Raw genomic sequence first — 71,765 nt, 5'->3', positions numbered from 1 at the left:
TGAAGGGCCTCACACATGCATGTGTGACCATCTCAACATATTAGCTGTGGCATTATCTGTTAGGAGTCTGCAGCAACTTTAATTCTTGCCTTCTCAGGAGGAGGAAAGAATTCGATTGAGGGGCATAAGGCCGAAGGAAAGACCAAGGCAAGTCTTAGAGCAGGGGTGAAAGTTTATTAAAAAGATTTAGAGGCTGGGTGCGGTGGCTCACGCCTGTAATCCCAGCACTTTGGGAGGCCGAGGCAGGCGGATCACGAGATCAGGAGATCGAGACCATCCTGGCTAACACGGTGAAATCCCGTCTCTACTAAAAATACACACAAAAAAATTAGCCTGGCGTGGCGGCGGGTGCCTGTAGTCCCAGCTACTTGGGAGGCTGAAGCAGGAGAATGGCGTGAACCCGGGAGGAGGAGCTTGCAGTGAGCAGAGATCGCGCCACTGCACTCCAGCAGCCTGGGCGACAGAGCGAGACTCCGTCTCAAAAAAAAAAAAAGATCATGCCATTCCAGCTGGGCGCCTTGGCTGTAATCGGCCCTCCTGCGCAGGAAACACTTTATAGATTTCTATAGCAGTGCTATATAGTAACTTTTTTACGGCGAGTTTTGTAGCATAGATCATATTATCTTAGGACTGATGGTAAAATTTTAGTCTAAGGAAAGCTCTGAAAATTTGAAAATGTGTAACCACCCAATGGGTTCAGCTTGCCCACTGCCTAGACAGAACCATTTACCAAGACAGGGGCATGCAGAGCTGGCTGCGCGGGAGACTCGTTTTATTATTATTCAAATCAGTCTCCCCAAATGGATCGGAGTTTTTAAAGATAATTTGGTGGGTAGGGGACCAGTGATTGGGAAAGTTGATTGGTCGGGTTGGAGATGAATCAGAGGGAGTCGAAGTTGTCCTCTTGTGTTGACTCAATTCCTGGATGGGGGCCACAAGACCAGATGAGGCAGTTTATCATTATGGGTGGTGCCTGCTGATCCATAGAGTACAGGGTCTGCAAAATATCTCAAGCACTGATCTTAGATTTTACAATAGTGTCGTTATCCCAGGAGCAATTTGGGGAGGTTTAGAATCTTGCCGCCTCCAGCTGCATAACTCCTAAACCATACTTTCTAATCTTGTGGCTAATTTGTTAGTCCTGCAAAAGCCGTCTAGTCCCCAGGCAGGAAGCGGGTGTGTTTTGGAAACGGCTGCTATTGTCTTTGTTTCAAAGCTGAACTAAGTTAAACTAAGTTCCTCGCAGTTAGGCCAGTCTATGACTAGGAATGAACAAGGACAGCTTGGAGGTTAGAAAAGAGATGGAATTGGTTAGGTCAGATCTCTTTCACTGTCTCAGTTGTAATTTTACAACGGTGTTTTCAAATGTTGATTTAAAGAAGCCCATAAATTTGTGCTGCTTTCTCAGATTTTGAGAATAAGAACAAAAAATGTGTGTTTTAATGGGAGAATCTTAAGAATTTCCCTACTGAAGTGGATTTCTCTGTCCATTAACAGTGCTAAATGTTTTGTATTTCCCAGGTGGAATAACAAAATCTGCAAGCTTTGAATGATACTTGTTACTATGTTTTGGTAACAGAGCTATTGTACTATTCCTATTTCAACGCTCAGTAGTCACACGTGGCATGTCATACCTACCAATTGGACAGCACAGATATAGAACTTTTTCATCATTGTAGAAAGCCCTATTTGACAACAATAATTTAAAGTATTAATCTTTTAGAAGAGAAAGCTTCAGTCCAACCCACAATTACACAATTTTACTTTTGAAAATATTGTTGAAACACATTCAGTTTTTAAAAATTTTGGATAACTGAATAAAATCCATTTGTAAATGCCCAAACGGTACTGGAGATGAAAAACTGAAGCCTTGCTTCAGTTTTTTGGAGGGTTACGATCAACACAGAGAAGAAAAGATTCAGCCACCCATAGAGCTTCTTGAGGAAAATTTTCTAACAATAATCTTGAAAATTTGGAGTGAATTTGTTCCTGCCATTATTTATGGGTGCTTTCATGTGCTAGGCACATCAAGGTTCTGGAGAATGACTTAGGCGCCACCAGATGGCTATCTTGGGAAGACCAAAGTCCTTTGCCGTATATGAGAGTTTTGAGATGGCCAATACTTTTCCGTATGGTAGATTCTTGCTTTTGAATATGCTCTTCTGGGTTTTCAAAACACAGAGAAACTGTTTTTACAATACCTATAGTAGTTATCTAGGGCATTTTCTTTACCTTCAATAGTTCTATCTTTAGAATGGGCTTCAATATTCATAACAGTTATTTTACTCTAATAAATCATTAACATTTTCCCATGTTTTATTGCAGTGCTCATGGAAGTTTAAAATACATTATAATAGCGTATAATAATATGTATGAACAACCTGAAGCCACATGTACTCTCACCATACAGGTTAACTCTTTTTTTTTTTTTTTTTTTTTTTTTTTTTGAGACAATCTTGCTCTGTCTCCCAGGCTGGAGTGCAGTGGCGCGATCTTGGCTCACTGCAAGCTCCGCCTCCCGGGTTCAAGCCATTCTCCTGCCTCAGCCTTCGGAGTAACTGGGACTACAGGCGTCTGCCACCACGCCCGGCTAATTTTTTTTTTTTTTTTTTTTTTTTTTTTTTTTTGGATAGACGGGGTTTCACTGTGTTAACCAGGATGGTCTCAATCTCCTGACCTTGTGACCCGCCTGCCTTGGCCTCCCAAAGCAGTGGGATTACAGGCCTGAGCCACCGCGCCCGGCAGGTTAACTCTTAAAACTTCAACAAGGCGTCACGCTCAAACTGCAACTACAGTTGTGCTTCACACAAAGACCTTTCCGTCAACGACTGACCACATATACGACCGTGGTTTTGTTAAGACTATTATACCGTATTTTTACTGTACCTTTTCTGTGTTTAAGTACACAAATACTTATCTGTGTGTTCCACTGCCCTACAGTATTCAATACAGTAACGTGTTGTAGTGGTTTGTAGCCTAGAAGCAGTGGGCTACACCATATAACCTAGGTGTGGGGTAGGCTATACCATCTAGGTTTGTATTAAATACGCTCTAAAATGTTCGCACAGTGATGAAATGGCCTATGACTAATTTCTCAGATCATATCCCTGGGGTTGATCTAGGCATGACTGTATTAGTCCAGTCATCTGAGTAGATGTTGGCAAAAGGATAGTTTCCATTACAGAAAATTAAGAAGTTATGGCATATCCAGTAGAAAAGTATAGCTTGAATTTGTTTTATTTTATTTTTAATTGAGAAACAGCACTGATATCTTGATGACTTTTTAAAGATATGAACCATCAACAAATCAGAGTTGCCTGGGGGAAAGTACCAGTCAGTACATGGCATTATTTTGCATTCTTATCTGATAAAGGGATCAAGATGGGCTCATTGGTGCACCAATATCAATAGATAATTCTGATCATCTCAGCCTTCTTCACCAACTCCTAGATATACTCAAGTCTGACTTCATCAGGTCTTTCCCTCCTTTTTCTGTTTATGCTTTTGTTTTGTTGTTTGTTTGTTTGTTTGAAGAGAAGGAGTCTCTCTTTATTGCCCAGGCTGGAGTGCAGTGGTGCCATCTTAGCTCACTGCAGCCTCCAACTCCCGGGCTCAAGGGATCCTTCCGCCGCAGCCTGCTGAGTAGCTGGGACTACAGTTGGAGCCACCCCAGCGGACCTCACCTCATCTTTCCCTCTGAAAAAAAGCAGTCAGCACACACCCGTCTATCCTACAAACTAATAAGATTGTTTTATAGTTTCCACTTTTACGTATTCTTGCTCAAATGATCTGTGCCTCTTTATAGCTTGCAAACAGTAATGAATCTGAAAACACTTTTTTCTCCATCTCAGTATTTCCCTAATCCTTTCCTCTGGACTGTGTTTAGTAGATTTTCTTTAGGGAGATAAGTGCACCGTCCGTGCCGTGAAAGAGAATGAGGTACTATATACAGTGCACAGAGGTAACTTCTGAGACGAACAAATGCATCAATGTGAGGTGAACAACTACTTTCAAGTGAATATGGCTGCGTTGGTTTCTGAGACAGTCAAATGTGAAGGACCTACTGTATTAAAGCAGTTCCCTGCCTACTTGAAATCATGCTTCAGGGCAAAAGCTGAAAAAGAACAGCTGGGATTTAAACCACAATCTCCTTTTATATATCTCTCCTTTAACCAGAAAGACAAAAAATGCCATACTTTGGGGGTATCGTTTTCTGAGTTCTAACATTATACGTTTTAAAGGACTAGCCCTTTATTCTTCACTCACGGTTTTTCTGCTTTTTGATGTTAAAAGTTTAGGGTAAGGGCAGTGAAACTATTCTTTGTATACATGTGTATAAAGGTGTATACATGTCACTATATGTTTGTCCAAACACATAAAATGTACAATACCACAGTGAAACCTAATGTAAACTATGGACTTTGGGTGATAACGTGTCAATGTAGGTTCATCAATTGTAACCAATGTATCACTTTGGTGAAATGTTGCTAACGGGGAAGGTTGTGATTGTGGAGTGAGGGGGTGTATGCACTCAATTTTGCTGTAAACCTAAAACTGCTCTTAAAAAAATGAAGTTTATACGATCACATTATAAGTTCATTTACCGTATTCTACCACCATAACTTGATGGAAGCCTGAATGAACATTTTATAAGTTCAGCCTTACCATATACTAAATTCAGGCTTACATCAAGTTATGGTGATAGTATATGTTTGTAAGATGTTTTGCCCTGAAAGTCCTTATTTTAAAATATGTATAGTTAAACTGATACATAACAAAGCATGTGAGACAAAAGGAAAGAGGAGACAACCAGATGGATTCTAGTGAGTTTGAGCTGCCATCCTCTGACTTGCACGCAAGGCCTAAGATTTACTAATCCAACAAGTGCTTACTAAAGATTTAGGGGAAATGACATTGCTTTTTTATTTCATTTTCCCCCTAACAGTTCATTCCATAAGTAGTGCTAGGACGTTTTGACATAAGAATAGGAACACTTTTCTCGGGTTTTGAAGTCATATAAAGAAGAGCATTGTACAGTCATACAAAGCCTACAGTATGAGGGTGTAGCACAGATATAAGGTACTGGATTATATCTCTGTTTTCTTTTTTTTTTTGAGATGGAGTTTCACTCTTGTTGCCCAGGCTGGGGTACAAGGGTGCGATCTCGGCTCACGGCAACCTCGGCCTCTTGGGTTCAAGCAATACTCCGGCCCAGCCTCCTGAGTAGCTGGGATTACAGGTATGTGCCACCATGCCTGGCTAATTTTGTATTTTTCGTAGAAACAGGGTTTCTCCATGTTGGTCAGGCTGGTCTTGAACTCCTGACCTCAGATGACCCTCCTGCCTCAGCCTCCCAGGTGCTGGGATTATAGGCATGAGCCACCGCCCCTGGCCATCTCTCTTTTTTAAACATAGATTTGGGTGTAAATGTCTCAGTTATTTTAAAAACCTTGGGGTGCTATTTAATACTGTGGTTAACACTTTAGAAGAAAATGGCTAGGTTTGAGCCTGACCTTATTGGTACAGGCTCACTCACACCTTCAGAATATGGGCATTGGTAAAGGAAAAACTTCAGCTGAATTAACTTTAAAAGAATTTAATTGAGCAATGAACGGTTTGCGAATCGGGCAACCCCCAGAATCACAACAGATTCACAGAGACTCAGCGCAGCCACGTGGTGGAAGATTTATAGACCAAAAAAAAAAAAAAAAAAAGGGCGGTGCCGGGGCTGAGGCTGGGTGCAGTGGCTCATGCCTGTAATCCTAGCACTTTGGGAGACCGAGGCGTGTGGATCACGAGGTCAAGAGTTCAAGACAAGCCTGACCAATATGGTGAAACCCCGTCGCTACTAAAAATACAAAAAAATTACCCAGCTGTGGTGGCATGCTCCTGTAATCCCAGCTACTCAGGAGGCTGAGCCAGGAGAATTGCTTGAACCTGGGAGGCAGAGGTTTCAGTGAGCCAAGATCAAGCCACTGCACTGCAGCCTGGGCAAGAGAGCAAAACTCCGTCTCAAAAAAAAAAAAAAAAAAAAAAAAAGGAATGACGGATGGAAATTGGATGTGAGGTACAGAATGGCTGGATTGGTTACAGCTCGGTTTTTGCCTTATTTGAACACAGTTTGAACACTCAGCAGTGTATGAATGGTTGAATTACAGCCACTGGGATTGGTCAAGACTCAGCTATTGTTATAGGCACATATTCCTAAGTTAGGTTTTCAATCTTGTCTACCCATTAAGCTAGGTTGCAATTCCTCTACAAGGACCCAAATAGAGAAGTATGAAATCTTTCTCAGGCCATATTTAGTTTGCTTTAACAGCATAATCCACAGACTATGGTGCAATGGATTCAGCTGGTATTCAGGGGTACTGACTCTAGTTTTCAATTAAGACAAGTGAAGAGAGACAGAACTTTACTCCCAGAAAGCAGCCTAAGGGGACATGATCACCAGTGTCCCCACTTTGGGCAGCCCTGGGTTTCTGTTTTTGTTCCTCTAGCCCTATGAAGCTATCAGAAACATAGATAAGTCTCTTGGCCTCTACATCCAGATTACAAATGTTGCCAGGACAAAAGTGGTCCCAACTGCTGGATTCACTTCTCTGGGTTTGTTTCTTTTACTGAAACTCAGCAGGTAATTGATTACTAGTTTACTATATTTTTAATGCTTTAAGAATTATTTTTATATATCATCCAGCTTTATTGTTGTCTTCACCAGGGGGATTATCTGAATTACCTAGACATCCATTATCTGGAATAAAGTTCTGATAACTTTATTCCACCACACCACGGTGTGGTGGCTCATGTCTGTAATCCCAGCACTTTGGGAGGCCGAGGCTGGTGGATCATGAGGTCAGGAGATCGAGACCATCCTGACTAACTCGGTGAAACCCCATCTCTACTAAAAATACAAAAATTTAGCCGGGCGTGGTGGCGGGCGCCTATAGTCTCAGCTACTCGGGAGGCTGAGGCAGGAGAACGGCGTGAACCCAGGAGGCGGAGCTTGCAGTGAGCTGAGGTCGCCCCACTGTACTCCAGCCTGGGCAACAGAGCAAGACTCTGTCTAAAAAAAAAAAAGAAATTATTCAGAACAAAGTATGGAGATACAAAATAATGGTATTAATAGAAGAGAGGATAGGGAGATCTAATATGTATTTAATTAGAATCTTTAATGGATGAGAGACAATAGAGCAGAGGCAATATATGAATAATATAAGACATGGAGAAATGCCACCTACATTCCCTCTCAAAGAAGGACTCAATTGCCTTAGTTGTTTGGAGCGCTGCCAATGTTCTAAGGTTTATCTCAGCTGCAGAAAGTTGATTCTCCCAAAAGCACACCCTTCCTGGGATGATACACCTTCAACAATTGATTGCAGTGGAGTAAAATGGTTTGTCATTTTGGCACCACAAGAGTATAGGCTATATGTAATCCAGTGCTCCCCATGGTGTTGGTTGAGACTTTGGCAGGTCTGCATCTCAGCTTAACTCACTTTTCCAGTTGGACAGCCTCATTCACAGTGCTCAGACCATGGAAGTATTTTGTGTTAGAAAAAGGACAATTGGCTGGGCATGGTGGTTCATGCCTGTAATCCCAGCACTTTGGGAGGCCAAGGTGGGTGGATCACTTGAGGTCAGGAGTTTGAGACCAGCCTGGCCAACATGGCAAAACCCCGTCTCTACTAAAAATATAAAAAATTAGCCAGGCGTAGTGACGGGCACCTGTAATCCCAGCTACTTGGGAAACTGAGGCAGGAGAATCACCAGGACCTGGGAGGTGAAGGTTGCAGTGAGCTGAGATTGCGCTATTGCAATCCAGCCAGGGTGACACAGTGAGCCTCTATCTCAAAAAAAAAAAAAAAAAAAAAAAGGGATAATTGTCAAAAAGTAAGAAGCTGTAGTAGGGGGTCAGAACTTCAGAACTATAAATAAATACTATCAGGGCTCAGGTCTAAGGGGGAAAATATTTTATTCTCTTCTTTTTTTTTTTATACTTTAAGTTCTAGGGTACATGTGCACAATGTGCAGGTTCGTTACATATGTATACATGTGCCATGTTGGTGTCCTGCATAATTAACTCATCATTTACATTAGGTGTTACTTCTAATGCTATCCCTCCCTGCTAACCCACCTGACGACAGGCCCTGGTGTGTGATGTTCCCTGCCCTGTGTCCAAGTGTTCTCATTGTTCAATTCCCCCCTATGAGTGAGAACATACAGTGTTTGATTTTCTGTCCTTGTTGTAGTTTGTTCAGAATGATGGTTTCCAGCTTCATCCATGTCCCCAAAAAGGGCATGAACTCATCCTTTTTTAAGACTGCATAGTATTCCATGGTGTGTATGTGCTACATTTTCCTAATCCAGTCTATTATTGATGGACATTTGGGTTGGTTCCAAGTCTTTACTATTGTGAATAGTGCCACAATAAACACACGTGTGAATGTGTCTTTATAGCAACATGATTTATAATCCTTTGGGTATATATCCAGTAATGGGACTGCTGAGTCAAATGGTATTTCTAGTTCTAGATCCTTGAGGAATCATCACACTGTCTTCCACAATGGCTGAACTAGTTTATAGTCCCAACAATGGTGTAAAAGCATTCCTATTTGTCCACATCCTCTCCAGCACCTGTTGTTTCCTGACTTTTTAATGATTGCCATTCTAACTGGTGTGAGATGGTATCTCATTGTGGTTTCGATTTGCATTTCTCTGATGACTAGTGATGATGAGCATTTTTTCGTGTGTCTGTTGGCTGCATAAATGTCTTCTTTTGAGATATGTCTGTTCATATCCTTTGCCCACTTTTTGATGGGGTTGTTTGATTTTTTTCTTGTAAATTTATTTAAGTTCTTTGTAGAATCTGGATATTAACCGTTTGTTGGATGGGTAGATTGCAAAAATTTTCTTCCATTTGGTAGGTTGCCTGTTTGCTCTGATGGTGGTTTCTTTTGCTGTGCAGAAGCTCTTTAGTTTAATTGGATCCCATTTGTCTATTTTGCCTTTTGTTGCCATTGCTTTTGGTGTTTTAGTCATGAAGTCCTGTCCATGCCTATGTCCTGAATACTATTGCCTAGATTTTCTTCTAGGGTTTTTATGGTTTTAGGCCTAACATTTAAGTCTTTAATCCATCTTGAATTAATTTTTGTATAAGGTGTAAGGAAGGGATCCAGTTTCAGCTTTCTACATATGGCCAGCCAGTTTTCCCAGCACTATTTATTAAATAGGGAATCCTTTCCCCATTTCTTGTTTTTGTCAAGTTTGTCAAAGATCAGATGGTTGTAGATGTGTGGTGTTATTTCTGAGGGCTCTGTTCTGTTCCATTGGTCTATGTATCTATTTTGGTACCAGTACCATGCTGTTTTGGTTACTGTAGCCATGTAGTATAGTTTGAAGTCAGGTAGCATGATGCCTCCAACTTTGTTCTTTTTTCTTAGGATTGTCTTGGCAATGCAGGCTCTTTTTTGGTTCTATATGAACTTTAAAGTAGTATTTTCCAATTCTGTGAAGAAAGTTATTGGTAGCTTGATGGGGATGGCACTGAATCTATAAATTACCTTGGGCAGTATGGCCATTTTCATGATATTGATTCTTCCTATCCATGAGCATGGAATGTTCTTCCATTTGTTTATGTCCTCTTTTATTTTATTGAGCAGTGGTTTGTAGTCCTCCTTGAAGAGGTCCTTCACATCCCTTGAAAGTTGGATTCCTAGGTATTTTATTCTCTTTGTAGCAATTGTGAATGGGAGTTCACTCATGATTTGGCTCTGTTTATCTTTTATTGGTGTATAGGAATGCTTGTGATTTTTGCACATTGATTTTGTATCCTGAGACTTTGCTGAAGTTGCTTATCAGCTTAAGGAGATTGTGGACTAAGACGATGGGGTTTTCTAAATATACAATCATGTCAACTGCAAACAGGGACAATTTGACTTCCTCTTTTCCTAATTGAATACTCTTTATTTCTTTCTCTTGCCTGATTGCCCTGGCCAGAACTTCCAACACTATGTTGAACAGGAGTAATGAGAGAGGGCATCCTTGTCTTGTGCCACTTTTCAAAGGGAATGCTTCCAGGTTTTGCCCATTCATTATGATATTGGCTGTGGGTTTGTCATAAATAGCTCTTATTATTTTGAGATACGTCCCATCAATACCTAGTTTATTGAGAGTTTTTAGCATGAAGTGATGTTGAATTTTGTTGAAGGCCTTTTCTGCATCTATTGAGATAATCACGTGGTTTTTGTCTTTGGTTCCGTTTATGTGATGGATTACATTTATTGATTTATGTATGTTGAACAAGCCTTGCATCCCAGGGATGAAGCCAACTTGATCTTGGTGGATAAGCTTTTTGATATGCTGCTGGATTCAGTTTGCTAGTATTTTATTAAGGATTTTTGCATTGATGTTCATTAGGTATATTGGTCTAAAATTCTCTTTTTTTGTCATGTCTCTGCCAGGCTTTGGTATCAGGTTGATGCTGGCCTCATAAAATGAGTTAGGAATGAGTCCCTCTTTTTCTATTGTTTGGAATAGTTTCAGAAGGAATCGGACCAGCTCCTCTTTGTACCTCCGGTAGAATTCGGCTGTGAATTCATCTGGTCCTGGACTTTTTTTGGTTGGTAGGCTATTAATTATTGCCCCAATTTCAGAGCCTGTTACTGTTCTATTCAGGGATTTAACTTCTTCCTGATTTAATCTTAGGAGGGTGTCTGTGTCCAGGAATTTATCCATTTCCTCTAGATTTTCTAGTTTATTTGCATAGAGGTGTTTATAGTATTCTCTGATGGTAGTTTGTATGTCTATGGGGTCGGTGGTGATATCCCCTTTATCATTTTTCATTGCGTCTATTTGATTCTTCTCTCTTTTCTTCTTTATTCGTCTTGCTAGTGGTCTATCAATTTTGTTTTCTTTTCGAAAAATCAGCTCCTGGATTCATTGATTTTTTTGAAAGGTTTTTGTGTTTCTATCTCCTTCAGTTCTGCTCTGATCTTAGTTATTTCTTGCCTTCTGCTAGCTTTTGAATTGGTTTGCTCTTGCTTCTCTAGTTCTTTTAATTGTGATGTTAGGGTATCAATTTTAGATCTTTCCTCCTTTCTCTTATGGGCATTTAGTGCTATAAATTTCCCTCTACACACTGCTTTAAATGTGTCCCAGAGATTCTGGTATGTTGTGTCTTTGTTCTCATTGGTTTCAAAGAACATCTTTATTTCTGTCATCATTTTGTTATTTACCCAGTAGTCATTCAGGAGCAAGTTGTTCTGTTTCCATGTAGTTGTACAGTTTCAAATGAGTTTCTTAATCCTGAGTTCTAATTTGATTGCTCTGTGGTCTGAGAGACAAATTTGTTTTGATTTCTGTTCTTTTACATTTGCTGAGGAGTGCTTTACTTCCAACTTTGTGGTCAATTTTGGAATAAGTGCAATGTGGTGCTGAGAAGAATGTATATTCTGTTGATTTGAGGTGGAGAGTTCTGTAGATGTCTATTAGGCCTGCTTGGTCCAGTGCTGAGTTCAAGTCCTGGATATCGTTGTTAATATTCTGTCTCATTGATCTGTCTAATGTTGACAGTGGGGTGTTAAAGTCTCCCATTATTATTGTGTGGGAGTCTAATTCTCTTTGTAGGTCTCTAAGGACTTGCTTTATGAATCTGGGTGTTCCTGTATTGGGTGCATATATATTTAGGATAGTTAGCTCTTCTTGTTGAATTGATCCCTTTACCATTATGTAATGTCCTTCTTTGTCTCTTTTGATCTTTGTTCGTTTAAAGTCTGTTTTATCAGAGACTAGGATTGCAACCCCTGCCTCTTTTTGCTTTACATTTGCTTGGTAGATCTTCCTCTATCCCTTTATTTTGAGCCTATGTGTGTCTCTGCATGTGAGATGGGTCTCCTAAATGCAGCACACTGGTGGGTCTTGTCTCTATCCAATTTGCCAGTCTGTCTTTTAATTGGGGCATTTAGCCTATTTACATTTAAGGTTAATATTGTTATGTGTGAATTTGATCCTGTCATGACGTTAGCTGGTTATTTTGCCCGTTAGTTGATGCAGTTTCTTCTTAGCATCGATGGTCTTTACAATTTGGCATGTTTTTGCAATGGCTGGTACCAGTTGTTCCTTTCCATGTTTAGTGCTTCCTTTAGGAGCTCTTGTAAGGCAGGCATGGTGGTGACAAAAGCTCTCAGCATTTGCTTGTCTGTAAAGGATTTGATTTCTCCTTCACTTATGAAGCTTAGTTTGGCTGGATATGAAATTCTGGATTGAAAATTCTTTTCTTTAAGAATGTTGAGGCCGGGCGCGGTGGCTCAAGCCTGTAATCCCAGCACTTTGGGAGGCCGAGATGGGTGGATCACGAGGTCAGGAGATCGAGACCATCCTGGCTAACACGGTGAAACCCCATCTCTACTAAAAATACAAAAAAATTAGCCGGGCGTGGTGGCAGGCGCCTGTAGTCCCAGCTACTTGGGAGGCTGAGGCAGGAGAATGGCGTGAACCCAGGAGGCGGAGCTTGCAGTGAGCCGAGATAGTGCCACTGCACTCCAGCCTGGGTGACAGAGCAAGACTCCGCCTCAAAAAAAAAAAAAAAAAAAAAAAAAAGAATGTTGAATATTGGCCTGCACTCTCTTCTGGTTTCCAGAGTTTCTGCTGAGAGATTCGCTGTTAGTCGGATGGACTTCCCTTTGTGGGTAACCCGACCTTTCTCTCTGGCTGCCCTTAACATTTTTTCCTTCATTTCAACCTTGGTGAATCTGACAATTATGTGTCTTGGGACTGCTCTTCTCGAGGAGTATCTTTGTGGTGTTCTCTGTATTTCCTGAATTTGAATGTTGGCCTGCCTTACTAGGTTGGGGAAGTTCTCCTGGATAATATCCTGCAGAGTGTTTTCCAACTTGCTTCCATTCTCCCCGTCACTTTCAGGTATGCCAATCAAATGAAGATTTGGTCTTTTCACATAGTCCTATATTTCTTGGAGGCTTTGTTCATTTCTTTCTACTCTAAAATCTCTTCTCACTTTATTTCATTCATTTGATCTTCAATCACTGATACCCTTTCTTCCACTTGTCGAATCAGCTCCTGAAGCTTGTACATGCATCACATAGTTCTCATGCCATGATTTTCAGCTCCTTCAGGTCCTTTGAGGTCTTCTCTACACTGTTTATTCTAGTTAGCCATTTGTCTAATCTTTTTTCAAGGTTTTTAGCTTCCTTATGATGGGTTCAAACGTCCTCCTTTAGCTCAGATGAGTTTGTTATTACTGACCTTCTGAAGCCTACTTCTGTCAATTCGTCAAATTCATTCTCCATCCAGCTTTGTTTCATTGTTGGTGAGGAGCTGCGATCCTTTGGAGGAGAAGAGGCACTCAGGTATTTAGAATTTTCAGCTTTTCTGCTCTGGTTTCTTCCATCTTTGTGGTTTTATCTACCTTTGGTCTTCAATGATGGTGACCTACAGATGGGGTTTTGGTGTGGATGTCCTTTTTGTTGATGTTGATGCTATTCCTTTCTGTTTGTTAGTTTTCCTTCTAACAGTCAGGTCCCTCAGCTGCAGGTCTGTTGGAGTTTGCTGGTGGTCTACTCCAGATCCTGTTTGCCTAGGTATCACCAGTGGAGGCTACAGAACAGCAAATATGCAGAACAGCAAATATTGCTGCCTGATCCTTCCTCTGGAAGCTTCGACTTAGATGGGCACCTGACTTTATGAGGTGTCAGTCGGCCCCTACTGGGAGGTGTCTCCCAGGTAGGTTACACGGAGTCAGAGACCCACTTGAGGAGGCAGTCTGTCCATTCTCAGAGCTCCAACTCTGTGCTGAGAGAACCACTGCTCTCTTCAGAGCTGTCAGACCGGGATGTTTAAGTCTGCAGAAGTTTCTGCTGCCTTTTGTTCAGCTATGCCCTGCCCCCAGAGGTGGAGTCTACAAAGGCAGGCAGGCCTCATTGAGCTGTGGTGGGCTCCACCCAGTTTGAGCTTCCCAGCCACTTTGTTTACCTACTCAAGCCTCAGCAATGGTGCCCCCTCCCCCAGTCAGACTGCCACCTGCTGTTTGATCTTGGACTGCTGCACTAGCAGTGAGCAAGACTCCACGGGCATGGGACCCTCCAAGCCAGGCTCAGGGTATAATCTCCTGGTGTGCCGTTTGCTAAGACCATTGGAAAAGTGCGATATTAGAGCAGGAGTGTTCCGATTTTCCAGGTACAGTCTGTCACAGCTTCCCTCGGCTAGGAAAGGGAAATCTCCTGACCCCTTGCACTTCCTGGGTGAGGCAATGCCCTGCCCTGCTTCAGCTCACCCTCCATGGGCTGTATGCACTATCTAACCAGTCCCAATGAGAGGAACCAGTTACCTCGGTTGGAAATGCAGAAATCATCTGTCTTCTGCATCAATTACATTGGGAGCTGCAGACTAGAGCTGTTCCTATTTGGTCGTCTTGTTTCCACTCTATTTTATGTCTTCTAAGAGGGGATTTCTTTTTTATTTTTTTTGAGATGGAGTCTCACTCTGTCCCCGAGGCTGGAGTGCAGTGGCACAATCTGAGCTCACTGCAACCTCCGACTCCCGGGTTCAAATGATTCTTCTGCCTCAGCTTCCCCAGTAGTTGGGACTACAGGCGTGCACCCCCATGCCCAGCTAATTTTTGTGTTTTTAGTAGAGACAGAATTTCACCATGTTGGCCAGTCTGGTCTCAAACTCCTGACCTCGTGATCCACACACCTCGGTCTCCCAAAATGCTGGGATTACATGTGTGAGCCACCGCGCCCCATAATTAAGTATATTCACATTGTTATGCAACAGATCTCTGAAACACTTTCATCTTTCTACACTGAAACTCTATGCCCAACAAACACGAATTCTCCTCTCCCTTCCAGCCAGTCCTTGGCAACAACCTTTCTACCTTCTGTTTCTGTAATTTTGCCTACTTTAGATACTTCATATTAGTGGAATCATACAGTGTCTGTTCTTTTGTGACTGGCTTACTTCACTTACCATAATGTCCTCAAGATTTATCTATTATTGTAGTATGTGATAGGATTTCCTTCTTTTTTAAGGCTACATAATATCCCATTGTATGTATATACCACATTTTGTATATCCATTCATCTGTCAACTGACATTTGTTTTGCTTTTACCTCTTGGCTAGTGTGAATAATGCTGCAATTATCTCTTTAGGATCCTACTTTGAATGCTTTTGAATTCTTTTGAAACCCCCTCCAGAAGTAGGATTGCTGGATTGTATGAGAATCATAATTTTAATTTTGTGTTGGGAAAACTCTCACCAACCATTTTCCTCTAGTCTCACACCACAATAATCATCAATATAGAAGACTACTGTGGCTAAATGTGTGAAGGTTTTCCCCCATACATCAAGCAGCAGACACCAGCTAGGTGTCCTCCAATTCACTTCTGACACTATCTACCTGAAGGTAATTTCAGTTCCTGCAGATTGGGAGCTCAGTCCCCAAGACTTCCCCTTATAACCTCAGATACCAGTTGCAAGTCCGGGTCTCTGGGACTTCTTGACTGACTGGTTTCAAGTTGGGGTTCCTACAACCTCCTCTTTGGGTTCAATTAATTTGCTGGAGTGGCTCATAGAACTCAGGGAAACATTTACATTTACCAGTTTATTATAAAGGATATTATAAAGGACACAGATGAATAGACATGAAGGGCAAGGTATGGTGGAAGGGGTATGGGGCTTCCATGCCCTCTCTGGGCATGCCACCCTCCAGGAACCTCCATGGGTTCAGCTATCTGGAGGCCTTCGAACCCAGTCCTCTTGGGTTTTTATGGAAGCATTCCTTCCTCCAGGATATGAGGCTGGAGCCTCCCAGAGGAGGGTCTTAAGACCCATAATGAAAAAGATGGGGTAATATTAGAGTTCTGCCTTGGGGCAGGTGAAAGGAAGGCAGGAGAAAGATTCTGTTCCTTGAGGCCTGCCCCTGAGGCCTAACACATACAACATTATAACAAAAGACTGTAACAAGGGAGATGGAAGTTATGAACCAGTAACTGTGGATGAAAACATAAAACTTGTATATATACATGTATATATATGTATATAGACCACGAACTCCACACTGTTTTTCATAATGGCTGTACCACTTTACATTCCCACCAACAGTGCACACAGTTCCAATTTCTGCATATCCTTTCTAACACTTGTTATTTTCTGTTCTTTTCACGGGACCATCCTAACAGATGTGAGGTTATATGTCATTGTGATTTTGATTTCTATTTCTTTAATGATTAGTCATGTTGAGCATTTTTTCACATGCTTATTGGTTATTTGTGTATCTTTTTCAAGAAATGTTTATTAAAGTCTGTTGCCCATTTTTAAATCAGGATATTAGTTTTTTGTTATTGAGTTATAGAAGTTCCTTATATACGGTGGATATTAGCCCTTTATCAGTTGCAAACTTTTTCCTCCTGTTCTATAAGTTGTGTTTTCACTTTTTTGATTGTTTCCTTTGATGTGCAGAAGTTTTTAAGTTTGGCGTGGGCCCATTTGTCTATTTTTGCTTTTGTTGTCTGTGTTCTTGGTGGCCTCTCCAAGAAATCACTGTCAAATCCAATATCCTGAAGCTTTTCCTCTATGTTTTCTTCTAGGAGTTGTATAGTTTTTGGTCTTATGTTAGGTCTTTAACCCATTCTGAATTAATTTTTTTGCATATGTATGGAGATAAGGTCCACTTCTTTCTTTTGCATGTAGATATCCACTTTTTCCAATACTGTTTGTTAAAGGATCTGTCCTTTCTCCATTGTGTAGTTCTTGGCATCATTGTCAAAATTATTCATCCATATATGCAAGGATTTATTTCTGGGCTCTCTGTTCCATGAGTCCATATACCTGTCTTTATGTCAGTACTACAACCATCTTTTTTTTTTTTTTTTTTTGAGATGGAGTCTCGCTCTGTCGCTGGAGTGCAGTGGCACAATCTCGGCTCACTGCAACCTCTATCTTCCGGGTTCAAGCAATTCTCCTGCCTCACCCTCCCGCTGTAGCTGGGACTATAGGTGCGCACCACCATGCCCAACTAATCCTTTGTATTTTTAGTAGAGAGAGGGTTTTACTATGCTGGCCAGGCTGGCCTCGAACTCCTGACCTAGTGATCCACCCGCCTCAGCCTCCCAAAGTGCTGGGATTACAGGCATGAGCCACCTCACCTGGCCCCTACAACCATCTTAACATTGCTTTGTAGTATGGTTCAAAATCAGGAAGAGTGAATTCTACAGCTTTGTTCTTCTTTTTCAAGATTGTTTTGGCTATTCGGGTTCCCTGGAGATTCTATATGAGTCTTAGGATGGTTTTTTCCTGTTTCTGCAAAAAATACCATTGAGTTTTTGACAAGAGTTCCATTGAATCTGTGGGTTACGTTGGATAATAGGTACGTATTCACAGTATTAAAGTCTTCCACTCCACAAGCACAGGATGACTTTCCATTTATTTGTATCTTCCCTGATTTCTTTTAGCAATGTTTTATAGTTTTTCCTGTACGAGTCTTTTACCTCCTTGGTTCAGTTTATGCCTAAATATTTTATTCTTTTTGGTGCTATAGTAAATGAGATTGTTTACTTAATTTTCTTTTCAGGTTGGTCATTGTAGTTTGTAGAAATGCAACTGATTTTTGTGTGTTCATTTTATACCTTGCTACTTTCCTAAAGTTGTTTATTAGTTGTAATAGCTTTTTTGTGTGATGTGATCATGCCATCTGTAAACAGATAATTTTAGTATTCTTTTCCAATTTGGATGACTTTTGTTTCCTTTTTTCTTCTTCCTTTTCTTTTCTTTCAAGACAGGGTCTGGCTCTGTCACCCATGCTGAAGTGCAATGGTGTGATCTCAGCTCACTGCAACCTCCGCCTCCCGGGTTCTTGCCTCAGCCTCCCAAGTAGTTGGGATTACAGGCGTATGCCATCGTGTCTGGCTAGTTTTTGTGGTGATGGGGTTTCACCATGTTGCCTAGGCTGATCTTGAACACTTGGGCTTAAGCAGTGCACCCTCTCAGCTTCCCGAAGTGCTGGAATTACAGGCGGTAGCCACCGCAATGGGGCTCTTTTTCTTGTCTGATTGCTCTGAGTAGGACTTCTAGTGCTATGCTGAACAGTAGTGGTGAGAGTAAGCTTCCTTGCCTTGTTCTAGATCTTAGAGGAAAAACTTAAGGCCACTGAATATATTACCTGTGGGCTTTTCATGTATGGCTTTTATTAAGTTGAGGTAGTTTCATTCTATTCCTAGTTTGCTGAATGCTTTTTTCATAAAAGTGTGTTGAATTTTGTTGAATGCTTTCTCTATGTCAGTTGAGATGATCATGTGATTATTGCCCTTCATTTTGTTAACATGCAGTATTGTGTATCCCTGGATATTTCACTCCCAGGAGTGCTAATCCTCTGACATTACCCTTCATGGTGATGCAGTTTTCGGTATGCCCCCAGTTACCCTGGGATGACAGTGGTGCTGGCAACATTCTTTTTCACTCTTTTTCTGACCACACCCTACTGTTATGTTTCAGTTATTGCTGACCAGTTTTTGCATTGTTTTCAACAATGCCCTGAGTTATAAATTCCTCTATGAACAAATCCAACCAAAATGTAGCTCCTTAAATGGAATAGTTTCTGATGTAAGTATTTGATATTTGTCCCGACCCCAAAAGAGTTCCTCCTAACTGTCTTATCTCCTGATGCTCTCCTGCATAATAGCCAGACTGCAGTTTAAGATCCATCTTTCTTAGATTCACAAATTTCCTCCCAATTACCTTTCATCAGAATCTCCACCATTCTTGAGAATGCCCTTAGCTTTCAACTTCTCTATTCTCTGTTACAAATTAAATTAATTATTTTGGGAAGGATTGGAAGCTATCTAATTTTCGGCTCACTTCTTCTTTTTTGTTTTTTTTGAGATGGAGTCTTGCTCTGTCGCTCAGGCTGGGGTGTAGTGGCGCAATCTCAGCTCACTGCAACCTCCACCTCCTGGGTTCAAGCGATTCTCCTGCCTCAGCCTCCATAGTAGCTGGGATTACAGGCACACACCACCATGCCCAGCTTTTTTTTTTTTTTTTGTATTTTTAGTAGAGATGGGTTTTCGCCATGTTGGCCAGGCTGGTCTCAAACTCGTGACCTCAGGTGATCCGCCCATCTTGGTCTCCCAAAGTGCTGGTATTATAGACATGAGCCACCATGCCTGGCTGGCTCACTTATTTCTATAGGAACAATCTCTGAGCTAGGACTCTGGAGCTAGAGGTGGGAACAATTGCATGCTTCTGTTTGTGAAAGAAATGTTCTAGATGCTGAACACTCAGTGGACAGAGTGCAGTAGTCTGAAATCCTCTTGGCTTGTATTTCCTGTTTTGAAGCCACTGCCTCACATGCTGCAGTAAGAGCTATTGGCACCTCAGTATTCTCTGTGTGCCATGCTCAAGGTAGAGTATTAACTATCTAAGGATGGAGGAAAAGTTTCTTCTCTGCCCACTGAAATTTGCTGAAAATGAAGTGACAAAGGCAGATTAATAAAAGAAAAAGACACACAGCATTTATTTAACATACATAAGCATGGGGTAATTGCAGGAGAGTGATTGCCCAGTGTCCCAGTGAAGTTCAGATGCATATACACCCTTCTTCATAGGGGAAGGGGAGATTGAAGCTGATCATTTTGTATTCCTTTTACAGTGACATTATATTGATGTACCATAGTTTTCTCAAATTGACCCTTTTGTCAGACATTTGGCATTTGGATTGTTTCCTTCTTTTTTTTTTTTTTTTTTTTTTTTTTGAGAGGGAGTCTCACTCTGTCTCCCAGGCTAGAGTGCAGCGGAGTGATCTTGGCTCACTGCAACCTTCCCCTCCCAGGTTCAAGTGATTCTCCTGCCTCAGCCTCCCGAATAGCTGGGACTACAGGCACCCACCACCACGCCCGGCTAATTTTTTGTACTTTTAGTAGAGACAGGGTTTTTCATCGTGTTAGCCAGGGTGGTCTCGATCTCCTGACCTTGTGATCCACCTGCCTCAGCCTCCCAAAGTGCTGGGACTACAGGCGTGAGCCACCGCACCTGGCCTGGATTGTTTCCTTCTTTTGCTTTACAAACAGAGTTGTGATGAATAGTCATGCATCTATTTTCCTTCTTATTTATTTATTTAGTTATTATTTGAGATGGAGTCTTGCTCTGTCGCCCAGGCTGGAGTGCTATGGTGTGATACTGGCTTACTGCACCCTCTGCCTCCTGGATTCAAGCAATTCTCCTGCCTCAGCCTCTTGAGGAGCTGAAATTACAAGCGCCCGCCATCACACCTGACTACTTTTTGTATTTTTAGTAGAGACAGGGTTTCACCATGTTGGCCAGGCTGGTCTCAAACTTTTGGCCTCAAGTGATTTGCCAGCCTCAGCCTTCCAAAGGGTTGAGATTACAGGAGTAAGCCACTGTGCCTGGCCCTTTTAATTTTGATAGTATATATTAGGGATAGCTTTGTAGAAGTGAATTTGTGGGTTAAAGGGTAAATAATTATACCCTTTTTCTAGATACTGCAAATTTTCTGCCCTTGGAATTATACCATTTTCCATTCCCACCAGTACTCTATGAAAAGACTAATTTCTTGGCAACCTTGACAACAAAGTATGCTATTCAATCTAATTTAGTATGTATTTCACTTACTATGAGTAAGGTCAGTGTATTTGGGGTATCCATCACTTTGAGTATTTATCATTTCTGTGTGTTGGTTTCAGGTTCTCTCTTCTAGCTACTTTGAAATACACAATACATTGTTGCTAACTACAGTCACCCTACTCTACTATCAACATTAGAGGCTGGCTGTGGTGGCAGGCACCTCGAATCCCAGCTACTCGGGAGGCTGAGGCAGAAGAATCACTTGAACCTGGGAGGTAGAGGTTGCAGTGAGCTGGGATGGTGCCACTGCACTCCAGCCTGGGCAAGAGAGCCAGACTCCAACTCAAAAAAAAAAAAGAACCTATGCCTTCTATCTAATTATATGTTTGTACCCATTGACCAACCTCTCTTTGTACGCAGCTCCAACGCACACACCCTTCCCTGACCCTGGTGTCTATGATTCTACTCTCTACCTCCATGAGATCAACATTTTTAACTCCCACATATGACTGAAAAGATGTGAAATTTGTCTTTCTGTTTCTCACTTACTTTACTTAACATAATGACCTCCAGTTCCAATTACAATGGATTATATTAATATCTTTCCTAATAATTAGTGATCTTTACATGCCTGGAATAAACCCCACTTGGACATCTGTATTATTGTTTTAAATGTGCTGTTGGATTGTTTACTATTAATTTTATTTCAGATTTAGGCATTACATTTCATATATTTCATATGTGAAATTGACCTGTAGTTTGCATTTTTAGTGCAAACTGAAATGTTTGTGATCAATGTTATACTAACTTTATAAAATGCTGGTTTCTATGCTTCGAATAATTTAAGTAGCATCATGATTTTTTGATATTTGACAGTTTGGAAGAATTTCTTTATGGAAGTATTTGAGCTTGGTGCCCTTTTTATTGAGTATGCCTGTTAAACTATTTTTCTTAACTGGTCTGTTTAGACTTTCTGTCTCTACAAGGGTTAATTTGAGTATGCTACATTTATCTACAAAATCCACCAAGTTTGCCAGTTATTTGCTGGTTGTGTTATATTATCTCTGATGATTTCAAAAAAAGTCTTCTGTGTTGATGATTATTTCCTTCAGTTAGTTCTAATTTTGTGTATTTGCACTTATTTTCTCTTTGTTGGCTAGAGGTTTGTCTATTTTGTTGACTTTCAAATATCCAGCTTTTTTGTATCTTTATTAGTTCTACTTTGTTTCTAACTCATTCTGAGTTTGTCCTTATAACCCTTCCTTCCTCATGCTTTTATTTTATTTTGTTGTTCATTTAATAGCATCTTGAGCTGTGTTTGATTCATTTGTTGTTTTTCGTTGTTATCGATATAGGTATGTGAGGGACTAAATTTCCTTCTGGTAAATGCTTTAGCTCTATCTCACAGATTCTATGTCACATTTGCACTTTTGTCCTTTTCAAAAAATTGTGTAATTAAAATTTGTATTTCCTTCTTGACTCAAGTTGTATTATAGCATGCTTTAACATTTTCAGGTAGAAGAGACTTTTATTTTTTATTTTATCAATTTCTAGTTTTATTGCATGATGGTCAGAGAATGATGTTTGTGTAACTAATATGCTTTGGAACTTACGGAGGTTTTCTTCTGTGGTCCATTTTCATGTATGTTTCACAGGTACTACAAAAGAATGTGGTGCGGAGACAGAGGTATACTGGACCCAAACTCTCTCACCACACTCCTCCCCGTTCCTTGATTATTTCCGGTAGTGCCCCTGAATCCACATTTTTATGAAAAAACCCACTTTATTCTTCTTGTATGCGACCCTTTGCAAACTTTTTTATTTTTTTATAAAGTATTCAAGTGTGATTGACGTCCCTTTAATCTCAGTTGGGCTGATAATAGGATTGGATATTTCTATTATTCATCACATCCCCTTATCTTGTCTTTCTGCCCATTTAAGCTACTCTCCAAATATTGGCTGAGACCCTGTGGTTTCGTTGGGCTGGGAGGCAGAAATCCAGAGCTCAGAGGATGAGGTTAGTGAGCCAGACCCGGCACACGGAGGGCTTGATGAATCGTTCATGTTCGTGTTGAATGTATACCGCCCTCCTATCTTTTTCTGCCGAATCGGGACCGGACCAGGAGCAGATTCTGCCCGAAAGGGGGCGCGATCTGGCGCGTGCTCCTCTTCCTAGCGCCCAAGTCCGCGCCTTGCTGGGCTTAGCACTCCGGCCGCCGGCGGGACTGACGCTCCGGTCCAAAGCAGTGGCTGCACCGACACGAACCTGTCTGCTTTTGTCCACCTGTCTTCCCTCGCCATCTGCATCTAATATGGTTTCTAAATGCCTCGCTTTGTACTTTGTGACTTTCTCGCAGCCCTTTAAAGCAGCGGAGAAAGAAAGGAGACAGTCAAGACTCGGGAGAAAATGTTTCATCCCTGGTTCTTCTAATGGTGGCCGGGAAGTGACTCCGGACTGACGAGCAGAAAAATCCCAGGACCATCAATAGAGGCCTTCGGTGTAGAATGCGATTTGCTCAGCTATCAGCAAACAGGGACACAAAACCTAAATTTAAGATATAAGAAATAGCTAAATAAAGTAGACTTTGGCTTATTATAACTAATTGTTCTGAAACGTAGCAAAATGGTCAGATTCTGTCTTGAATATATTCTCGAGAGAGTGGTTTCAATAAGGGGGTGTAGCTCAGTGGTAGAGCGCGTGCTTAGCATGCACGAGGCCCCGGGTTCAATCCCCGGCACCTCCAGTTTTTTTTGTGTTTAAATTATTTTCCGTTGCTTTACTTTCTTTTCCTTGTTAAACAGAAAGCAAACCTATTTCACAAAGGTTTCGCCATTAATATTAGTGCTGTTCCATTTCTACTCCTCAGCCTTGACACGACTCACGGGGGCTGCCCAAGCAAAAGGTGGAAAAGATGGAGCTGGAAGACAAAGACGGCTCCCGATTCCAAAACTTCAATGGCGTCGCCAAATTGACGAGCTCATTAACCTTTGGGGTATTATTACTTTGCAGTATTATTATTTAAAAAGTAGGAAATAAAAGATAAATGTAGAAATATTTAATAAAAGTAAAACGTAAGCTCTCAGACAATTTCCTTTCTTTTCTGGTCCTTGTAGCCATGATCCATTGCAGGCTGAGTACTGAGAAACGCAGAGCCTTCCAAACTGGGAAATTGAGAGTTATTTTCATCAGGGAATGTAGAGGCGTCACACTTCTGCCGAAATAGCTCCATTGGGAAGCATGCTCTGCTGAAGATCTCAAAGTTTACGCATTGATTTCCAGTTTTATTCTGTCTTTACTCCTGCCGGATAATTTGACTTCCCTTAGATGACGTTACAGAAGTAATTTTACCTAAGACAGGGGCGCCCTCTATCGTAAAGATATTTTTCAGACTCTTGGTCCACACAAGAGCTTGTTAGAAGAGCGAAATCTCAGCTTCACCTCAGACGTATTGAACCAGAAGCAGCAGTTTAACAGGATCCACAAGAGATTCTTTTGCATATTTAAGCAGCATTATGACGTGCTTTGACGTGGAGTAAGGGTGTATGGTATAAATACACAGCTGTATTTTTTTCCCCAATTTTCTACTCTAACATAGGAAACAATTGCAAAAAAAAATCTATTTCTTTTTTTGCCGCCACCGCGCCCGGCTAGTTTTTTGTATTTTTTTAGTAGAGACGGGGTTTCACCGTGTTAGCCAGGATGGTCTCGATCTCCTGACCTCGTGATCCGCCCGTCTCGGCCTCCCAAAGTGCTGGGATTACAGGCTTGAGCCACCGCGCCCGGCCCAAAAAAATCTATTTCTATTGCTGTATCATTTTTGTGTTCTTATCATTGACTCTGTTCCCTCTCTCTCTGGTAATATTGTATTTATTAATATTTTTTGAATCACTATTCATGATTGAATATGATGTAAAGTTTTCATTTTCTTTTTTCTTTTTCTTTTTTTTTTTTTGAGACAGAATCTCACTCTGTCGTCCAGGTTGGAGTGCCGTGGCGCGCTCTCGGCTCACTGCAACCTCCGCCTCCCCGATTCAAGTGATTCTCCTGCCTCAGCATTCCCGAGTAACTGGGACAACAGGCGCCCGGCTAATTTTTTATATTTTTAGTAGGGACGGGGTTTCACCATATTGGCCAGGTTGGTCTCGAACTCCTGACCTCATGATCTGCTTGTCTCACAAAGTGCTGGGATTACAGGCATGAGCCACCACACCTGGCCTTCATTATCTTTTTAATAAAAATTTATCGGCCGGGCGCGGTGGCTCAAGCCTGTAATCCCAGCACTTTAGGAGGCCGAGACGGGTGGATCACGAGGTCAGGAGATCGAGACCATCCTGGCTAACACGGTGAAACCCCGTCTCTACTAAAAAATACAAAAAACTCGCCGGGCAAGGTGGCGGGCGCCTGTAGTCTCAGCTACTCGGGAGGCTGAGGCAGGAGAATGGCGTGAACCCGGGAGGTGGAGCTTGCAATGAGCTGAGATCCTGCCACTGCACTCCAGCCTGGGTGACAAAGTGAGATTCCGTCTCAAAAAAAATAAAATAAAATAAAAATTTCTCAAGTTTTGCAATAAGGCTGTGCTAACTTTTAATATAAACTGGGAAGTTTGTATCTTTACTCTGAAACATTTTAAATAGGATAAGATCTTGTAATCATTCCAGAATACACAGCCCTCTCCTGATCAACTACTACCAAATCTTCAGGAGTTTTTGTATTAACTCCATTTTGTATTCTAAGCCCTGTGATAGATTTTAAAGATCCAAAACCCTTGCTAATCCTAATGAACGTGTGAGCTGAAGGATATCGCAAGAATTGGGAAATCCTGGGTTTCCGATATAATGTCAGGCCACCTCTCTCCCTGTTAAGTGATTAGGAAATTTTCAGTGGAGAAAATAAGTTCCAAAAGTCATTCTTTCTCAGATTAAGATGTCTTGGGTTTCAGTTTACTTCTTTAAAGAAAGATTCAGAGCTAGTACTGAGGAACCACACTTTCTTGATGTGGGAAATAGATAATTTTCTGTTCTGTTGACATTTTTTCTCTCTTCTCTTGTTTTCAACGTACAGTTCCACAATGTCTCTTTGCCACTTATACCCACTGTGGAAGGAGAAAATTATTCACAGGCTTCAATCATGGGAATCAATTTGCAAAGGAATATAGTAAAAGTGTGAGGAAGAATATCATCAATTATTACCATTGCTTTATGCTAGGGCTCAGGCCCAAATGGAAATATTTTTTTCTGCTCCCCACAATAGAGTTTAAGGAAATCCACCTCTAATTTAAGGTAGAAATGGATAGGATGCAAAAACCAAGAGTTTAATATAATCCTATAGCTTTATAGGAAGTATAGGATGGAGATTTCAAAAACATCTTGGGACAACGAAAACAAATGACATATGAAAGACAGAAATACTTCTTTGAGGGCAAACAGTGCCTATCTTTGGCCTGGGACAATAGTGAATCATTTTAAGGTACATTATAGATGAATTTTGGAAATTCAACTATATTTTATTTTGGGGTTATATATTTCAATGAGATCATATTTAAAAAATTTTTTCTACAGGCAGAAATTAAGAACCTCTTTCAAAAATCAGCTGGGCATGGTGGTGGCCACCTGTAATTGCTGCTACTTAGGAGGCTGAGGCAGGAGAATTGCTTGAACCCGGGAGGCGGAGGTTGCAGTGAGCCAAGATCGTGCCACTGCACTCCAGCCTGGGTGACACAATGAGACTCCATCTCAAAAAAAAAAAAAAAAATATTAAGTACTTCTGAGAGGAATGAGGACGTGGCCATGTGTGAGACCTTGGGTGAATGTGTGGGAAGTGGCAGGTGGGCAGGACCATTGGTTGCACAGTGACATGGAAGCAGACACTATTCATTAGACCATGTAGTCAATCTGACTCAAAAGGTAGAGCTTTATTCTTTTCAAATACATATTTAATTGAAGAAAAAATATTATTTAACCTTTACTGTCTAGTTCAGGAATTCTTTTTTAATATTCAATCAAGGTGGGAGACTTACAACAGTGTAATCAAACCTCCCTCTCCCTGTCAACAAATCAAGATGTAAATACCAAAGAATATAGAGTGTGAATTCAATTTCTAGATTATCATATAAAAGTTCCTTACGTGAAAACTATTACTCCACCCTTTTGATCTGTCAACTTTAGGAAAACAATACTCAACCAGTTACTATCTTCTCTCTGGTTCTAGATGCACTAGAGATGTCTTTCGCATGTCTACAGGCTCCCTGAACAGAGTAATTAGGTATGAATGAGTTCTATCTCCTGAGATAAGTGGTTGGTTCATCAGAAAAATCTCATATATTTGGAACTCATCCTATGTCTCCCCATGCACAGATATTTCTGAATGCTTACAGAAACTTAATAAACAATTCTCACAGTGTTCTCTGTACCTTGGGGCAAACAGAGAAAAAAAAAAAAAGAAAGAAAGAAAGAAAAAGAAACACCTCCTTGTGAAGAACTTCGGGTAATCTAACTGGTATCTTGGTTTCTTCAGGTGCAAGTCAGAGAATAATCACATGATGACCCTGGAAACTTTCACATCATCAAACAGCCTACATAACTTTCCTCACATCCTCCCAGCACTTTCACGTACCCCCCACCACACACACACACACCCCAGAACTTGTAGAGTTTTTTGGGTGACACATCTCTAATACCCAATTTCAGTGAAACCTGCCATTTATGTTTCCTCTTACCTATTCCACTATCCCCATGAGCCAACTGAGAGAAATTCTGCCAAACCATAAGGTGGTCTCAACTTCGAAAGGGGCTCAGTGATATACTTACCAATATAGGTAAAGTCATACACATGGAGGATGAGAATGAAGATGAATGAGAAAAGATAATACCTACTGGGAAACTGGCAGGAAATGAGACTTTCTGGGTCTTTTGTGAAAGTTTCAAGTCCATGGCGATAACCAGTGTGAATTCCAGGGTTGAAGATTATCTAGGAAGAAGTTCATTTTTTTGCTTTTCACAACTATCAGTAAATAAGTTCCTGATCTTCATATCTCAAAGGACACTTTGAGTTCTCATTGTACTCACACTTTATTGGTGCCTTCTACTCACTCCCACCTCCACGTATTCAGGTCAGAGCACTGGGCTGAGTTCACTGTGTTTCATCAATGGGCAGGATCCTAAGGAAGAATATAGTAAGTTCAACACGTTCCCAAACAAACTCGCCTCCTACTCCTAATATCTTATTCATTCCTTCAAAGAACAATAAGCCTCTCTATTCTGCTTTTTTTCCTCCTGTTTGTTGAGGCTTTCTTTTACGGATTCCCCACTTTCTGGCTTGCTCTATAGATCCAATAAGTCTTCGAATCCTGTGTCTAGCTACCTATGAACGTGCTTTCAAAATTTCAAAGTTTTTCTCCATCCTTGAATCTACTATTTACTTCATGTCGTGAACATTATTCTGGACTACTCCATGAACCTCCTCAGTTGCCTTCATGCTGTAATACAGTCAAGAACCCCTTGGCAATGAATAACAAGTTGCATGTGCTTTTATTCTCACCTCGGGTTTTCTCATCAAAGTTTTGCTCTTACCATTCCTGAGGAGCAAACGGCAGTAGCAGAAGTGTTTTATTCAGGAAAAAGCTGGTCAGTTATCTAATGCAAGTTTCCAGTATTTTGTGTTCCATTTCAAACTTTATTTGCCAAAATTTCAATATCCCCCACAGCTGGGGGTCTTCTAACTTAAAATGGTCACAAATCCTGCTTCTACACCCAACACTTAGTGCTAAAACAATGAACCCAGGAATGGTGACCCACAGAACAGAGTGAGATATTCCTTTATTTTTCATTTTATTTAATTTTTTACATCTTTAGATTGGAGAAATACCTTTTTAGGGTTTTTTTGGTTTTTGTTTGTTTGTTTGTTTTTTGAGACAGAGTCTCACTCTGTCCCCCAGGCTGGAGTGCAGTGGTGCCATCTCAGCTCACTGCAGCCTCCACCTCCCAGGTTCAAGAGATTCTCCTGCCTCAACCTCTGAGCAGCTGGGATTACAGGTGTGTGCCATCATGCCCGGCTAATTTTTGTGTTTTAAGTAGAGACAGGGTTTCACCATGTTGGCTCGGCTGGCCTCGAACTTCTGTTCTTAAATGATCTGCCCGCCTCCGCCTTCCAAACTGCTGCGATTACAAGCACGAGCTACCGTGCCCGGCCACCTTTTAAATTTTAAAATTATTTTTTTATTTCCATATTTTTATTGTTTTCAGATACTGCAATAGTACTTGGAGGACCACACAAATATCTCTTGGCATGAGGAGATGTAGTTCAGTGATAGTACGTGTGTCTTACATATAGGAGGCCTCAGGTTCAGCTCCCGAGCATCTCCAATGGTCATTTTCCAAGTTATTAATACCACTCCTCAGTACAATGCACACTCAGGTGTCTTACTCTCTTTTCGTTGCCTGCCACATGAGAAGTAAACACGTGACTCAAGATGTTAATTTATTTTTTTTCTTGAGTTTTTTTTTTTTTTGTACTTTAAGTTCTAGGGTACATGTGCACAATGTGCAGGTTTGTTACATACGTATACATGTGCCATGTTGGTGTGCTGCACCCATTAACTCCTCATTTACATTAGGTATTTCTCCTAAAACTATCCCATCCCCCTCCTCCTACGCTGCAACAGGCCCCGGTGTGTAATGTTCCCCATCCTATGTCCAAATGTTGTCATTGTTCAATTTCCCACCTATGAGTGAGAACATGGGGTGTTTGGTTTTCTGTCCTTGTTATAGTTCGTTCAGAATGATGGTTTCCAGCTTCATCCATGTCCCTACAAAGGACATGAACTCATTCTTTTTTATGGCTGCATAGTATTCCATGGTGTATATGTGCCACATTTTCTTAATTCAGTCTATCATTGATGAATATTTGGGTTGGTTCCAAGTCTTTGCTATTGTGAATAGTGCCACAATAAACATACATGTGTGTGTGTCTTTATAGTAGTATGATTTATAATCCTTTGGGTATATACCCAGTAATGGGATGGCTGGGTCAAATGGTATTTCTAGTTCTAGATCATTGAGGAATTGCCACACTGTCTTCCACAAAGGGTGAACTAGTTTAGAGTCCCACCAACAGTGTAAAAGTGTTCCTATTTCTCCACATCCTCTCCAGCACTGTTGTTTCCTGACTTTTTAATGATTGCCATTCTAACTGGTGTGAGATGGTATCTCATTGTGGTTTTCATTTGTGTTTCTCTGATGGCCAGTGATGACGAGCATTTTTTCATGTGTCTGTTGGCTGCATAAATGTCTTCTTTTGAGAAGCGTTTGTTCATATCCTTTGCCCACTTTTTGATGGGGTTGATTTTTTTATTGTAAATTTGTTTAAGTTCTTTGTAGATTCTAGATATTAGCCCTTTGTCAGATGAGTAGATTGAAAAAGTTTTCTCCCATTCTGTAGGTTGGCTGTTCACTCTGATGATGGTTTCTTTTGCTATGCAAAAGCTCTTTAGTTTAATTGGATCCCATTTGTCTATTTTGCCTTTTGTTGCCATTGCTTTTGGTGTTTTAGATGTGAAGTCCTTGCCCATGCCTGTGCCCTGAATGGTATTGCCTAGGTTTTCTTCTAGGGTTTTCACGGTTTTAGGTCTAATATTTAAGTCTTTAATCCATCTTGAATTAATTTTTATATAAGGTGTAAGGAAGGGATCCAGTTTCAGCTTTCTACTTATGGCTAGCCAGTTTTCCCAGCACCATTTATTAAATAGGGAATCTGCTCCCCATTTCTTGTTTTTGTCAGGTTTGTCAAAGATCAGATGGTTGTAGATGTGTGGTGTTATTTCTGAGGGCTCTGTTCTGTTCCATTGGTCTATGTATCTATTTTGGTACCAGTACCATGCTGTTTTGGTTACTGTAGCCTTGTAGTGTAGTTTGAAGTCAGGTAGCATGATGCCTCCAGCTTTGTTCTTTTTTCTTAGGATTGTCTTCACAATGCAGGCTCTTTTTTGGTTCCATATGAACTTTAAAGTAGTTTTTCTCCAATTCTGTGAAGAAAGTCATTGGTAGCTTGATGGGGATGGCATTGAATCTGTAAATTACCTTGGGCAATATGGCCATTTTCACAATATTGATTCTTCCTATCCATGAGCATGGAATGTTCTTCCATTTGTTTGTGTCCTCTTTTATTTTGTTGAGCAGTGGTTTGTAGTTCTCCTTGAAGAGGTCCTTCACATGCCATGTAAGTTGGATTCCTAGGTATTTTGTTCTCTTTGCAGCGATTGTGAATGGGAGTTCATTCATGATTTGGCTCTCTGTTGTCTGTTTTTGATGTATAGGAATGCTTGTGATTTTTGCACATTGATTTTGTATCTTGAGACTTTGCTGAAGTTGCTTATCAGCTTAAGGAGATTGTGGACTGAGACGATGGGGTTTTCTAAATATACAATCATGTCATCTGCAAACAGGGACAATTTGACTTCCTCTTTTCCTAATTGAATACTCTTTATTTCTTTCTCCTGCCTGATTGCCCTGGCCAGAACTTCCAACACTATGTTGAATAGGAGTGGTGAGAGAGGGCATCCCTGCCTTGTGCCAGTTTTCAAAGAGAATGCTTCCAGTTTTTGCCCATTCAATATGATATTGGCTATGGGTTTGTCATAAATAGCTCTTATTATTTTGAGATACGTCCCATCAATACCTAGTTTATTGAGAGTTTTTAGCACGAAGGGCTGTTGAATTTTGCCAAGATGGTAATTTCAATGTTACGTTATTTAGACTTTATGAGCCTCAAAACCACTCAAGGCAGTTGGCAGAATAGAATAAGCTTGTCGTTGATTAGTTTCCTATGGCTGCTGTAACCAATTATCCCAAATTAGGTGGCTTATAACAACAGAAATTCATTATTTCACACTTCTAGAGGCCAAAAATCTGATATGAGTACAGTAATGTGCTACATGTTGACATTTTAGTAAACCACAGACCGCATATCCTATGGTGGTCTTATAAGATTACAAAGGAGCTGGCCAGGCACAGTGGCTTACACCTGTAATCCCAACACTGAGAGGCCAAGACGGGCAGATCACCTGAGGTTGGGGGTTTGAGACCAGCCTGACCAACATGGTGAAATTCCCGTCTCTACTAAAAATAAAAAATTAGTCGGGGATGGTGGCGCACACCTGTAATCCCAGCTACTTGGGAGGCTGAGGCAGGAGAACCGCTTGAACCAGGTAGGCCGAGTTTGCAGTGAGATGAGATCCCGCCATTGGAGTTCAGCCTGGGCAACAAGAGCAAAACTCTGTCTCAAAACAAAACAAAACAAACCATCTGCTAAATTCTAATAAAAATTGGGGAATTTGTGTCTTTGTCTCAGCCTAGCAACATTTAAAATGGAATGGGAACCATCTGAGAAACACATATTGTCCAAATCTTGACATCATTTCAGAACACTATCTTGCCTCTTCCTCATCTCAACAACCAAACAATCAGCAACAGTGGAATCTATATGTGTGTGTGTGTGAGTGTGTGTATGTGTGTGTATGTATATTTATCTATATATGACAAAAAATATTTCTCTAAACTATTTGATAATGATTTTCAGACATTATATCTTTTTATTCCTAAATACTTCAATGTGTATTTCTTAAGAATGAGGTCAATTTCTTACCACAGCACAATTATCAAGTTTAGTGAACTTAACATTGATAAAATAGTATTATCTAATATACAGTCTATACAAATTTAAATCATATCAATAAAATCTTTTATAGAAATTTTTCTCCCAGACTAGGTGCCATTTCAGAATCACACATGAATCTAGTTGTTTTGACTTTTCAGTCTCCTTCACTTTGGAACAGATTCTTAGTCTTCTTGTCTTTCACGACATGAATATGTTTTTGAAGAGCATATGCCTGTGGTTTTGTGGAATGTTTCTTAATTTGTGTAGCCATGGTTAGATTCAGGTTATGGAAATGTCACAGAAATCATGTTACCCTCTATCACACCAAGAGGCATGTGATGTCAGTTTTTCTCATTATTTATTATTATTATTATTATTGAGATGGAATTTCACTCTTCTTGCCCAGGCTGGAGTGCAATGGTGCGATCTTGGCTCACCACAACCTCCGCCTCCCAGGTTCAAGCAATTCTCCTGCCTCAGCCTCCTGAGTAGCTGGGATTACAGGCATGCGCTACCACGCCCGACTAATTTTGTATTTTTAGTAGAGATGGGGTTTCTCCATGTTGGTCAGGCTGGTCTCGAACTCCCAGCCTCAGGTGATCCCCCCCAACTTGGCCTCCCAAAGTGCTGGAATTACAGGTGTAAGCCACCATGCCCGGCCCAAATGAGGATTTTCTAATTTTATCCTTACTTCCACATTTACCACTTGGCATACAACTGTAAGGAAAATCTTCCCATCTTCCATATTTATTTGTTTAAGTTCCCAAGATTGATAATGACTTATTGTCATCATTAATGCTCAAAATGTGTCAGATTTGGCCATTTAGATCCCTTTCAAGCTGGCTTCTGTGTCCTTTTAATCATACCCATCAATTCTGAGCACCTACATTCTGGCACAGCAAGATATCTTAGGTTCATCTTGTAGTTTCCCTGGCACAGTCCTGGAGTCAGTGTAGTTGACACTAGTAGCTACTTTCTATTAGTATGGCTGGTTCCTTTTAGTAGGGAATGGTATTTGAAAATCAATATATAGAATTATCTTTGCTCATTGCATCTGAGGTATCATTTGTTCTAGTCCCAGTTAGCAGAGAGATCTGTGGAGAAATTTTACAATTAAGTGTATAACTTCATACTGATGCCTCTAATTCCCATCATCACCAATAGGACTATTCTTTACCATCCTCCTTTCCCACAATGAGAACCTGGTTCCAACAACACACAGGTGCACACAATTTCATTTTCCCAATCCTAAAATTCACACAAAATATCAGAATTGCTGTCGCCTTAGCATTACAGAAAATATTCCTGATACATAGAGTTTAAGATTTGCTTGCTGTTCTTTTTCTTTTTACAATGAGAACAATGTGTAAACCATTTTCTTAGGTCAATTTTTTCCTGAATTTTCAATGTGGTTATGTTATACTTTTGAAATGCAGTTAATTTGCTCTATTTGGAAATAGATTTGCTGATCCCAAATCAGGAACAGTGCTTTTCTTTTTACTGTTAAGGTACCTTTTCGTGGTGTAACCGTGCCTAAGAGAGGGGGCACTCAGATAAAGGGAAATCAAAAACAGTGGAATTGGAAACACATGGTAATTGTCTTTATGACATAGAGCACATACTCAGATAATGGTGGTCACCAGTGTTCCAAATACACAGGAGTTATGAGGGGATATAGCTCAGTGGTAGAGTGTGTACTTATCATGCACAAGGTCTTGGGCTCATTCCCCAGTACCTCCAGAGATCCGTTTTCTTCCTGGTGGCACTGTAAGAAGAGCTCCATGACCTTCCCCAGCTGTCCAAAATTTCCTGCCTTGTCAAGATATCTGAATTGACCTCTACATCTCTCTCTCTCATACAGAGAGGTAATTCTTGTTCATTCACTTAAGGTTATTTGCTGCTTATGATTATCCACCTATTCTTTCTAAGCAGTCCCAGCAGTCACAAAGGTGAACCACGCACTATGGAAGCAAGTACTATTCCTGGCCATCCAGCCAATTTCTAGCTGTAAATGAAATAATCAGAAACCACAGAACTGTGTGGCTTAAGTCCTTTTGTGTGTGTGGTGTTTGTTTGTTTGGTTTTTTTGAGACAGAATTTCGCTCTTGTTGCCCAGGCTGGAGTGCAATAGTGCAATATTGGCTCACCACAACCTCTGCCTCCTGGATTCAAGTGATTCTCCTGCCTCAGCCTCCTGAGTAGCTGGGATTACAAGCATGCACCACCATGCCCGGCTAATTTTGTATTTTTAGTAGAGATGGAGGTTTCTCCCTCTTGGTCAGGCTAGTCTCGAACTCCCAACCCCAGGTGATCCATCCACCTCAGCCTCCCGAAGTGCTGGGATTACAGGCGTGTGCTACCATGCCTGACCTTGTGTTTCTTCTTCTAAACAAGGTTGCAGAAGCCCTACAAGCTTTCACTAAACGATTTCACTGCCAGTGGCTGAGGACCTGATATGCTGGTGGTCACTATTTCCATTAGAAACCCACAAACTCTAAAACTTAATGTAAACTATTTAACTACAAGCATACAATAAGTGGCAAACATAATGACAAATGACAAAAAGACCACAGTCACTTCAGCTGACATTTGGTAGGGGGAACATACTTCTCTGGGTCCTCTAAGGAAGTTTCTGCCCTGAGATGCAAGCACTCTGAACTCCAGGGACCAAGACCAGTATAGGGTAAGGCTCATTTCCTTGTTTTCCATAAATAAAAATAATGAATGAACTTTTATTCTCCCAATCCCAATGGATCCTTTTCTACTGGCTGCACTTATTCTCCAGGAATAACCTCTTTCTAAGCTACTGAACAACCCACACCTCCAGATTAGAGCTCTTTGCACAGTTTCTGATGCTGGTATCACAGGGCTAAGCAGAAATCCACGAGGGGATACTCTGCAAGCATCTCAATACTATCTCGTTGAAAGGAATTTTCCTTTTATTTTCAGCTGTATTTCATTTAAACAAAAGATAAAAAATTAAGTTACTAAACACCCGGAAGGCAGAAAAGCGATCTCTCTCTCTGCATCTGTAGAAGCCAAGTAAGCGAGTGGGCATCCTATGCATCCTTTCTTTTATTCACTTTCTAAACGCTGTAATGGTCCACCACCTGCCAGGTGGTCACAAGCCATAGCTAAAGTCAATTTTGAGGTCAACCCACTCGACTTGTGAGGGATTCACCTATATTACCTCTGCAACTGTAAAAGGACTAAGAAAATGGTGGCTGCACACGTAGTTAACACCGGGTGTACAGCGACTTTGCCTTTCCGTAGCCGCTGTGCGAATCTGCAGAGTCCTTTTGAGCCAAGAGGTGGACGTGAGGAGTAATGAAGCTCATTTCAAACGCCAGGAGGAGTTTCTTCAGGGTGAAGTTGACTTTCTATCGGCTTCATTCTAAAGGAAATATGTGGAGCAAACGAACGGGAACTTTCTTTCTCATCTTTTGCATTTCAAGCAAAGCCTAATAAAATTAGACGTTTCCACTGTCGTGCTCAGTCTCGAAGCTGTCGGCGGATCCCGCTTCTAACTCTCAACACAGGCACGCAGGAAATCGGGAAATCCCTGCAGCTCCCTCAGAAGCTACAGTATCAGCCGTTCCGTAACCACAAACAAAAAAACGCAACATCACGTGCTCCCCCAAAGAGCCCAGACTATCTATCGAGCGACGGCAAGAGCGGCGAGGCGCTCGCGAAGCCGTGGCAGTCTGGACAAAACGAACTAGGTCTCCTTCCTAGTCGAGCCTACTTCCCTAGGGACAAAAAGGAACCTCTCTTCCCTCATATCCAGAGGAAGCGACGGAGAGAAGCATGCTTAGGCTCACTCTACCATCCCGTCCATCCAAGTCCTAATAATCTTGAGGATGCTTTTCCTTGCCCTCTACCCCTCTCCCTTTTTGTGTTTCTTTCTCCACTTCACCGCACCCCGTCTCTTCCCTCTCTCCACCAGCTGGCACTCGGCTCCTCTCCACCTTCCCTCCCGTTTACTTCTGAATGAACTTTTCACAATAGTACAGTGCACTCCTAGAACCATTTACACACATTTTAAGCACTGTGTTGAGATTTATATATGTAGCCACTGTTTTAATTTCCACATCACTTTCCACTTTTTTTCACTTCTCTATATGCTCAACTTCAAACATTTCTGCAGCATAGGCTGAGGCTGCGCCCAGCTAGGGAGAGACGTCAGGCGGCGAGGATAAACCTAGAGGAATGTTGTCTCCTGCCTGGGGAGGCTCAGGCCTTACAAGAGGAAGAGCAAAAAAAAAAAAAAAAAAAAGCCTGTAAGAGAATCTAAATTTTTTAACAGAAAGCCTGGACTCTCTCGGAATAGGAGACCGAGTTTGAAAACTGTCCAGACATAGGGACGGTTTTATTAAAATTCAATTTGCAAGTCGTTGTTGGCTGTAGTTATTTCCTCATTCCAGAGAGGATTGTTTCAGAAATTCGGTAAACTCTGAAATTGTTTCTAAGTTATTTAACAAGAGGAGTCCAATGTTCTCACACTTTTGAAGTTATATAAGAATTTCTAGGCTGAGATGGGAGAACTGATTGAGCCGGGAGGCGGAAGTTGCAATGAGGGGAGATTGCCACTGCACTCCAGCCTGGCAGAGTGGGACTGTCTCTCTCTTTCTCTCTCTCTCTCTCTCTTTCTCTCCTTCTCTCGCTGGAATCTTCTCTCTCTATATATATGTATTTTTATGTTATATAATATTTATATCATAATATATTTTTATTTTTAATTTTAAATTTATATATTTATATGTATTATATATATTGCGTGGTCACACTAAAATAAACATATGCTTGCCGTTTCCACTCCCTGGGTCTCCGTACCACCTAAGGTGGATGTGTTAGCACTAGACTGGTAAAAGGACGAAAACAGAGAAAAAGAATTGGCTTGCTCAGGATTTCTTCAGTTGCAAGCTATAAACCTACTACCACGTTAACGTGTCCAATAATCTTCTGTTCCTTTTTGGCGTGTCATTGAAGAACAAGACAGAAAACAAAACAAAAAAGAGCCAAAAGAAGAGAAAAGGAAAAGTCTAGATAATTTCATTTTAGTTTTAGATAATTTCCCTTAGTTTTCTGAGCAGTGTTTCCATGGTGACCAAGCATGGGAGCTTCTTCCTGATCTGACCTATTCCTCGCTTTTTCTTTTTTTCTTTTTCTTTTTTCTTTTTTTTTTTGTTTAGAGACGGAGTCTCACTGTCGCCCAGGCTGGAGTGCAGTGGTGCGATCTCAGCTCACTGCAACCTCGAACTCCCTGGTTCAAGTGATTCTCCTGCCTCAGCCTCCGAAGTAGCTGGTACTATAGGCCTGCGCCACCACTTCTGGCTAATTTTTATATTTTTTGTAGGTGGGGTGTGTTTCACCACGTTGGCCAGGCTGGTCTTGAACTCCTGACCTCAAGTGATCCACCCACCACAGCCTCCCAAAGTGCAGAGATTACAGGCGTGAGTCACCGTGCCCGGTTGTCTCGCCTTTTCTTTCCCGTCTTTTGCGGGGGAAAATTGGATCCTATTTTCGGACATAAATTGCAGCAGAACTTGTATTTTTGGATTGTCGGGAAGGTGAGTGAATGACGGGTGATACTGAAGACAACAGAATTAGGCATTGGAAGATACACTGACCTTACAAATGGCAGTTTTTATATTTTGAAGAAAAGACTAATGAAACAAACCTAGGGTAGCCGAAATAGCTCAGTTGGGAGAGCGTTAGACTGAAGATCTCAAAGGTCCCTGGCTCAATCCCGGGTTTCGGCAGATGTCTTTTGGTTTTTGCATAGTTGTCTTTCCCTTATACAACACTTGCACACCAATTCCAGAGGTCTATATATAACTCCAATTTTTTGGCTGTTTTTTGAAAATTCCATAAAGGTAATGTACATATATATGTATGTATATTTGTATCACTCTCTCCACTGAAATCTTCCATGAAGTGTTAACTGATGGCATGTAAATTATTTAAAATCTTAAATCTAGAAAGTTACTGATTTTAAAATCTAAGAAATTCCAATATGCTGTAGACTGTGGCAATTACAATTCATTTCTGATTTGATGTTATTTATGTGTGTTGGGTGGGGGTGTTTTAAATCACAAGAAATGTGAAGAAACCTGTAAAAGAAGAACTATGTGGTGGTGGTGGTATATTCAAGAAACATTTTGCAATTAGAAACCCTTTGGTTTGTATCTTGAGTCACCTCTATAGCTCTGCAGTTAAACTGCTGGAAAAATAACTTTTGTTTTGTTTTGTTTTGTTTTTCTGAGGCAGGGTCTCACTCTGTCACCCATACTGGAGTGCAGTGGTATGATCACAGCTCACTGCAGCCTCAGCCTCCCTGGACCCAAGCGATCCTCCCATGTCAGGCAGGATCTGATACTACAGAAATGCAACAACAAGCCTGGCTTTCTCTGTCTCTCTTTTGTACTTTTTTTTGTGGAAACTGGGCTTCACTATGTTCCCCCGGCTGTTGTTGAAATCCTGGGCTCAAGCAACCTGCCGGCTTCTGCCTCCCAACGTGCTGGGATTATAGGTGGGAACCACCACACCAGACCTAATTACAGGAATAGTTTAAGTTTCTTACTGACAGGACATTTCTTCAGCCTGGAACCCTTGTCTAGAATTTCCAAATCTTAAGTTATTTCTTTGTTGGTATCCAGGAAAGAATAAAAATAAGTATTTTTTTTTTTTTTTGGAGACGGAGTCTTACTATGTCACTCAGGCTAGAGTGCAGTGGAACGATCTCAGCTCACTGCAACGTCCACCTCCCCGCACAAGCAATTCTCCTGCCTCAGCCTCCCAAGCAGCTGGGATTACAGGCATCCACCACCATGCCTGACTAATTTTTGTATTTTTAGTAGAGACGGGATTTCACTATGTTGGCCAGGCTGGTCTCCAACTCCTGACCTCGTGATCTGCCTGCCTCAGCCTCCCAAAGTGCTGGAATTATAGGTGTGAGCCACTGTGTCTGGTCAAAAATAAGTATTTCTAAATTAATTATTCTGTCAAACATTCATGAGGGGCTCTAGAATACTGGAAATGAAAGCAAATGGGCAGGAAAGTCAAGACTCAGGTGCATGTGCCCCATTTTCCTTTTCTTACTTCAACTCCTCTCTTGAAATTCTGTGTTGAGATAATGGGCCTTTTTTATCCTGGGGTTTTTTGTTTTTTGTTTTTTTTCATTTGAATATCTTTTCTTCTTTCAAATTGGTGTTTCATTTTCAGTGTTATTTTCCTCTTACTCCTGCATGCTGTGTGAGGAGACAATAATCTATAGTACTTCAACATCAGAACTGCAGCAAATTGTGAAAGGAAAATTGGTACCAAATAAGAAGCAACCTCAGGGTGGGGACACTGACTGTACAGGAACTAGGAATCAGATACTTTATCCTTTAAGTCACTGATGCTTTCTCAACTCAGAAGCTTGTGTTTTATTTCAGTAAGAAATATTTGATAGGCTGGGCGTGGTGGCTCACTCCTGCAATCCCAGCACTTTGGGAGGCCAAGGCAGGTAGATCACCTGAGATCAGAAGTTTAAGACCAGCCTAGCCAACATGGTGATACCCTGTCATTACTAAAAATACAAAATAATAATAATAATAATAATAATAATAATAATAAATTAGCCGGGTGTGGTGGTGGATGCCTGTAATCCCAGCTACTCAGGAGGCTGAAGCAGGAGAGTCCCTTGAACCCGGGAGGCAGAGGTTGCAGTGAGCCTAGATCGCACCATTGCACCCCACCCTAGGCAACAAGAGCAAGACTCTGTCATTTAAAAAAAAAAAAAAGGAAATATTTGATTACACAAATGATAGCATTAAATGTTTTCCCTCCTAGCACAGAAATGATTCCTTTACATTTTGTTGAAATCGAAGGCCTAGGGTAATTCTAAGCATGATTTGTCTCTCATTCAATACCTTAAAAATGAGGCTAATAATGATTATGTAAAATGGGATGTTGTAAAGGTCTAAGGAGATCATGCATAGAAATGCATTTAGTCAAGTCCACTCATGGTGTGAAACCTAATTACTGGCAGGCCATGTTCCATGTCCTTTGGCTCTGGGATTCTCCCAGAACAGCACCTAAATAGATAACATTGTCTCTAGACAATGCTGTCCAATCAAAAGATTATACAAGTCTTAGGCCGGGCGTGGTGGCTCAAGCCTGTAATCCCAGCACTTTCGGAGGCTGAGACGGGCGGATCACGAGGTCAGGAGATCGAGACCATCCTGGCTAACACGGTGAAACCCCGTTTCTACTAAAAAATACAAAAAAAACTAGCCGGGCGAGGTGGCAGGCGCCTGTAGTTCCAGCTACTCGGGAGGCTGAGGCAGGAGAATGGCGTAAACCCGGGAGGCAGAGCTTGCAGTGAGCTGAGGTCCGGCCACTGCACTCCAGCCTGGGTGACAGAGCAAGACTCCGTCTCAAAAAAAAAAAAAAAAAAAAAAAAAAAAGATTATACAAGTCTTCTACTTTAGCTTCTGGGATAAAAAGAATTTTTTAAAAACATAATACAAATCTTAAACGAGAGCCACTTCTGTAGTTTTAAATTTTCTAGTAGTCACATTTAAAAAATAAACAGGCAATACTTATTTTATATCATTTTTAAATAATTTCAACTTTTAGCCAGGCAAAATGGGTCATACCTGTAATTCCAGCGCTTTGGGAGGCCGAGGTGGGCAGATCACCTGAGGTCAGGGGTTCGAGACCAGCCTGACCAACATGGTGAAACCCCATCTCTACTAAAAATACAAAAATCAGCTGGGTGTGGTGGCACGCGCTTGTAATTTCAGCTACTTGGGAGTCTGAGATAGGAGAATCACTTGAAACCTGGAGGAGGAGTTTGCAGTGAGCCCAGATAGCGCCACTGCACTCTAGCCTGAGACAGAGCAAGACTCTGTCTCAAAATAATAATAACATTAATAATAATAATTTCAACTTTTATTTTAGATTCAGGGGGTACATGTCCAGGTTTGTTACATGGGTATATTGCATGATGCTGGGGTTGGGGTGGGATTAATCCCATCACCCGGGTAGTCAGCATAGTATCCAATAGTTAGCTTTTCAAGTCTTTCCCCTTCTCGCCTCCTCCTCTAGTAGTCCCCAGTGTCCATCTTTTATGTCCAGTTTTACTAATATATGTAAATCACCTTGCATGTCCTAAATATTGTTTTAACAAGTAATCAATCTTAAAATTATCAGTGAGATATTTTATGTTTAAAACATGATACAACATCTGGCCAGGCGCGGCGGCTCCTGCCTATAATCCCAGCACTTTGGGAGGCTGAGAAGGGCAGATGACGTGGTCAGGAGTTTGAGACCAGCCTGGCCAGCACGGTGAAACCCCATCTGTACTAAAACTACAAAAAAAAAAAAAAAAAAAAAAATTAGCTGGGCAATACACACGCCTGTAGTCCCAGCTACTCAGGAGGCTGAGGCAGGAGAACGGCTTGAACCCGGCAGGCAGAGGTTGCAGTGAGCCAAGATTGTCCCACTGCGCTCCAGTCTGGGTGACAAAGCGAGACTCCACGAAAAAAAAGAAAATTACATCTTTGAAATCTGGTACATATTTCTCACTTTCAACACATCTTAACTTGGACTGGACAATTTTCAGTACTCAATACCCATTGTGGCTAACGATAACCATATTGGACAGTGCAGATTTAAACATATACTTTACATACTTTTAGGTTTTCAAAATTGAGTATGTATAACAGAGTATGTATGTCTTCAAAATTAAATGTTTAATTTCTCAGAAGAATGCTGTGTTAAATGAGCTCATCCTACAGATTATATGCAAAAAACATGTTGTTGGTAGATAGCCTGAAAATAGCTACAGATACTTAATTATTTAAAATTCTCCTATTTTTATCAGGCAACCTTCTTATTATGAATTCCCAAGAATCCAATAGACGGCCAAGTTTCTCTTGGTGTAACATAACATAAAGATGAAGGAGTTTCTGCAAACTGTGCTAATATTGCTTTTACAGCATCAAAGAGCCAAGATAATTCTTCCCATCATTTACATGCACACACAGACAGAGTTAGGCAGGCAAACACACATGAATACACATCAATTTTGTATATAACAATTTTCTAGTTTCTCCTTCAGTGAAATCTATCACTCAGTGTTTCCTATTTTTGTTCTAGAAATCCCATTAGCCAACTGAAAAGCCAAGTCTGCCATACAACTTGCAATCTGCCAGTTGTTAAAGGCATCAATGTTATTTTATTAACATTGGCAAAGGCTCGTATGTGGGCAAACCAGAATGAGAAAGAGTTAATAGTCACTAGAAATTTGGTGCTGAGAAATGGGTTTTCTTCTCATCTTCTTATATAGTTCAAAGGACACACAATAAGTCCCAAGATTCAATAACTTCTTAGGAACAAACTTGTTTGTTGACTACAAATATCACGAATAGGTTTCTGATTTCCATATCTCAAAGTACACTTTTTAGTCTTTATCCATCCTCCATGTAATGTGTCTACTACTACTAACGCTTACAAATCCCAGGCTGGAGATGGAGTTAATTGCCTGAGTTCTCTATGTAACATCCTCACAAACGTGCCCCACAGATACTTTAAATTTAGTATGAGCCAAACTAACTCATCTCCATCTTCCAATCTATCTCCCATTCCTAAAAGCTGTTAAAACCTCTCCCCTTTTCTGCACCTGCTTGTGTTTGGCAATAGACTTTGTTTTTTTAAACCATTCTTCAATCCTGTTGGTATTTATCTTCGGTCTTATTCTCATAACTCAACCCTTCTCTCCAACCCTATAGCTGTTTTTCATTCATGCCTTATGAATCCCCTTCCCTCCTCTCTTCCCCTCCCCTCCCCTCCCCTCCCCTCCCCTCCCCTTCCCTCTCTTTTGCCCAGGCTGGAGGGCAGTGGCGCAATCATAGCTCCCTACAACCACCAACTCCTGAGCTCAAGTCATCCTCCCGCCTCACCCTCTGGAGTACTTGTGAGTACAGGCGTAAGACGCCACACCAGCTAGGGACCCTTATGAAAACATGCTGAGTGCATCACTCTCAGGTTTTCTTCTGATTGTGGCTTTCCTCCACCAATCTTACCTTTAATATTCCTATTGAGCAAACAACAATTATGAAGCGTTTTAGGCAGGAAAAGGCTGAATTTCAATGGCTTCGTGTGGTATCTGGAAGAAATCAAAAGAAACATAAACCAGAACTTGATTCTTGCCAAGCATAATAGAAGGAGACCCGAAGAACTCAATGTCTTGAAACCACAATGGAAACTTTTTGTAGTTATTACCTGACACTTTTCTAATCTTTTGTTTTTCTTTTCAAGTCCTACATAGTATTCTAAAGAATCTGTATCCCCCATTAGTACCAAGTATCTCCTGCTCAGAATGGCTCTCCACACTCCATAATACTGACCACTACTACCAGCATGCTCACGGAGAGTCTCAGGAAATGAAAATTACCTCCTGGAAATTATTATGAACAGGCCTTTAAGCAAGGGGGTGTAGCTCAGTGGTAGAGCGCATGCTTTGCATGTATGAGGCCTCGGGTTCGATCCCCGACACCTCCAAGTGATGGTTCTGTTCTGGCAGTTCTCAAGCAGCAGATTTCTGCCTTCTCACATTTTTCTATCCTATTTCTGCACAAATAGACAGTAAAAATGTAGCCCAAAGCGCAGCCTCGAACTATCTCCACTGGCTATGCCGTGAGCCTCGACATTACCTAAGGCGATTGCGACAGCAGAAGGAAGACGAACAAGAAATAAGGCGGAAAGAAGAACGGAATTGCAACAGGGTCTCTGGAAACCAAACAAAAGCGTGCACATTCACAGGCGGCTCGCGTTCGCTCCCATTTTGTACTATGATTAAAGAGACGCCAAGACAAAGGAGAAGAAGGAAGAAAAGCGCTCTGCAGGCATTTTGTTTTTTAAAGTTATTTTTGTTTTCTGGGTTAAAGAAGAGAGCGAAAGCCTCTGTCCACTGGTTTCTCCACCAGTCTCTCCTTGTCGACCTGAGCAGAGAGCGCAGCCACCAGTGTGATCCGGTACTGAGACAAGGACTGCTGTGGCTCTCCAGCCGCTTGAGATGGGAGTGGCAGGACGCTGGACAACGGAACGAAGACTATAGGGGAATTAGAGGCCTTCAACGTGCGAGGAGCAGAAACCAATACGGATCAACATTCCGTACTGATATTCCATAAGATTGATTTGTATTCCTGTATTTCCTCAGTCACTCCGTTTTCCTCGTTACAATAAAATATTGCCTGGGAACTTCTGGTAACAGCAAACGGAGGCCCCATATAAAAAACTAGGAAAAGATTTTCTGTCACAGTGGAAAATACATGCAGACTAAAAGGTAAGTAGATCACAGGTATGTTCGGCACTTCCTGCCGTGGGAAAAACCAGACAAACATTTCATGTTCTTTCTTGATCCATCTGATTACATCTGCTTTTTTTGGAGAGGGAACTCCCAAGAAATCCTATGCACTCATGATACCTTTTAGGGTTTCCAGTGATGTATGATTTCAAAACTACTGTTCTCTCTGTACGTATTTCCTGTTAAATTAAAGTGTCTTTGAGAGGCAAGAGAGTATGACGTTTGTTCCTAGCCCACCAGCCTATCAGGTGGCATGATAGATACACTCTATGAGGCTGACATGACCTTACTTGCTTCTTTTGTCCAGTGAAAATATCTATAACCAGCATTCAGGAGGGGTACTGTCTGGAGAAATCTGCTTAGCTGAGGACTGGCCATGTGTGTGCCTCCAGACCAATCATATGTTTGTTTTGAGATACATTTTTTGGAGGAAGGTAATACACACATGCCATGTATTTTCTTTTTGTTTCATAGTTTTTCTTCTTTAATTTCCTGATATCCATTGGTTTTCTCCAGGCAAACGGTGGCATGTTAGCCACAGTGGACACTGCACAGGAGAGCAAAGGGTGGGGGATTTGGGTGCTGCAAGCAGAATAATAAATTTCAGGCCAACCTTAGGTCTGTTGAATCAGAACTGCTGAGTATGGGGCTCAGCCTCCTGTGTTTGAATAAGCCCTCAAGTGACTCTGATGCTAAAGTTTGCGAAGCACTGCTCTAGAAGTTTCAGAAGGTCCCAGGGTCAGGTACCTGCTGAGGAGGAAGAGTTGGTACTGGAGTTCCCTACCTATTCTCAATCAAAAACTCAAACCTAGGAAAGCCAGTGAGTATTGTATTCATCTTATGTCAGGGCTGGGGTTTCATTTACCATTTCTTTGACCTTTTGAATATTTTAGGTAACTTTTCATGTCACCCACAACAGACTGATTTTCCTCTGGAAGAACTCACAGGAATTCTCTTGAACCAAGAGACTCTTTTGAGCTGAAATACCTGGAGCTTTCTCAAGCTATTTGGGCCCTTCAATTTGAAACCCAGGCTTGGACGATCCTAAGCCCTATGACAGAGAGTAATCATTTTCTCTCCACCTTCAGGGTGGGGACTAACCCTCAGGGTTGGGAGTACTGCTGTCTCTTCAGCCCCCACCAATTCTACCAAGGTTCTGGTTGTTAAAATCCAGTGTATGCATGAAATGTAATAAAAGTATCTTCACAACAGTAAGTAGAGAGTTCCTTGTTGTGAGTAGACCATTCCTCTTCCTCCTTGGAAAAAATTCTCTATCCACTTTCTACGTTTTCTCGTTTGTCTCTTCCTCTACACACACACCTCAGCTGCTGCTTTATTTCCACTTGTCTCATGTAAGGATCTCCTTTTATGTGGTAACCTTGGCTTTTCCCACTGTTCATGCTTCCACGAGTTGGATGTAAGTAATATAGGAGCACACTGCAAAAGTGTAGGTGGTATTGTCCAGAAAGGAACCCGAATTTCAGAGGCTTGCTGATGTAGAAGAAAGCCAAGATATTAGACTCATAGAGCTTCCCTCTGCTAGGTAGGTTGAAATCTGGACACCCTGAATTCCGTAAAAACAAGGTAATACTCCTTCTGAAAACCCTCTTAAGTTTAAAATATACTGGGACTGCCCTACCTTTCTTGTTTTCCATGACTTGTATTCCAAGCTTGACAAGCTAAAACAGAAACAAAAGCAAAGAACACTCTTCCTACCTATAACAAAGGGGCTTAAGCAGGAGGGTCTCTCTTTCTGGTTCAACACTCTTCCTTCGCGAACAGTAGGGATTGGAAATAGGCGACTTCTCTGTCCTTTCCTCGGAAGCCACCAATACCACCCACCTGTACCAAAAACCTGTACCCGTGATCCCCAGTGTCCGAGTCAGTAAAGGAGCTGCGAGGCATTCTCAACGCCGCGACTGCCTTAAGCAAAACGAGAGAGATTTTGCGGGAAAGTGTTTTCAGTTCACTTCTACAGGGAATGAGCCCTCTCGCTTATCGCGGACACCGAGGAAACGCAGCGGAGATGGGCTTCCGGGCTGCACTCCGCCTCCCGGCCCACCCAGATCCTCTGGCAGCCTCGGGCGCTCGCCCACTTCGCTTCTTCTCCGACTTTGCCGCCGCCGCCGTAGGTTGCGCATCCCACCGCGTCCCTGCTTCCCTCTCCAGCTCTTTTCGCAGGCGGTCCTCGTTCTCTCCATCCGTCATTTCTTGACTGTCAGAACTGTAGCAATAGAGTCCCAAAGACGAAATCCATGCTGAGTTTCGAGATCACGGTGCTGGCCCAGGCGCTGGCGAGGGTAAGGACGGGCAGCGACCCACGCTCCTGGGTCTTCATTTCTAATAGCTGGGAATTCCACTTTCTCACCTCCTCACCTGCACCTAAATCCCCCGAGGCGGTACTGACCCTTCTGTTTTAGTATCCACCTACGTTAACACTTGATAGAAGAGTGCAGCCCTTGAAGGAAGAGGGAAAAGAAACTTGCGAAGGGATAATTTTAAAAAAGCTTTTTGGTTTGAAATTATTTCAAGCCTACAGAAAAGTTGCAAAAATAATACAAAGAACTACTATACACACGTTACTCAGATTTAGCAATTCCCGATATTTTGCCACAATGATTCTCCTCTCTCTTTACGCCTAAATACACACACACACTATTATTTTTCTCATGGACTTTATTTTTATTTATTTATTGAGACAGGTCTTGCCCTCTTGTCCAGGCTGGAGTGCAGTGGTGCGATCTCGGCTCACTGCAATCTCTGCCTCCGGGTTCAAGCGATTCTCCTATCTCTGCTTCCCAAGTAGCCGGGATTAGAGGCATGCACCACCACGCCAGGCCAGTTTTTGTATTTTTAATAAAGACGGAGCTTCACCATGTTGGCCAGGTGGTTCTGGAACTCCTAACCTCTGCCCGCCTCGGTCTCCCGAAGTGCTGGGATTACAGGTGCGAGCTATCCCTGCGCTTCTGTGTTCTTTTAAATCATCCCCATCATTCTGGCACAGCAAGATATCTTAGGTTCATCTTGTAGTTTTCCTGGCACAGTCCTGGAATCAGTGTAGTTGACAATGGTAGCTACTTTCTATTAGTATCTCTGGTTCCTTTTAGTAGAGAACGGTATTTGAAAATCAAAATATAGAGTTATCTTGCTCATTGTTTCTCAGGTATTTCTTCCAGGCCCAGTTAGCAGACAGATCTGTAGGGAAAATGTACTTTTTTTTTTCTTTTTTCTTTTTTCTCTTGAGACAGAGTCTCACTCAGTCGCCCAGGCTGGGTGCAGGGGCGCGATCTTGGCTCGCTGCAACGTCCTTCTCCCGAATTCAAGCGATTATCCTGCCTCAGCCTCCCGAATAGCTGGGACTACAGGCGCGGCCCCCACACCCGGCAAAGTTTTGTCTTTTTAGTAGATACGGGGTTTTGCCATGTTGGCCAGGCTGTTTTCGATTTCTGACCTGAAAGAAGTGATCCACACGTCTCAGCCTCCCGAAGTGTTGAGATTACTAGCGCGAGCCACTGCACCCGGCTATGTATAATTTCATACTGATGCCTCCAATTCCCATTAACACCAACAGGACTATTCTTTACCTTCTTTTTCTTACAGTGACAGCCTGGTTCCAACAACACACACACTCTCACACACTCATTTTCCCAATCCTAAAATTCACACAAAATCTCAGAATTCCTACAGCTTTAGCTCTACAAAAAATAACCCTCATACATAGAGTTTAAGATTTCTTTCCTCTTCTTTTTGTGCTTACAATTAAACAACGAACTGTGTAAAGCATTTTCTTAAATCAGTTATTTCAATGGGGTTACATTATTGTTTCACAATGCAGTTTTAATTTGCGTCTATTTGTATTGAATTTTAGGGTATTTTCACACACACTTGAGTCAGTTTTATTTTTTGACTATGTGAGACTAACATGCTTCCAAGAGTCAAAAGAACACGGAATATTGTAATCAGAAAATTTGCAAGAGAATATTGTATGCCAGGACACACTCAAATGACTGAATGGAAGTATGCTCCAGGAAATCTGACGCGATGAGGAGCCCACCTTAGGGTGAGTTGATCTTGGGCTGACCACAAATCAGGAACAGTGCCTTTATTTGTACTACTAAGCTGCCTTTCTTTTGGTGTAGCGGGTCCTAAGACAGGAAACGCTTCCTGTAGGAAATTAAGAGTGGAATTGGAAACATAAAGATTGTCAAGACAGAGCCCAGACTCAGACAGTAATAGTCATGAAAGTATTCCCTGAAAAGCAGCTTTTGCGGAGGGGGTATAGCTCAGTGGTAGAGCGCGTGCTTAGCATGCACGAGGTCCTGGGTTCAATCCCCAGTACCTCCAGGTTTTCTTTTCTTCCCCGGGCACCAGTAAGAAGCGGTCCACGATATTCCCCAACTTTAAAATTTTCTGTCTGTCAAGGTGAATTGTGTTGGCATTTTTCTGTCATACATAGAGGTGACTCGTGTTTATTCCTTTGAATCTATTTGCTGCTTAGGGTTATCCACTTATATTTTCTAAGCAGTCCACCAGTTACTAACATGGACCACGCACGAGGGAAGCAAGTAGTATTCCTGGCCACAAAGCAGATTTCTAGTTGTAAATGAAATCATCAGGAACCATAGAACTGTGCGGCCCAAGTCTGATTTCAGATCGGAAGCTAAAAGCCTCAAGTCCTTTTCTGTTTCTTTTTCTAACTCCCTCTAACTAGGTTGCAGAAGCCCTACAAGCTTTCACTAAACGATTACACGGCCAGTGGTTGACGATTTGATGTGCTGGTGGTCACTTTTTCCATTAGAGACTCACATAGTTTGAAACTTACTATTTAACTACAAACACAGGGCAAATGATGAAAAGATAGTCACCTCAGCTGAAATTTGGTGGAAGTAAAAAGTACTTCTCTGGGTCCTCTGAGGAAGTTTCTGGTCTGAGATGCTAACATTCTGAACTCCAGGAACCAAGATCAGTATAGGAGAAAGCTCATTTTGTTGTTTTTCATACATAAAAGTAATGAACGTTTATTCTCCCAAGCCCAACGGATCCTTTTCTACCTCATTGTACTTACTCTCCGGAAATAATCTCCTTCTAAGCTAGGAAACAACCCATATCTCCAGATTAGAGCTCTTTTTAGAGTTTCGGATTCTGGCGTTACAGTACTAAGCAGAAATCCACAGGGAAATACTCTGCAAGCATGTTAATACTAACTTGTTAAAAGAAAATCTGCTTTTATTTTCAGCTTTATTTCATGCCAACAAAGGGGGAAAAAAATAAGTTACTAAACACCCAGAAGGCAGAAAAGCGACCTCTCTCCATCTGCAGGAGCCAAGCAAGCGTGTCGGCTTCTGTATGCATCCTTTCTTTTACTCACTTTCTAAACGCTGTAACGGTCCACCATCTACCAGGGGGTCACAAGTCATCGCTAAACTCATTCTGAGGTCAGCCCACTCGACTTGTGAGGGGTTCACTTATATTGCCTCTGCACCTGTAATAGGACTAAGAAGACGGTGGCTGCACTCTTAGTTAACACCGGGTGTACCGCGACTTCGTCTTGCTGCAGCCGCTGTGCAGCTCTGCAGAGTCCTGAGCCAAGAGCTGGACGTGAGGAGTAAAGGAGCTCGTTGCAAACTCCAGGAAGAGTTTCTTTAGGGTGAAGTTGGCTTTCGATTGGCTTTATTCTAAGAGATATATGTGGAGCAAACAAACGGAAACTTTCTTTCTCATCTTTTGCATTTCAAGCAAAAACTAATAAAATTAGATGTTTCCACTGTCATGCAAGCTGCCGGTAGATCCCACTTCTAATTCTCAACACAGGCACTCAGGAAGTCGGGAAATCCCTGCAACTCCCTCAGAAGCTACGGTATCAGCGGTTCTTGAAGCGCAAACCAAAACCCAGCATCACTCCAAAGAGCTCAGCCGGTCTGTTGAACGACGGAAATAACGGAGAGGCGCTCGTGAAGGGGTACGGCCTGGGCAAAACGAACCAGGTTTCCTTCCTGGTCGAGCCTACCTCCCTAGGGACACCTCTCTTCCCTCATGGCCAGAGGAAGCGACGGAAAGATGTGGCGCTTAGATTCACTCTACGATCCCGTCCATCCAAATCCGAACCATCTTAAGGATGTTTTTCCTTGCCCTCAATCTCTCTCTCCCTTTTGTGTTTTTCTTCCTCCACTTCACGGCAGCCCGCCTTTTCCCTCTCTCCGCCAGTTGGCGCTCGGCTCCTCTTCACCTTCCCTACCGTTTACTTCTGAATGAACTTTTCACAACAGTGCAGAGCAGTCCTAGAACCGTTTACACATATTTTAAGCAGTGTTGAGATTTATATGTAGCTGCTGTTTAAATTTCCACATCACTTTCCATTATTTCCCTCTCTATATGTTCAACTTTAAACATTTCTGCAGCATAGGCTAAGGCTGAACCCAGCTGGGAAGAGACCTGAGGCGGCAGGGATAAACCTAGCGGAACGTTGTTTCCTGTCTGAGAAGACTCGGACCTTACACGCGGGAGGAAAAAACAAAGCCTGTAAGAGAACATATTTTTTTTAAAATTTTATTTATTTATGTTTTAGGAAATAATCCAATCATCCAAAAAAAATTTTTTTTGGGAACGAAGTTTCTCTCTTGTTGCCAGGTTGGAGCGCAGTGGCACGATCTCGGGTCACTGCAACCTCTGCCTCCCGGGTTCAAGCGATTCTCCTGCCTCAGCCTTCTGAGTAGCTGGGATTACAGGCACCTACCACCACGCCCGGCTAATTTTTGAATATTTAGTAGAGACAGGGTTTCACCATGTTGACCAGGCCGGTCTTGAACTTCTGACCTCAGGTGATCTACCCGCCTCGGCCTCCCAAAGTGCTGGGATTACAGGCATAAGCCACCACGCCCGGCCTTAAAAACAATTTCTTATTGACCCTTCCATCAAATTTTGGCTAAAACTGAAGGCCTCGACTCTTTCAGAATAGGAGACTCAGTTTGAAAACTGTCCAGACATAGAGAGTGTTTTATTAAAATTCAGTTTGCAAGTAATTATTGGCCACAGCAATTCTCTCATTCCAGAGAGAAGTGTTTCTGAAATTCTGTAAAAGTCTTAAATTGTTTTTATTTGGCAAGAGGATTCCAATGTCTTGACACTTTTGAATTGATATAAAATTTTTAGGCTGAGGTGGGGGAACTGATTGAGGCAGCAGGTGAAAGTTGCAGTGAGAGGAGATTACCACTGCATTCCAGTCTGGTAGAGTGGGACACTGTCAAAATAAAAATAAATAAAATCTCATGATCACAGATGTGTATGTAAAAAGCATTTTTTAAAATGTTTATTTATTTATTTATTTATTTTGAGACGAAGTCTTGCTTTGTCGACCAGGCTGGAGTGTAGTGGTGTGATCTCGGCTCACTGCAACCTCCGTCTCCTGGATTCAAGCGATTCCGTAGCGGGACTTCAGGAGCGCGCCTCGATGCCGGGCTAATTTTTGTGTTTTCAGTAGAGACAACATGGGGTTTCACCATGTTGGATAGGCTAGTCTCGAACTTCTGACCTCAGGTGATCTGCCCGCCTTGGCCTCCCAAAGTGCTGGGATTACAGGCGTGAGCCACCGCACCCAGGCGGAAAAAAACAATACTTATGCATCAATGTGCAGACCACAATTCTTTGAACCCTAAGGCATAGGCCGGGAACGGTGGCTCACGCCTGTAATCCTAGCGCTTTGCGAGGCCGAGGCGAGACCAGACTGATCAACAAGGTGAAACCTCGTCTCTACTAATAATACAAAAAATGTAGCTGGGCATGGTGGCGCGCGCCTGTAATCCCGCCTACTGGAAGAGACTGAGTCGGGAGAACGGCTTGAACCTGGAAGATGGAGGTTGCAGTGAGTTCAGATCGCGCCACTGCACTCTAGCCCGGGCGACAGAGCAAGCGAGACTCCGTCTCAAAACAAAGAAACAAAGAAACAAACATATTATACTTTCCATTTTCACTCCCTGGGTCTCCGTGCCAACCAAGGTGGATGTGTGAGCAGAAGACTGGTAAAAGAAAGAAAATAGAAAAAAAGAACTGCTTCGCTCAGGATGTCTTTTTTCGGAAGCTATAAGCCCACTACCATGTTAACGTGTCCAATAATTCCTTTATGCCTTGTCATTGAAGAGCAAGTCAGAAAAAGAAAAGCCCAAAAAAGAGAAAAGTAGGCCGGGCGCGGTGGCTCACGCCTGTAATTCCAGCACTTTGGCAGGCCGAGGCGGGCGGATCACGAGGTCAGGAGATCGAGACCATCCTGGCTAATACGGAGAAAATACAAAAAATTAGCCAGGCGTGGTGGTGGGCGCCTATAGTCCCAGCTATTTGGGAGGCTGACGCAGAAGAACGGCATGAACCCGGGAGGCGGAGCTTGCAGTGAGCCGGAATCGCGCCACTGCACTCCAGCCTGGGGGACAGAGCGAGACTCCGTCCCAAAAATAAATAAATAAATAAAATAAAAAATAAAAAAAGTAAAAGCCGAGATAATTTCATTTTGAATTCCTTAGTTTTCTGAGGAGTGTTTTACACGGTGACCAAGCATGGGAATATCTTCCTGATTTGACCAATTCCTCGCCTTTTCTTTCCCGTCTTTTGCTGGGGAAAATTGGATCCTATTTCACACATAAATTGCAGCAGAACTTGTATTTTTGGGATGTAGGGAAGGTGAGTGAATGACCGGTGATATTGAAGACAACAGAATTAGGCATTGGAAGATACACTGACCTTACAAATGGCAGTTTCTGTATTTTGAAGAAATGACAAAAGGAACTTTCGTGGAGCAGCCGAAATAGCTCAGTTGGGAGAGCGTTAGACTGAAGATCTAAAGGTCCCTGGTTCAATCCCGGGTTTCGGCAGATGCCTTTTTGGCTTTAGCATGTCATTCCCTTAACACAGCACTTGCTCACCAATCCCAGAGGTCTATATATAACTCCACTTCTTTTTGCTGTTTTCTGAAAATTCCATAAAGGTAATGAACATAGATATATATATATTTGTAACACTCCACTGAAGACTTCCATGAGGTGTTAACTGACAGGATGTAAATTATTTAAAGCCTTAAACCTAGGAAGTTATTACTTTTAAAACCTAAGAAATTCCAATATGCTATATGCTGTGGCACTTACAATTCATTTCTGACTTGATGTTATTTATGTGTGTTGGACGGAGGTGTTTTAAATCACAAGAAATGTGAAGAAACCTGTAGAAGAAGAACTATTATACTGTATGAGTGCATATATGTGGTGGTGGTATATTCAAGAAACATTTTGCAATTAGAAAAACCTGGGTTTGTACCTTGAGTCAACTCCATAGCTCTGCAGTTAAACTGCTGGAAAAATAACTTTTGTTTTGTTTTGTTTTGTTTGAGGCAGGGTCTCACTCTGTCACCCATGCTGGAGTGCAGTGGTATGATCACAGCTCACTGCAGCCTCAGCCTCCCTGGACTCAAGTGATCCTCCCATGTCAGCCTCCTGAGTAGCTGAGACTACAGAAATGCAACAACAAGCCTGGCCTTTTTTTTTTTTTTTTTTTTTTTTTTTTGAATTTTTTGGTGGAAACTGGGTTTCACCGTGTTGCCCTGGCTCTTTCGCCCTGGCTCTTCTCGAAATCGTGGCCCACCTCTGCCTCCCACTGTGCTGGGATTACAGGCTGGAGCCACCACACCAGGCCTAATTACAGGAATAGTCTAAGTTTTCTTACTGACAGGACATTTCTTTCAACTGGCACCCTTGTCTACAATTTCCAAATCTTAGCTTATTTCTGTGTTGGTATCCAGGAAAGAACAAAAATAAATATTTCTATATGAATTATTCTGTCAGACATTCATGAGGGGTCCTGGAATACTGAAAATGAAAGCAAATGGGCAGCAAAATCATCAAGAATCAGGTGCATGTGCCCCATTTTACCTTTTTCACTTCAACTTTTCTGTTGAAATGCTGTGTTGGGGATAATGGGTCTTCCCCCTGCCCTTTTTTTTCTTTCAAATTGCTGTTTCATTTTCAGAGCTATTTCCCCCTTACTCCCGCATACTGTGTGAGGAGACAATAATCTACAGTACTTCAACATCAGAACTGCAGCAAGGTGAAAAAGGAAAATTAGTACCAAATGAGAAGCAACCTCAAGGTGGGAACATTGACTGCACAGAAACTGGGAATCAGATACTTTATCCTTTAGGTAACTGAGGCTTTCTCAACTCAGAAGCTTGTGTTTTATTTCGTTAAGAAATATTTGATTACACAAATGGTAGTACTGAATGTTTTCTTGCCTAACACAGTAATGATTCCTTTACATTCTGTTGAAATGGAAGTTCTAGGGTAATTCCCAGCATGATTTTTCTCCTATTCAATAGCTTAAAAATGCGGCTAATAATAATTATGTAAAATGGAATGTTGTAAAGATCTAAGGAGATTATGCATAGAAATGCATTCTGTCGAGAACACTCAAAGCATGAATGAAACTTAATTACTCGGAGACCATGCTCCATGCTCTCTGGCTCTGGGAATCTCCCAGAATCACATTTAAAGAGATAACATCATCTCTAGACAATACTGTCCAACAAAAGATAATACAAGTCTTCTACTTTATCTTTTGGGATAAGAATAATTAAAAAATTACAAATCATAAATGCGAATCACTTTTGTAGTTTTATATTTTCTAGTAGTCACATTAAAAAAAACAGGCAATATTTATTCTATATCTTTTTTTTTTTTTTTTTTTTTTTTTGAGACGCAGTTTCGCTTTTGTTGCCCAGGCTGGAGTGCAGTGGTGCGATCTCGGCTCACCGCAACCTCCGCCACCTGGGTTCAAGCGATTCTCCTGCCTCAGCTTTCCGAGTAGCTGGGATTACAGGCGTACGCTACCACCCCGGTCAATTTTTTTTTGTTTGTTTTGTTTTGTTTTTTGAGACGGAGTCTCGCTCTGTCGCCCAGGCTGGAGTGCAGTGGCGCGCTCTGCAAGCTCCGCCTCCCGGGTTCACGCCATTCTCCTGCCTCAGCCTCTTGAGTAGCTGGGACTACAGGCGCCTGCCACCACGCCTGGCTACTTTTTTGTATTTTTTAGTAGAGACGGAGTTTCACTGCGTTAACCAGAATGGTCTCGATCTCCTGACCTCGTGATCCGCCCGCCTCGGCCTCCCAAAGTGCTGAGATTACAGGCCTGAGCCACCTCGCCCGGCCTTAATTTTGTAGTTTTAGTAGAGACGAGGTTTCTCCATATTGGTCAGGCTGGTCTTGAACTTCCGATCTCAGATGATCCGCCCGCCTCGGTCTCCTAAGGTGCTGGGATTACAGGCGTGAGCCACCGTGCCTGGCCTCTATATAATTTTTTAAAAATTTCAACTTTTATTTTAGATTCAGGGGGTACATGTGCAAGATCGTTACATGGGTATATTGCGTGATGCTGGGGTTGGGGTAGGATTAATCCCATCACCCGGGTAGTGAGCATAGTATCCAATAGCTAGCTTTTCAAGCCTTTCCCGGCTACTCTTTCCGTCTTTTATGTCCAGTTTTAATAATATATGTAAATCGCCTTGTATAACAAAAACATTATTTTAAGTAATCCATCTTAAAATTATAAGTGAGTTATTTTATATTAAAAATGATATTGCATCTTTGAAATCCGGTATATATTTTATACTTACGACACGTCTTACCTCGGACTGGGCAATTTCATGCATTCAGTAGCCAATGTGGCTAATGGTAACCATATTGGACAGTGCAGATTTAAACAGATACTTTATATGTTTTTAGGTTTTAGGAGTATGTATGACATGAGGGTGTTCTGCCTTCAAAATTGAATGTTTAATTCCTCAGAGGAATGCTGTGTTAAACAAGCTCATCCTACAGATTATATGCAAAAAAAAAAAAGTATTTTGATCATGTTGGTAGATAGTCTGAAGATAGATATGGAGATTTAATCATTTCAAATTCCCCCCTTTTATGTGGCAAACAAAAAAGCATACCTTCTTATTATGAATCCCCAAGAATCTGATAGATAACCAGATTTCTTTGGGTGTGACATGACATAAGGATGAAGGAGAGTTTCTGCAAACTGTCCTAATATTGCTTTTACGGCATCAAAGAGTCAAGATAATCCTCCCCGGTATTTACATGCACACACACAGAGACGCAGACAGGCAGACACACACGCATGAATACACATCAATTTTGTGTGTAACGCTTCTCTAGTCTCTCATTCAGTGAAATCTATTACTCGGTGTTTCCTATTTTTATTCTAGAAATCCCATCAGTCAACTGAAAAGACAAGTCTGGCATACAACTTGCGATCTGCCAATTTTAAAATGGATCAATGTTATTTTATTAACATTGGCAAAGGTTCATATATGGGCAAACCACAATGAGAAAGAGTTAACAGTCACTAGAAATTTCGTTCCTGGAAATGGGTTTTCTTCTCATCTTCTTATATAGTTCAAAGAACCCAGTCTCACCATGATAAGTCCCAAGATTCGAGAACTATTTAGGAGCAAACTTGTTTGTTGCCTACAAATATCACGAATAGGTTTCTAATTCCCATATCTCAAAGTACACATTTTAGTCTTTATTCACCTCCATGTAATGTGCCTACTACTACTAACGCTTACAAATCCCAGGCTGGAGATGGAGTTAATTGCCTGAGTTCTCTGTGTAATATCCTCACAAGTGTGCCCCACAGATATTTTAAATTTAGCATGAGCCAAACTAACTCATATTCTCCATCTTTCAATCTTTCTCCCGTTCCTAAAAGAGTTGTTAAAACCTCTCTCTTTCTGCACCTGCTTGTCTTTGGCAATAGCATGTTTGTTTTTCTGAACTACTCTTCAATCCTATTTCTATTTGTCTTTCGTCTTACTCTCATAATTCAACCCTCCTCTCCACCCCCAAAGCTGTTTTTCATTTATGCCTTACGAATTCCCTCCCCTCCCCTCACCTCCCATCTCCTTTTCTCTCTCTCTCCTTTCCTTCCTTCCCTCCCTACCTCTGTCTTTCTCCTTCCTTCCTTCCTTCCTTCCTTCCTTCCTTCCTTCCTTCCTTCCTTCCTTCCTTCCTTCTTTCCTTCCTACTTTCTTTCCTTCCTTCTTTCCCTCTTATCTGCCCTCCCCCCCGCTTACTCCCTCATCCCACTTTCTCTTGCTTGCTTGCTTGCCTTTCTCGCTCCGTTGCCCGGGCTCGAGGGTAGTGGCGTAATCATAGCTCCCTACAATCACCAACTCCCGAGCTCAAGCCATCCTCCCGCCTCAACCTCTGGAGTAGCTGTGAGTACAGGCCTAAGACACCACACCAGATAGGGACCCTTATGAAAACATGCTGAGTGCCTCGCTCTCAGGTTTTCTTCTGATTATGGCTTTCCTCCATCAAATCTTACCTTTGATATTCCGACTGAGTAAACAACAAATATGAAGCATTTTAGGCAGGGAAAGGCTGAATTTCAATGGCTTTCTGTCATATCTGGAAGAAATCAAAAGAAACGAAAACCAGAACTTGATTCTTGCCAAGCATAATAGAAGGAGACCCGAAGAACTCAATGTCTTGAAGCCACAATGGAAACTTCTTGTGGTTATTATCTGACACTTTTCTATCTTTTGTTTTTCGTTTCAAGCCCTACACAGCATTCTAAAGAATCTGTATCCCCCATTAGTACCAAATATCTCCTGCTCAGAGTAGCTCTCCACGCTCTATAGTACTGACCACTACTACCAGCATACTCACGGAGAGTGTCAGGATACGAAAGTCACCTCCTGGAAATTATTACAAACAGGCCTTTTTAGCAAGGGGGGTGTAGCTCAGTGGTAGAGCGCATGCTTTGCATGTATGAGGCCTCGGGTTCGATCCCCGACACCTCCAAGTGATGGTTTCACTCTGGCAGTTTTCAAGCAAGTCTTCTGCCTCACATTTTTCTATCCTATTTCTGCACATATAGAGTAAAAGACGGGCGGATCACGAGGTCAGGAGATCGAGACCATCCTGGCTAACACGGTGAAACCCCGTCTCTACTAAAAAAATACAAAAAAAACTAGCCGGGTGAGATGGCGGGCGCCTGTAGTCCCAGCTACTCGGGAGGCTGAGGCAGGAGAATGGCGTAAACCCGGGAGGCGGAGCTTGCAGTGAGCTGAGATCCGGCCACTGCACTCCAGCCTGGGCGACAGAGCAAGACTCCGTCTCAAAAAAAAAAAAAAAAAAAAAAAAAAAAAAAAAAAAATGTACTCCAGTGCATTGCCTTGAACTATCTCCAACCTCTATGCTGTGAGCCTCAACATCACATAAGACGATTGCGACAGCAGAAGGAAGACAAAAAAGTAACGAGGGGGAAAGAAGAACGGGATAGCAACAGGGGTCTCTTGAACCCAAACAAAAGCGTGCACATTCACAGGCGGCTCGCGTTGGCTCCCAGGCGGCTCGCGTTGGCTCCCATTTTGTTTTGTTTTGTTTTTGGGTTTTTTTTGAGACAGAGTTTTGCTCCCGTTGCCCAGGCTAGAGTGCAGTGGCACAATCTCAGCCCACTGCAACCTCCGTCTTCCGGTTTCAAGCGATTCTCCTGCCTTAGCCTCCCAAGCAGCTGGGATTACAGGCGCCCGCCACCACGCCCAGCTAATTTTTTCATATTTTTAGTAGAGACGGTTTCGCCATGTTGGTCAGGGTGGTCTTGCACTGCTGACCTCGTGATCCACCCGCCTCGGCCTCCCAAAGTGCTGGAATTACAGGCATAAGCCACCGCACCTGGCTTTCCATTTTGTACTGTGATTAAAGAGACGCAAAGACGAAAAGGGGGTGAGTATGTTTTTGTTTGTTTTCTGGGCCAAAGAACAGAACGAAAGCATCCGTCCGCTGATTTCTCCACCAGTCTCTCCCTGTCCACCTGCACAGGGACACAAGTGCGATCCAATACTGAGACAAGGACTGCTGTGGCTCTCTAGCCGCTTGAAATAGGAGTGGAAGGACGCTGGATGACCGAACAAAGACTGTCGGGGAATTAGAGGCCTTCAACTTGAGAGAAACAGAAACCAATATGGATCAACATTCGTACTGATATTCCATGAGACTGATTCATATTCATATTCCTGTATTTCCTCAGTCACTGCAATATTGCCTGGGAACTTCTGGTAACAGAAAACGGAGGCCCATATGAAAAAAACAGGAAACGGTTTTCTGTCACAATGGAAAATACATGCAGAGTAAAAGGTAAGTAGATCGCAATCGTGTTGGGCACTTCCTCCGGTGGAAAAAAACAAACAAACATTTCATGTTCTTTCTCGATCCATCTGATTACAACTGCTTTTTTTTTGAAAAGGGAACTCCCAAGAAATTTTATGCATTCATGGTACCTGTTAAGGGTTTCCAACGGTGTACAGTTTCAAAACTGCTGTTCTCTCTGTACACATTTATTTATTGTTGAATTAAAGTGTCTTTGAGAGGCAAGAAACTACAATGTTTGTTCCCAGTCCACCAGCTTAACACTCTATCAGGCTAGCATGTCTTTACTTCTTGATTCTTTTGTCCAGTGAAAATATCTATAACTAGCATCCAGGAGGAATACTGTCTAGTGAAACCTGCTTAGCTGAGGACTGGCTGTGTGTGTGACCCCAGGCCAATCATGTGTTTGTTTTGAGATACATTTTTTGGAGGAAGGTAATTCACACATGCCATGTATTTTCTTTTTGTTTCATACTTTTTCTTTTTTAATTTCCTGGCATCCATTGGTTCTCTCCAGGCAAACAGTGGCATGCCAGTCACAGTGGACACTGCATGGGAGAGCAAGGAGTGGTGAATTAGGGTGCTGCAAGCAGAATGCTAAATTCCAGGCCCAACCTCAGATCTATTGAATCAGAACTGCTGAGTGTGGCGCTCAGTCTCCCGTGTTTGAATAAGCCCTCAAGTGACTCTGATGTTAAAGTTTGAGAAGCACTGTTCTAGAGGTTTAAGAAGGAGGTCCCAGGATCAGGCACCAGCTGAGGGGCAAGATTTGTTCCTGGGGTTCCTTGCCTATTCTCAATCAAAAACTTAAACCACGTGGGAAAGCCAGTGGGGTTTGTAGTTGCATTATGTCAGGGGTGGGGTTGGATTTACCATCTCTTTTTTGTTTGTTTGTTTGTTTGTTTGTTTTTGAGAGGGAGTCTTTCTCTGTCACCCAGGCTGGAGTGCAGTGGTGAAATCTTGGCTCACTGCAACCTCCGCCTCCCGGGTTCAAGTGGTTCTGCCTCAGTCTCCTGAGTATCTGGAATCACAGGTGCCTGCCACCATGCCCAGCTAATTTTTGTATTTTTCGTAGAGACAGGGTTTTGACATGTTGGTCAGGCTGGTCTCAAACTCCTGACCTCAAGTGATCTGCCCACCTCAGCCTCCCAAAGTGCTGGGATTACAGGGGTGATCCCACCACGCCGGCCTATGCTTTTCTTTTATAGGTAGGGAGGGCTAGGCAAAATTTTGTATTTCTCTACTAAAAATACAAAAATTAGCCAGGCGTGGTGTTGCACCTGTAATCCCAGCTACTCAGGAGGCTGAGGCAGAGAATCGCTTGAACTCAGGAGGCAGAGGTTGCAGTGAGCCAAGATTGTGCCATTGCACTCCAGCCTGGGCGACAGAGCAAGACTCCATCTCAAAAAGAAAAAAAAGAAAGAAAAAAGAAAAGCAAAAAGAAAAGTGTTTTCTGTTTGATTTTCAGATGCTTAGATTGCTGAGTGCTCTCCTATTGCAATAGTCTTTCTTTTGAATATTATCTCTTCTTTTTTTAGCTTGGATTTGTCTTTATATGACAGTGATAGACAAGCTTGTGTTTTGCATTTTTGAGGCCCTGGGTTCAACTCTGTGTACTTTTATTTTTTACTTTTCTCTGACTCACTCCTCAAAGAACTCTGATTCAACTCTTTCAATTTTCTTTCTTTCATTTCTTCTATCTTCTCCCTTCTCTTTCTTTCTTCCCTTCTCTCTCTTTCTCTCCTTTTTTTCTTTCTTTTTCTCTCATTTCTTGATCAAATAAAAAGTAAAAACAGGCCAGGTACGGTGGTGCATGCCTGTAATCCCAGTACTTTGGGAGGCAGAGGCAGGTGGATCAACTGAGGTCAGGAGTTTGAGACTAGCCTGACCAACAAGGTAAAACCCTATCTCTACTAAATACAAATAATTAGCTGGGCGTGGTGTCACATACATGTAATCGCAGCTACTTGGGAGGCTGAGGCAGGAGAATCGCTTAAACCCAGGAGGCGGAGGTTGCAGTGAGCCGAGATTGAGCAATTACATTGTAGCCTGGTCAACAAGAGGGAAGAAACTCAAAAAAAAAAAAAAAAAAAAAAAAAAAGAAGAAGAAAAAGTAAAGACATGACCCAATTAGTTGCCTTTAATGCTCTCCTATTTGCATTTCCTATTTCCAGCCTCAGCATCACCCAAAGCAAATGACACAGCAGGAAAGAGTAAGAGGAAGAGAAGAACCAGCTTTACAAGATCTCTGGATCATGTTTCCATGTCAACTGCAAAATTATTTGCCTTGCCCTAGATCCAAAAGATTTTCTTCCATGTTTTTTCCTAAAAGTTTTATACTTTCACGTTTTACGTTTACATCCTTGATCTATTCTGAGTTCATTTTTGTGTAAGGCATAATGTTGACATTCTTTTAACATTTTTTTTAATTAAAAAACAATTTTTTTTTTGATAGCCGGGAGTGGTGGCAGGTGCCTGTAATCCCAGCTACTCGGGAGGCTGAAGCAGGAGAATCACTTGAACCCAGGAGGCGGCAGAGGTTGCAGTGAGCCGAGATCATGCCATTGCACTCCAGCCTGGGCAACAGAGCAAGACTCCGTCTCAAAAAAAAAGATAGTGAGACAGAGTCTTGTTCTGTGGTCCAGGCTGGAGTGCAGTGGTAGTATCATTGCTCACTGCAGTCTCAACCTCTAGGGCCCCAGTGACCCTCCCACCTCAGTCTCCCTGAGTATCTGGAACCACAGGCGCAAGACCACTATGACCAGCTTTTTTTTTTTTTTTTTTTTTGGTAGAGGCAGGATCATCCTTTTTTGCTCAGGCTGATCTGCAACTCCTGGGCTCAAGCAATCCTCCCGCCTCAGTCTTCCAAAGTGTTGTTGAGGCTACAGTCATGAGCCAGGGGGCCCAGACTTGCTTCCTCCCTTTCTTATACAATAACATAAAAATACAACAATGTAATACAATAGTCTTGAAATCAAGTTGACTGTTTCTTCCCCTTATATTTTTATTCTTAATGATTATTTTAGCTATTCTAATTCCTTTAACTTCCTACATACATTTTAGAATAATCGTGTCTATATTAATAAAAATCTTGCTTGGATTTTGATAAGAATTTCGTTAAACCTATATGTCAATTTGAGAAGAACTGCCATCTTTACCATGTTGAGTTTTGCAAACTGTTAACCCTGTACATCTCTCCATTTATTTAGTTTTTGTTGTTGTTGTTGTTGTATTTTTGGTTTTTTAAAACTTATTTCATCAGCATTGTGTACATTACATTGTGTACGCTTCTTTTTTTTTAACGGAGTCTTGCTCTATAGCCCAGGCTGGAGTGCAATGGCGTGATTCGGCTCACTGCAACCTCTGCTTCCTGGGTTCAAGTGATTCTCCCACCTCAGACTCCTGAGTAGCTGGGATTACAGGCATCTGCCATCATGCCTGGCTAAGTTTTGTATATCTGTAGAGATGAGGTTTTGCCATGTTGGCCAGGCTGGTCTTGAACTCCTGACCTCAGGAGATCCAACTGCCTTGGCCTCCCAAAGTGCTGGGATTACAGGCTGGAGGCACCACGCCCACCTTACATTGCACTGTGTCTTTTTCAGCATTATTCAGGTTTTGTTAGATTTACATCTAAGTATTTCTTTTTTGTTAGAAATTATACACGTTACTGTCTTTTTAAAATTATTATTTTTTTCACGTTACTAAGTTCTCTCCTTTAACATGGCAATATTCAGCAGCTTACGCTACTCTTTTATCCTTTGGTTCCCGGTGACAAACAATGCAGTAATAATGCCTCTGGTTTCAGTTCCTCTTGGATGACATTTATTAGCAGAGAGAGAGAGAGACCTGGTGCTTTAGCTGAAATTTGTCAGCCCAAGAAGTGCACTAACTGCTCCAAAGTATCCCTCAGGTTCTAGAAACAATGCTTGCAGTTGACCTTTTGACCAGAAACCCAGTGCATATGCCAAAAGTTTCATTGAAAGGGTACTGACATGTAAAACGTTTCCAACAAAGACAACTCTGTTTATTTCCTCATTAACAGCACACATTCGTGCCACAGAATCAAAGCTATTGGTGATAGTAACTAAAGTAGCTCTTGCCAGATCTTCTTTACTAACAGATTCTCTCTTCTCCTTATAAATCATAGTCCTAAAACTAGATGTTGCAGTCCAACCTGGCAAACCAAATCTTTCATGATCTCCTCCATAAATATCACAGGACAGCTTGTCAGCTTGTGTGCTGTCACCTTTGGATGCCATTTCAAGAGCCTCTTCAAAACTTTCACAGCCATACAATAAACTGCATAAACCCAGAAAGGTACCCTCTCCAAGGCTTGTCGTAGTCACTTGTTTGTAGTTGTCTTTGAAATGGACTGCTAAAATACTGACTCCTGAGCCAATGCTCACTACAAGCAGTGGATAGGGATCATCCAGGTTAAAAGGCATCTTTTGGCATCGCTGAGGTTCTGGGCATTAGCTAAATAACAGCACTCTGTTTGTCCATTGAAACTGACAGAGTCTATACACAGCAAACGCTTTATAAGACAGTCAAGTTCATCCAAGTGGAGGTTTCCAATTGTGCGAAAATCTTTTTCAAACTTGCAGGCACCACCTCCTATAGCACATAGCACCGTTTGCAATGTTGACAAGTTTTTATCTCTTCCCATTTGGATAAAAGTAGACAGGTCCTGGGTTGGAAAACTGATAAAATGCAAGTCCCCTCTTTGGCCGAAAAGTGTTAAATCTTTCAGTTCAAGGTGTACATCCCGAATGCCGGAGGATCCATATGTAGGGAATTAACAGTGGAATTGGAAACATATAATGATTATCCTGACACAGAGGGCAGACTCAGATATTGGCGGTCACCAAAGTGTTTTCTGAAGCATTAGAGTCATCAAGGGGGTATAGCTCAGTGGTAGAGCGCGTGCTTAGCATGCACGAGGCCCTGGGTTCAATCCCCAGTACCTCCAGGGTTCGTTTTCTTCCCCGGGACACCAGTAAGAAGCGGTCCATGACATTCCCCAACTTTAAAATTTTCTGTCTGTCAAGGTGAATTGTGTTGGTCTCTGCATTTCTCTCTCATACAGAGGGTGATTCGTGTTCACTTGAGGTTATTTGCTGCTTAGTATTATTCTCCTATTCTTCGTAAACAGACCCATCAATCATTAACATGGACCACGCACGGGGGGAAGCAAGTAGCATTCCTGGTCATCCAGCTGATTTCTAACTGTAAATGAAATCATCAGAAACCGTAGAACTGTGCGGCCCAAGTCTGATTTCTGATCAGAAGCTAAAAGGCTCAAGTCCTTTTCTGTTTCTTTTTCCAACTCCCCCTAACCAAGTTGCAGAAGCCCTACAAGATTTCACTAAAAGATTACACTGCCAGGGGTTGATGATTTGATGTGTGGTGGTCACTTTTTCCATTGGAGACCCACAAACTCTGAAACTTAAACTATTTAACTACAAACACACAGCAAATGACAAACAGATAGCATTCACCTCAGCTGAAATTTGGTGGAAGTAAAAAGCACTTCTCTGGGTCCTCTGAGGAAGCTTCTGGTCTGAGATGCTAACACTGAACTCCAGGAACCAAGATCAGGATAGGAGAAAGCTCATTTTGTTGTTTTACATAAATAAAAGTAATGAACATTTATTCTTCTAATCCCAAAGGATCCTTTTGTACCTCACTGTACTTACTCTCCAGGATTGACCTCCTTCTAAGCTAGGGAACAACCCATACCTCCAGATTAGAGCTCTTTGTGGTATCACCGGGCTAAGTAGAAGTCCTCAGGGAAATTTTCTGCAAGCATGTTAATACTGTCTTGTTAAAAGAAAATCTGCTTTTATTTTCAGCTCTATTTCATGCCAACAAAGGAAATAAAAAATAAGTTACTAAACACCCAGAAGGGAGAAAAGCGACTTTTCTCTCTCTCTCCATCTGCAGAAGCCAAGCAATTATGTGGGCTTCTGTATGCATCCTTTCTTTTTATTTTTTTTTTTTTTGAGACGGAGTCTCGCTGTGTTGCCCAGGCTGGAGTGCAGTGGCGCGATCTTGGCTCACTGCAAGCTCCGCCTCCCGGGTTCACGCCATTCTCCTCCCTCAGCCTTCGGAGTAGGTGGGACTACAGGCGCCCGCCACCACGCCCTGCTACCTTTTTGTATTTTTAGTAGAGACGGGGTTTCACCGTGTTAGCCAGGATGGTCTCCATCTCCTGACCTCGTCATCCGCCCGCCTCGGCCTCCCAAAGTGCTGGGATTACAGGGATGAGCCACCGCGCCCGGCCTGCATCCTTTCTTTTACTCACTTTCCAAACGCTGTGACGGCCACCATCTATCAAGCCATCGCTAAAGTCAATCTGAGGTCAACCCACTCGACTTGTGAGGGATTCATCTATACTGCCTCTGCACCTGTAATAGGACTAAAGAGGCGGTGACTGCACACGTAGTTAACACCAATTGTACCGCGACTCCGCCTTTCCGCAGCCGCTCTCCAGCTCTTTAGAGTCCTTTTGAGTCAGGCTGGACGTGAGGCATAAAAGAGATCGTTGCAAACGCCAGGAGGAGTTTCTTCAGGGTGAAGTTAACTTTCAATCGGCTTCATTCTAAGAGAAATATGTGGAGCAAACAAACGGAAACTTGTTTTTTCATCTTTTGCATTTCAAGCAAAAACTAATAAAATTAGATGTTACCACCGTCAGGCTCAGTTTCGAAGCTGCCAGTAGATTCCGCTTCTAACTTTAAACGCAGGCACGCAGGAAATCGGGAAATCCCTGCAGCTCCCTCAGAAGCTACAGTATCAGCGGTTCCTGAAGCGCAAACCAAAATCCAACATCCCTTGCTCCTCCAAAGAGCTCAGCCGGTCTGTTGAGCGACGGAAATAGCGGAGAGTTGCTCTTGAAGCCGTGACAGCCTGGCCGAAACGAACCAGGTCCCCTTCCTTGTCGAGCCTACCTCCCTAGAGACAAAAAAAGTACCTCTCTTCCTTCATATCCAGAGAAAGCGACGGAGGAATGTAGCGCTTAGACTCACTCTACCATCCCGTCCATCCAAGTCCTAATAATCTTGAGGATGCGACAGCGAGACTCCGTCTCAAAACAAAACAACCCTAGAGAAGAGAGAGAATGTGCTGGAGGATAGGAAGTATCTAGGAGAACCTTTTTTTTTTTTTTTTTTTAAATTTAAATTTAAGCCTTCATTTATATAAAATAAAATGCATGAAACCTATTCAGTTTATGGCTTACTATATATATAACCAAAACTCAGACCAAGATACTGAATTTTTCAGCAACCAACATCTGCCTTTTGCCTCATTTCAATTATTCTACCTCTCTGACGTCCACCTCCATAGATTATTTTCCTTATGCTTTAAATAATATAAGTGGGATCATATAATATCATCGTATTTTGGGCTGCTACAAAATCACCAAGACTGGTAATTTGTAACCAACAGAAACTTATTTCCTTCCTTCCTTCCTGGTAATTTGAAACGAACAGAAACTTCCTTCCTTCCTTCCCTCCTTTCCTCCCTCTTTCTTTTCTTTTCTTTTCTTTCAACAGAGTTTCACTCTTGTTGCCCAGGCTGGAGCCATCTTGGCTCACTGCAACCTAAGCCTCTGGATTCAAGCGATTCTCCTGTCCCAACTTCCTGGGTAGCTGGGATTACAGGCGAGTGCCACCACACCTGGCTAATTTTTCTGTGTTTTTAGTAGAGATGGGGTTTCACCATGTTTGCCAGGCTGGTCTTGGACTCCTGACCTCAGGTGATCCATCCACTTTGGCCTCCCAAAATGCTGTGATTACAGGAAACAGCCACCGTGCCAGGCCCAGAAACTTATTTTCTCACAGTTCTGGAGGCTGGGAAGTCCAAGATCAAGGCACTGGCTCTGGTGTCTGGTGATGGCCTTTTTGTTGTGTCCTCACATGGCAGAAAACTGAGGGCAATAGAGAGATGAATTTCCTTTGTCAAGTCTTATTATAAGGGTACCTAATATTATTCATGAGGAAGGAACCCTCATGGCTTAATCTTCTTAAAGGCCCTATCTCTTGATAATTATCACATGGTGACACCTAAGCTTTGGAGGGGACACTTTCAAACCATAGCAAATCTGTACTCATCTGTGTATGGATTCTTTTACTCAATTTCTGTGAAAAAAAAAATTAGATTCATTGTCGATATATTGTTGCTAGTAACAGTAGTTATTTTTTATTGCTCTAGAGTGTTCCATTGTCTGAATACTGTACATCATGATTTATTCATTTTACTGTCCAAGTACATTTGCAGCACCCCTAGTTTTTGGTTGAAATGTTTAATGCTGCTGTAAATGTTCTGATACATGTCCTTCAAGGGAAATGCTCATGTACTTCTCTTGGGCATAAATGTAACTGTCTAGTTTTGGGTCACAGGTTTTATATATATATTTAGTTTTAGTTGATATTTTCAGATAGTTTCCCAGTGTAGATATAGCAGTTTACAGTCTCATCAGCCATGTTTGCATGTTCCAATTGCTTCACATACTCAGCAACACTTGATATTGTTCATTTTTCACGTTAAATGATTCTGATGAAGAGCAGTATTATTTTGTGTGTGTATGTGTTTTTGATGGTGTCTTGCTCTGTTGCCCAGGCTGGAGTGCAGTGGTATAATCTCAGCTCACTGTAGCCTTTGCTTTCCAGGATCAAGAGATTCTCATGCCTCAGCCTCCCCAAGTAGCTGGGACTACTGGGGCACGTGGCAGTCTAAATTTTGTATTTGTAGTAGAGACCAGGTTTTGCCTTGTTGGCCAGGCTGATCTTGAACTCCCGACCTCAGGAGATACATCCGCCTCGACCTCCCAAAGTGCTGGGAGTATAGGCATGAGCCACTGTGCTCAGCTTTGTTGTGTTTTTAATTTGCATTTCCTTTTTAGCAAAAGATGTTGAGCATATTTTATATCACTCAAGAGCAATTTTTTGTGAAGTGCATATTAATTTGCTCTTTCTTATTGAAGTTTTAGTCTTTTTCTTAGTACTTTGTAGAAGTTCTTAACATATTCCAGATAAAGATCCTTAGTAAAACATAAGTATTGAAATATATTGAAATATCTTCTCCTAGACTGTGGCTCATCATCTCTTCTTATTTTTATTTATTTATTTTTTTTGAGACAGAGTCTGGCTCTGTCGTTGGGGCTGGAGTGCAGTGGCCAGATCTCAGCTCACTGCAAGCTCCGCCTGCCAGGTTCACGCCATTCTCCTGCCTCAGCCTCCCGAGTAGCTGAGACTACAGGTGCCCGCCACCTCGCCCGGCTAGTTTTTTGTATTTTTTAGTAGAGACGAGGTTTCACCGTGTTAGCCAGATGGTCTCGATCTCCTGACCTCGTGATCTGCCCGTCTCGGCCTCCCAAAGTGCTGGGATTACAAGCTTGAGCCACCGTGCCAGGCCCCCCACCTTTTTTTTTTTTTTTAAGACAGAGTCTTGCTCTGTCGCCCAGGCTGGAATGCAGTGGCCAATCTCGGCTCACTGCAGGCTCCGCCTCCCGGTTTCACGTCATTCTCCTGCCTCAGCCTCCAGAGTAGCTGGGATTACAGGTGCATGCCACTGCTCCCAGCTAATTTTTTGTATTTTTAGTAGAGATGGGGTTTGCACCATGTTAGCCAGGATGGTCTTGATCTCCTGACCTCGTGATCTGACCACCTCAGCCTCCCAAAGTGCTGGGATTACAGGCGTGAGCTACTGTGCCCAGGCTCGTCTTTTCTTAAGTAGGATGGGGCTTGAAAAACTTTGTAAGCAGATGAAAGAGAAGAAATGGACACAGACAAGTTGAAGACCCCAGAGAAAGTTCCATCTGGACATCTTACCTCTTGGCTGTGGGAGAAAATGCCCTCAGGCAGTTGGCTGGAGAGAAAAACCTCAGAATAAACTGATGGGCTGAAATGTTCTAGAAGCAGAAACAGTGTGATTTGGTCTGTGATTCTCTTACTTTTCTCCTAGCAGCTTTTAGGGGATATAGTTTAGAGGTAAGAAATACTGAGATATGAGGCAGTGGATTTTCTATCTGGCCAACTTATCACATTTTTGAAGACCTCTCAGAAATGTGGCTAAAGCATCAAAAAAGATCTTCACGATGTTTCTTAGTGAGAGAGGTGTGGCTCAGTGGTATTGTGTCCTTGCCTTGCACAGGGTTCAAAAGCACACACGTTCATCTGTTTTTCACAATTCTTGCCATTCTATACTTTTCTCCTTTTAAAAACACGTTTTGCGTGGTCACACTAAAATAAACATACTGTCCATTTCCACTCCATGGGTCTCTGTACCACCTAAGGTGGATGTGTCAGCCCGAGATGAGTGACAGGAAGGGAATAGCGAAAATGAATTGTCTTGCTCAGGATTTCTTTAGTCGGAAGCTATAAACCACATTAACATGCCCAGTAATCTTTTGTTCCTTTTTGCCATATCGTTGAAGAGTAAGACAGAAAAACAAGAGCCCAGAGAAGAGAAAAGGTTTTGAAAAGCCTAGAAATTTTTCTGTTGAATTCCCTTGGTATTCTGAGCAGTGACCATGTTGGAGAACATGTTCTTGCTGTAGCAGGATGAGCCAGAGACAGAACTCCTCAGACACCGGATTAAAGAAAGAAGAGGTTTTTATTTGGCTGGGAGCATCAGCAGACACTCTTAAGAGCTGAGCTCCCTGAAGACAGAGTTCCTGGCCCTTTTAAGGGCTTACAACTCCAAGGGGTTCCACATGAAAGGGTCGTGATAGATTGAGAGCACATGTGGAAAGAGTGGGGGGTTAATCTTTTAACCTCAGGCCTGGTCATCAGCAGCACTGGCTGGTCTTGCCACTGACTTAATTCCTGTTGTTTTTCAACTTTTCCTTCCTCCTCCTCTTCAGAGACAGGAGACAGTAAGAGAAATGGTTTCTCGCCTCATTCCCCCCTTTGAGAACCTCACTCACTAGTGGGAGTTCTCACTCTCATCTTCACTACCCAGGTCTTCCTGCCAGTCCAGTTCCACTGACTTCTAGAGTTACATACTTTCCTGTTTTCCAATGGGGATCAAGTAGTTCTAATGGGTTATAGCACACATCAGTCTGGTCCCTTCCTGGGCTGCATACCTTGCACTGGGTGGCATTATACACATAAGTCCCTTTTAAACAAAAAGACTGTTTGAACTTTTTGCCCTATCTCAGTCTGAGGAAGGTCAGTTGAAGTCCTTACTGTACAAGTCCAAAATTTAAGAAAAATGAATCCCATGATGAACTTCCTCATGCTTCAGCCATGCGTGGACCAGTCAGCTTCTGGGTGTGACTGGAGCAGGGCTTATCATCTACTTCAGAGTCACTCTGCAATGGTTGTCCAGTTTTGGTCTTGCCTCCCGGGTTTCAGGTGCTACAGGTTTTACACGGCTGTGGTGGATCCAGGCTGGGATTCCCTCTACCTTCACAGCAGTGGGAGTGGTCAGGACGACAGTCTGGGGTCCTTTCCACTGTGGGCACAAAGAGGCTATGTTCCAGTCTTTGATCCACACTCGATCACCTGGGGAGAAAGGGTGAACTGGGAAGAATAAGCTAACAGGGCATCTCTCATTTACCCAGGCTGAGATTGTGTGTGTAATTTTTCCTAAAACCTGTAGCTGTTGCTGTAACTCAACTTCACCTAACTCTCGGGAGTGCCTAGAAGTCCCCATAATATGGGAGGGGGCCTATGATATAATATTTCATAAGGGGAATATCCTGTTCTTTTAGAAAGGGTACATCTAATTTTAAATAATACCACAGGGAGAGCCTGTATCCATTTTAATCTTGTTTCCTGACACACTTTCCCTAAACTATTTTTGATAGTCTGATTCATCCGTTCCACCTTTCTGGAACTTTGAGGCCAGTAGGTGGCATGCAGTTTCCATGTGATCCCCAATACCTTTGCCGTCTTCTGTACCAAGTCAACCACAAATGCTGGCCCGTTATCTGAGCCGATCCATAAGGGCAGTCCAAATTTAGGAATAAGATCTCGA

General features: G+C 42.1%; 7 non-coding genes and 1 pseudogene across 7 annotated transcripts; 7 read left to right on the top strand and 1 right to left on the bottom strand.

Annotated features, from left to right (window-relative positions):
* The first annotated feature begins 23,256 nt into the window (after positions 1 to 23,256).
* Positions 23,257 to 23,328, top strand: TRNAA-AGC (transfer RNA alanine (anticodon AGC)). The gene has a single exon. It is a non-coding gene; the product is annotated as a tRNA-Ala (tRNA).
* Positions 23,329 to 37,922: 14,594 nt separating this feature from the next.
* TRNAF-GAA (transfer RNA phenylalanine (anticodon GAA)) lies at positions 37,923 to 37,996 on the top strand. The gene has a single exon. It is a non-coding gene; the product is annotated as a tRNA-Phe (tRNA).
* A 5,719-nt stretch (positions 37,997 to 43,715) lies between these two features.
* TRNAA-UGC (transfer RNA alanine (anticodon UGC)) lies at positions 43,716 to 43,787 on the top strand. The gene has a single exon. It is a non-coding gene; the product is annotated as a tRNA-Ala (tRNA).
* A 5,077-nt stretch (positions 43,788 to 48,864) lies between these two features.
* On the top strand, positions 48,865 to 48,936 carry TRNAA-AGC (transfer RNA alanine (anticodon AGC)). The gene has a single exon. It is a non-coding gene; the product is annotated as a tRNA-Ala (tRNA).
* Positions 48,937 to 53,377: 4,441 nt separating this feature from the next.
* On the top strand, positions 53,378 to 53,450 carry TRNAF-GAA (transfer RNA phenylalanine (anticodon GAA)). Its single transcript has one exon. It is a non-coding gene; the product is annotated as a tRNA-Phe (tRNA).
* A 4,911-nt stretch (positions 53,451 to 58,361) lies between these two features.
* TRNAA-UGC (transfer RNA alanine (anticodon UGC)) lies at positions 58,362 to 58,433 on the top strand. Its single transcript has one exon. It is a non-coding gene; the product is annotated as a tRNA-Ala (tRNA).
* A 5,187-nt stretch (positions 58,434 to 63,620) lies between these two features.
* Positions 63,621 to 64,039, bottom strand: LOC103221908 (pantothenate kinase 3 pseudogene; annotated as a pseudogene).
* A 638-nt stretch (positions 64,040 to 64,677) lies between these two features.
* Positions 64,678 to 64,749, top strand: TRNAA-AGC (transfer RNA alanine (anticodon AGC)). Its single transcript has one exon. It is a non-coding gene; the product is annotated as a tRNA-Ala (tRNA).
* Positions 64,750 to 71,765: the final 7,016 nt, after the last annotated feature.

This window comes from Chlorocebus sabaeus, chromosome 17, assembly GCF_047675955.1.
Source record: "Chlorocebus sabaeus isolate Y175 chromosome 17, mChlSab1.0.hap1, whole genome shotgun sequence".
NCBI classification, from domain to species: Eukaryota; Metazoa; Chordata; class Mammalia; order Primates; family Cercopithecidae; genus Chlorocebus; species Chlorocebus sabaeus.
This window is presented reverse-complemented; position numbering and strand designations above follow the sequence as displayed.